Source organism: Oryx dammah, unplaced genomic scaffold, assembly GCF_014754425.2.
Source record: "Oryx dammah isolate SB20612 unplaced genomic scaffold, SCBI_Odam_1.1 HiC_scaffold_28, whole genome shotgun sequence".
NCBI lineage: Eukaryota > Metazoa > Chordata > Mammalia > Artiodactyla > Bovidae > Oryx > Oryx dammah.
The window spans coordinates 55,400,461-55,472,549 of NW_024070212.1; the positions used below are offsets into that span (position 1 = coordinate 55,400,461).

A 72,089-nucleotide genomic window follows, 5' to 3' on the forward strand; every position below is an offset into this window, starting at 1 on the left:
TGCAATAATTGAGATCAAAAACACTGGAGGGAATCATCAGTAGAATAACAGAGGCAGAAGATAGGATAAGTGAGGTAGAAGATAGAAGGGTAAAAATAAATGAAGCAGAGAGGAAAAAAGAAAAAAAAATTAAAAGAAATGAGGACAACCTCAGGGACCTCTGTGAAAATGTTAAATGCCCCAACATTTGAATCATAGGAGTCCCAGAAGAAGACAAAAAGAAAGGCCATGAGAAAATACTTAGGAGATAATAGTTGAAAACTTCCCCAAAATGGGGAAGGAAATAGTCACCCAAGTCCAAGAAACCCAGAGAGTCCCAAACAGGATAAACCCAAGGCAGAACACCTCAAGACACATATTAATCAAATTAACAAAGATCGAACACAAAGAATAAATATTAAAAGCAGCAAGAGAAAAACAACAGATAACACACAAGGAGATTCCCGTAAGGATAACAGCTGATCTTTCAATACAAACTCTTCAGGCCAGAAGGGAATGGCAGGACATACTTAAAGTGATGGAAGAGAAAAAACTACAACCCAGATTACTGTATCCAGCAAGGATCTCATTCAGATATGAAGGAGAAATCAAAGGCTTTACAGACAAGCAAAAGCTGAGAGAATTCAGCACCACCAAACCAGCTCTTCAACAAACGCTAAAGGATCTTCTCTAGAAAGCAAACACAGAAAGGGTGTATAAACTCGAAACCAAAACAACAAAGTAAATGGCAATAATATCATACTTATCAATAATTACCTTAAATGTAAATGGGTTGAACGCCCCAATCAAAAGACAAGGACTGGCTGAATGGATACAAAAACAAGACCCCTATATATGCTGCTACAGGAGACCCACCTCAAAACAAGGGACACATACAGACTGAAAGTGAAGGGCTGGAAGAAGATATTTCATGGAAATGGAGACAAAAAGAAAGCAGGAGTAGCAATATTTATATCAGATAAAATAGACTTTAAAGGCCATGAAAAGAGACGAAGAAGGATACTACATAATGATCAAAGGATCAATCCAAGAAGAAAATATAACAATTATAAACATATATGCACCCAACACAGGAGCACCATAATATGTAAGGAAAATGCTAACAAGTATGAAAGGGGAAATTAACAATAACACAATAATAGTGGGAACTTTAATACCCCACTCACACCTATGGATAGATCAACTAAACACAAAGTTAAGGAAACACAAACTTTAAATGATACAATGGACCAGTTCAGTTCAGTCACTCAGTCGTGTCTGACTTTTTTTTTTTTTTTTCATGTCTGACTCTTTGCAACCCTATGAACTACAGCACGCCAGGCCTCCCTGTCCATCACCAACTCCTGGACTTTACCCAAACTCATGACCATTGAGTCAGCGATGCTATCTAACCATCTCATCCTCTGTCATCTCCTTCTCCCCCTGCCTTCAGTCTTTCTTAACATCAGGGTGCTTTCAAATGAGTCAGCTCTTTGGACAGGTGGCCAAAGTATTGGAGTTTCAGCTTTAACATCAGTCCTTCCAATGAACACCCAGGACTAATTTCCTTTAAGATGGAAGGATCTTAAAGGTTGGCTCTTTAAGAGATCTGGTTGGATCTCCTTGCAGTCCAAGGGACTTTCAAAAGTCTTCTCCAACACCACAGTTCAAAAGCATCAATTCTTCACTCAGCTTTCTTTATAGTCCAACTCTCACATCCATACATGACTACTGGAAAAACCATAGCCTTGACTAGATGGACCTTTGATGACAAAGTAATGTCTCTGCTTTTTAATATGCTGTTTATGTTGGTCATAACTTTCCTTCAAAGGAGTAAGAGTCTTTTAATTTCATAGCTGCAATCACCATCTGCAGTAATTTTGGAGCCAATAAAAATAAAGTCAGCACTGTTTCCACTGTTTTCCCATCTATTTGCCATGAATTGATGGGACTGGATGCCATGATCTTAGTTTTCTGAATATTGAGCTTTAAGCCAATTTTTTCACTCTCCTCTTTCACTTTCATCAAGAGGCTCTTTAGTTCTTCACTTTCTTCCATAAGGGTGGTATCATCTGCATTTCTGAGGTTATTGATATTTCTTTCAGCAATCTTGATTCCAGCTTGTGCCTCATCCAGCATTTCTCATGATGTACTCTGCATATAAGTTAAATAAGCAGGGTGACAATATACTGCCTTGACGCACTCCTTTTCCTATTTGGAACCAGTCTGTTGTTCCATGTCCAGTTCCACCTGTTGCTTCCTGACCTGCATACAGGTTTCTCGAGAGGCAGGTCAGGTGGTCTGGTATTCCCATCTCTTTCAGAATTTTCCACAGTTTATTGTGATCCACACAGTCAAAGGTTTTGGCATAGTCAATAAAGCAGAAATAGCTGTTTTTCTGGAATTCTCTTGCTTTTTCCATGATCCAGCAGATGTTGGCAATTTGATCTCTGGTTCCTCTGCCTTTTCTAAAACTAGCTTGACATCTGGAATTTCTTGGTTCATGTATTGCTGAATGTTACAATGGACCAGTTAGACCTAATTGATATTTTCACCCCCAGACAATGAATTTCTGCTTTTTCTCAAGTGTACACGGAACTTTCTCCAGGATAGATCCCATCCTGGGCCATAAATCTAGCCTTGGTAGATTCAAAAAAATTGAAATCATTCCAAGCATCTTTTCTGACCACAATGCAGTAAGATTAGATGTCAACTACAGGACAAAAGCTGGTTTTAGAAATGGATCATCATAGTCAACAAAAGAGTCCAGAATGCAGTACTTGGATGCAGTCTTAAAAACAACATGATCTCTGTTCGTTTCCAAGGCAAACCATTCAATATCACGGTAATCCAAGTCTATACCCCAACCAGTAACGTGGAAGAAACTGAAGTTGAACAGTTCTATAAAGAACTACAAGATCTTCTAGAACTAACACCCCCAAAAGATGTCCTTTTCATTATAGGGGACTGGATGGAAAAGTAGGAAGTCAAGAAAGACCTGGTTAACAGGCAAATTTGGTCTTGGAGTACCGAATGAAGCAGGGCAAAGGCTAATATAGTTCTGTCAAGAGAACGCGTTGGTAATAGCAAACACTTCCAACAACACAAGACTCTACACATGGACATCACCAGATGGTCAACACCGAAATCAGATAGCTTATATCCTTTGCAGCCAAAGATGGAGAAACTCTATACAGTCAGCAAAAACAGGACTGGGAGCTGACTGTGGCTCAGATCATGATCTCCTTAGTGATAAATTCAGACTGAAATTGAAGAAAGTGGAGAAAACCACTAGACCATTCAGGTATGACATAAATCCCTTATGACTATATAGTGGAAGTATGAAATAGATTTAAGGGATTAGATCTGATAGACAGAGTGCCTGATGAACTATGGATGGAGGTTTGTGACATTGTACAGGAGACAGGAATCAAGAAAGTCCCGAAGAAAAAGTAATTCTAAAAAGCAAAATGGCTATCAGAGGAGGCCTTACAGATACCTGTGAAAAGAAGACAAGCGAAAAGCAAAGGAGAAAAGGAAAGATATAAGCGTCTGAATGTAGAGTTCCAAAGAATAGCAAGGAGAGATAAGAAAGCTTTCCTCGGTGAATAATGCAAAGAAAGAGAGGAATACAACAGAATGGGAAAGACTAGAGATCTCTTCAAGAAAATTAGAGATACCAAGGGAACATTTCATGCAAAGATGGGCTCGATAAAGGACAGAAATTGTAGGGACCTAACAGAAGCAGAAGATATTAAGAAGAGGTGGCAAGAATACACAGAAGAACTGTACAAAAAAGATCTTTACGATCCAGATAATCAAGATGGTGTGATCACTCACCTAGAGCCAGACATCCTGGAATGTGAAGTCAAATGGTCACTATGAATAGAGCTAATGGAGGTGATGGAATTCCAGTTGAGCTATTTCAATTCCTGAAAGATGATGCTGTGAAAGTGCTGCACTCAATATGCCAGCAAATTTAGAAAACTCAGCAGTGGCCACAGGACTGGAAAAGGTCAGTTTTCATTCTAATCCCAAAGAAAGACAATGCCAAAGAATGCTCAAACTACCACACAATTGCACTCATCTCACACGCTAGTAAAGTAATGCTTAAAATTCTCCAAGCCAGGCTTCAGCAATACGTCAACCATGAACTTCCAGATGTTCAAGCTGGTTTTAGAAAAGGCAGAGGAACTAGAGATCAAATTGCCAACATCCGATGGATCATTGATTCATTGTGCCTGATTACAGCACAAGCTGGAATCAAGATTGCTGGGAGAAATAACAACTTCAGATATGCAGATGATACCACCCTATGGGAGAAAGTGAAGAAGAGCTAAAGAGACTCTTGATGAAAGTGGAAAAAGAGAGTGAAAACATTGACTTAAAACTCAATGTTCAGAAAACTAAGATCATGGCATCTGGTCCCATCACTTCATGTCAAATAGATGGGGAAACAGTGGAAAGAGTGGCTGCCTTTATTTTTCTGGGCTCCAAAATCACTGCAGATGGTGATTGCAGCCATGAAATTAAAAGACGCTTACTCCTTGGAAGGAAGATTATGACCAACCTAGACAGCATATTGAAAAGCAGAAACATTACTTTCTCAGCAAAAGTCTGTCTAGTCAAGGCTATGGTTTTTCCAGTGGTCATGTATGGATGTGAGAGTTGGACTATAAAAAAAGGTGAGTGCAGAAGAACTGATGCTTTTGGACTGTGGTATTGGAGAAGACTCTTGAGAGTCCCTTGGACTGAGGGAAATCAAACCAGTCCATCCTAAAGGAAATCAGTCCTGAATTTTCATTGTAAGGACCATTGTTGAAGCTGAAACTCCAATACTTTGGCCACCTGATGCAAAGAGGTGACTCATTTGAAAAGACCTTGATGCTGGGCAAGATTGTGGGCAGGAGGAGAAGAGGACAACAGAGGATGACTCAATGGACGTGGGTTTGGGTGGACTCCGGGAGTTGGTGATGGACCGGGAGGCTTGGCGTGCTGTAGTTCATTGGGTGAGAAGACTTAGACACGACTGAGTGAATGAACTGAACGTGAAATGACTATTAAAAATTCCATCATATGGAGGCTAAACAATACGCTTCTGAATAACCAACAAATCACAGAAGAAATCTGAAAAGAAACCAAAATGCATCAGTTCAGTTCACTTCAGTCACTCAGTCGTGTCTGACTCTTTGCGACCCCATGAATCGCAGCACACCAGGCTTCCCTGTCCATCACCAACTCCCAGAGTTCACCCAAACTTATGTGCATTGAGTCAGTGATGCCATCCAGGCATCTCATCCTCTGTCATCCACTTCTCCTCCTGCCCCCAATCCCTCCCAGCATCAGGGTCTTTTCCAATGAGTCAACTCTTCGCATGAGGTGGCCAAAGTATTGGAGTTTCAGCCTCAGCATCAGTCCTTCCAATGAACACCCAGGACCAGTCTCCTTTAGAATGGACAGATTGGATCTCCTTGCAGTCCAAGGGACTCACAAAAGTCTTCTCCAGCATCACAGTTCAAAAACATCAACTCTTTGGTGCTCAGCTTTCTTCACAGTCCAACTCTCACATCCATACATGACCACTGGAAAAACCAAAGCCTTGACTAGATGGACCTTTGTTAGCAAAGTAATATCTCTGCTTTTTAATATGCTATCTAGGTTGGTCATAACTTTCCTTCCAAGAAGTAAGCGTCTTTTAATTTCATGGCTGCAATCACCATCTGCAGTGATTTTGGAGCCCCAGAAAATAAAGTCTGACAGTGCTTCCACTGTTTCCCCATTTATTTGCCATGAAGTGATGGGACCAGATACCATAATCTTAGTTTTCTGAATGTTGAGCTTTAAGCAAACCTTTTCACTCTCTTCTTTTACTTTCATCAAGAGGCTTTTTAGTTCCTCTTCACTTTCTGCCATAAGGGTGGTGTCATCTGCATATCTGAGGTTATTGATATTTCTCCCGGCAATCTTGATTCCAGCTTGTGCTTCTTCCAGCTCATCTTTTATCATGATGTACTCTGCAGAGAAGTTAAATAAGCAGGGTGACAATATACAGCCTTGATGTACTCCTTTTCCTATTTGGAACCAGTCTGTTGTTCCATGTCCAGTTCTGACTGTTGCTTCCTGACTTGCATATAGGTTTCTCAAGAGGCAGGTCAGATGGTTTGGTATTTGCCAGGAGCCACCACGGGAGATCCCACCCATGACAAGGTCATGTGGAAGAGAACTGTTAAGCAAGGCTTCAGAACTCAACAGGCTCCCTACGCTTTCTCAAGCATCTACCCCAAAACCAAAATCTGTCTGTTTTACTATTTCATGACTTTCACCAACTCCTCTGACATTAACAGGGGTCTATTCCTGACCACCTTTCTCTGGAGAAAATCAACTTAGGGCTATAGCTAATAAGTCTCTTGGACATGAGAGAAATATTTCAAATCAAACCCCCTCTGTTAGCATTATAGCTTGCTTGGCAGGTATATCCAGACCCTTGCAGCTACGCATATGATTATTTACATCCTCCCAACTGTGAGAGGCATAGAAAGCCTAAAACACAGAGCCTTCCAAAGAGTTAAAAGTTATTACAGTAGTGTTAATGTAGGATTTCATTATTGGGCCAATGCTTGTTGCTAAGTTCCCATATCTCTTATCCACTGTGCACCTGGGAGTGCATTAGTTAACATAGCTGGCAAGTAAGAAAAACGAGTGTAGCCTTGAAATTAACCACATCAGACTTTTGAGCTAATTGGTTTTTTTCTTGTAACACTGCACCTTTGCTTCGTGAGAATGTAACTCTGTTTAATACTTTTTGAGGCTGACGTAGATTAGAAATATAAGAAAAAACATTTCAAGGGAAAATAAGTTTTCTGCTTGAGAAGCCTTTATCAAAAGAGGGTCATAAAATGTTCACAGGCCTCCAAGGACAGAAGATAATGTACACAATATTGTTTATGGGAAAGGTTTGCAGAAAAATCCTGGTTTCAATAAAGACAAAACATATATAATGTTTGGGCTGACTCTGTATGACTTTGCGTCTTTCATTTCCCTCTATGTACAAGTAAAGGTATAAAAGACCCCTTTAAAAATAAAAACAATGGGCCTTGCTTGAAGAAGCTTGGTCACCCCGTGTTTTTCTTTTTTCTCTTTTTTTTCTCTCTTACTTTCTTTTTCAGACTGATCCCTTGGAACATAGAGGCTCCCTGTGTTCACTTATCTGCCCAGGTTTCTAAGACGTGAACGGGAAGACGTTCCACGTCTTCACTCCCTCGGGAGACCGGGAAGGCACCTGTGGCCTCCGTGAACAGGGCAAACTTCTTGTCTCCAAGTTTTATTGGCTTTCTATGTAAACCAAGGAATATCAGCCTCTTTCTCTCCTCTATTTTCTTATCTACAATATTCTTTCCTTATCTCTCTCTAAATCATCTGCCGACACCATTTTTCCTTCAGGTTCCCCTGGATCCTGTGGGGGCTGGGCCCCGGCAGGTATTCCCATCTCTTTCAGAATTTTCCGACACTGAAATCAGATTGATTATATTCTTTGCAGCCAAAGATGGAGGAGCTCTATACAGTCAACAGAAACAAAACCAGGAGCTGACGGTGGCTCAGATCATGAACTCCTTATTACCAAATTCAGACTCAAATTGAAGAAAGTAGGGAAAACTGCTAGACCATTCAGGTATGACCTAAATCAAATCCCTTATGATTATACAGTGGAAGTGAGAAATAGATTTAAGAGACTATTTCTGATAGACAGAGTACCTGATGAACTATGGATGGAGGTTCGTGACATTGTGTAGGAGACAGGGATCAAGATCATCCCCATAGAAAAGAAATGCAAAAAAGCAAAATGGCTGTCTGAGGAGGCCTTACAAAGAGCTGTGAAAAGAAGAGAAATGAAAAGCAAAGGAGAAAAGGAAAGATATTCCTATTTGGATGCAGAGTTCCAAAGAATAGCAAGGAGAGAGAGTAAGCCTTCCTCAGCGATCAGTGCAAGTAAATAGAGGAAAATATGCATAGAAACGAATGAAAATGAAAACACAACACAAAACCTATGGGACACTGTAAAAGCAGTCCTAAGGTGAAGATTCATAGCTATACAGGCTTATCTCAGGATACAAGAAAAAAGTCAAATAAGTAATGTAACTCTACACCTAAAGCAACGAGAAAAGTAAGAAATGAATAACCCCAGGATTAGTAAAAGGAAAAAAATCTTAATTTCTGGCAGAAATAAATGCAAATTAACAAAAGAGACCATAGCAAAAATTGACAAAGCTAAAAGCTGGTTCTTTGAGAAGATAAATTAACAAACCATTAATTAGACTCATCAAGAAACAAAGGGAGAAGAATGAAATCAACAAAATTAGAAATAAAAATGGAGAAATCACAACAGACAACACAGAAATACAAAGGATCATAAGAGACTACTGTTGGCAACTATATGCCAATAAAATGGACAACTTGGAAGAAATGGACAAATTCTTAGAAAAGTATAACTTTCCAAAACTGAACCAGGAAGAAATAGAAAATCTTAACAGACCCATCACAGGCACAGAAATTGAAACTGTAATCAGAAATCTTCCAGCAAAAAAAAGCCCAGGTCCAGATGGCTTCACAGCTGAATTCTACCAAAAATTTAGAGAAGAGCTAACACCTATCTATATGCAGGTCAGGAAGCAACAGTTAGAACTGGACATGGAACAACAGACTGGTTCCAAATAGGAAAAGGAGTACGTCAAGGCTGTATATTGTCATCCTGCTTATTTAACTTATATGCAGAGTACATCATGAGAAACGCTGGGCTGGAAGAAATACAAGCTGGAATCAAGATTGCCGGGAGAAATATCAATAACCTCAGATATGCAGATGACACCACCCTTATGGCAGAAAGTGAAGAGGAACTAAAAAGCCTCTTGATGAAAGTGAAAGAGGAGAGTGAAAAAATTGGTTTAAAGCTCAACATTCAGAAAACGAAGATCATGGCATCTGGTCCCATCACTTCATGGGAAATAGATGGGGAAACAGTGGAAACAGTGTCAGACTTTATTTTTTTGGGGCTCCAAAATCACTGCAGATGGTGACTTCAGCCATGAAATTAAAAGATGCTTACTCCTTGGAAGAAAATTAAAAGCTTTTGCACAACTAAGGAAACTATAAGCAAGGTGAAAAGACAGCCTTCAGAATGGGAGAAAATAATAGCAAACAAAGCAACTGACAAAGAATTAATCTCAAAAATATATAAGCAACTCCTGCAGCTCAATTCCAGAAAATTAAATGACCCAATAAAAAAATGGGCCAAAGAACTAAACAGACATTTCTCCAAAGAAGACATACAGATGTCTAACAAACACATGAAAATATGCTTATCAGAGAAATGCAGATCAAAACGACAATGAGGTACCATCTCACACTGGTCAGAATGGATGCTATCCTAAAATCTACAAACAATAAATGCTGGAAAGGGTGTGGAGAAAAGGGAACTCTTTTCCCACTGTTGGTGGGAATGCAAACTAGTACAGCCACCATGGAGAACAGTGTTGAGATTCCTTCAAAAAAAATGGAAATAGAACTGCCGTATGACCCAGCAGTCCCACTGCTGGGCATACACACCAAGGAAATCAGAATTGAAAGAGACACATGTATCCCAATGTTCATCGCAGCACTGCAACCTAGATGTCCATCAGCAGACCAATGGATAAGAAAGCTGTGGTACATATACACAATGGAATATTGCTCAGCCATGAAAAAGAATGGATTTGAATCAGTTCTAATGAGGTGGATGAAACTGGAGCCTATTATACAGGGTGAAGTAAGGAAGAAAACTGCCAATACAGTATACTAACACATATATATGGAATTTAGAAAGATGGTAACGATAACCCTATATGCAAGACAGTGAAAGAGACACAGATGTATAGAATGGTCTTTTGGACTTTGTAGGAGAAAGCGAGGGTGGGATGATCTGTGAGAATAGCATTGAAACTTGTATATTATCATACATGAAACAGATCGTCAGTCCAGGTTTGATGCATGATACAGGGTGCTCAGGGCTGGTGCACTGAGATGACCCAGAGGGATGGGATGGGGAGGGAGGAGGGAGGGGGATTCAAGATGGGGAACACATGTAAACCCATGGCTGATTCATGTCAATGTACAGCAAAACCCACTACAATATTATAAAGTAATTAGCCTCCAATTAAAATAAATAAATTTTTAAAAGGTGAAAAAAACTAATTGTTGCTTATTATTATATAGTTATTTCTATTTTATTACTTATTAATTATTGTTTTATTATTTATTTATTGTTCGTCTAAGACAAGGTCCTCACAATTCCACATAAGGACATTCTTTGCTCTTCCACAGTTGTCACCATTGCCTACTTCCATGTTTCAATTGGTTGCTTTGAAGGCAACATGGAGAAGATTGAGCTTCATTTCCCAGAAACCACAAGACTTTGGTTTGAGTTGGTCAAATAAATACATGTTAAAATTTGGAAGGCAGAAGTAAAACAACAGCCATAACTGTCTGAAGGGAGAGGTGACAGGAGACAGTAAGAAGGAAAACAAATGGAAATGGACTGGCACCCTTACTCTTCCCTACCCCATGTCCAACTCTTCTTCCTGAATGCTGGCTTTGCTCGCCTATCATGATCCCCGACCCGCAACAAGACACTTAGTGAAGAACTCACACAGGTGGATTCCAGGGATAAATTCAACTTGGTCAGAGTATGTTATTATTTTTTACATATTCCTCTGGTTTTGGTATGTTACTGTATTATGATTTTTTCCCAACTTTTCCAGATGTATCGTATAGCTTCTTCCTTTCAGACATTCAAAGAGTTTTTGAAATATCCTGTCTGTAAACAAAGGATTTTCCTCTAATATAACTGATGTTCTCTCTGTCTCTTTCTCCTTCAGAAACAAAAGTCACACTAGTGCTATATTAAAGCTTAATTTACATTTTATTAAGTAGTTTATAGATTCTATTGACACGATAGTTTCCTGAAATGCTGTGTGTTGATTGAGATCACTATTATTAAGTGGTTAGCTTTCATTGTATCAAATTCTTACAATATCATGTGTGCATAATAGCTTATGGATTTTTTAAATGTAATTTGTCAAATTTGAATACCTTTGATGTTATGGAAATGTTTATTAATTTGTTTCATAAACATTTATTACATATCTATAATCTATCAACTACTATTCTAGATGCTGAGGATGTAGCAGTCAAAACAAATCCCTGCCTTGATGGAGCATCTTGCTGATATCCTTCGGATATAAGTATGGTCTCAGAATATAAATGGGTCTTTACTGACATTCTACAATTCATACAAAAGAAAATTATTCTCATTGTCTAATAGTCATTCTATGCCTAGAGTCAAGGCTTTGATAGATGACTTTTAATCAATGATTAAAAACAAATTTGACCTCTTTACTGCTTGGACCATATTTCATTGAAAAATTATTACTTATTACTATAAGTCTTTTTTGATTACAGTTTGTATTAATATGAAGTATTCATTTATAATAAGAATGAAATGTAAATAATTCTACCATAAAATTATTTCTGTTTTGGGCTCATAAATATTTTTCAAATGGCTTGAATAAACTTTGATTTTGTTAATATACTGAATGAATTTGTAGCACCCTTTGAAAATGCTTCTTAAAAAGTACCTCCAATAACTAGGGAGTTCCCTAGCAGCCTAATAGTTAGGGTTTGGCACTTTCACTGGCATGGCCTGGCTTCAGTTCCTTTGGGGAACTCAGATCCTGCTAGCCATATGCCATGGCAAAAAAAAAAAAAAAAAAAGCCAGCAAGTAGAAATAAACATTTTATTTTATGATGGGTTAATAAATGGATTTTTAAAATATAAGGAATGGTATGTTCATTTTGCCTTAATAATTAGAACTAATAAACTGAAGTACTTAGGAAATTTATGACTTTCATACATTCACTTGTACATTTCAAAGAGTTATATATTACACAATGAGTATAGCAAATGTCCCTTTATGGATCATTGCCTTGTTGGGGTGAAGGGGCTTGTATAACTCAATGAAGCTATGAGCCATGCTGTGCAGAGCCACCCAAGATGGGTGGGTCATAGTGAAGAATTCTGACTAAATGTAGTGTACTAAAGGAGGGGATGGCAAACCACTCGAGTATTCTTGCTATGAGAACCCATGAGCAGTATGAAAAGGATATAACACCAAAGAGGAGCCCCCTAGGTTGGAGTGAGTGAGTGAGTGAGTGAAAGTCGCTCAGTTGTGTCCGACTCTTTGTGACCCCATGGACTGTCCATGGAATTCTCCAGGCCACAATACTGGAGTGGATAGCCTTTCCCTTCTCCAGGGGATCTTCCCAATCTAGGGATCAAACCCAGGTCTCCCACATTGCAGGCAGATTCTTAGCCTGCTGAGCCACAAGGGAAGACCAAGAATACTGGAGTGAGTAGCCTATTCCTTCTTCAGAGGGTCTTCCCAACCCAGGAATCGAACTGGGCTCTCCTGCATTGCAGGTGGATTCTTTGCCAACTGAGCTATCAGGGTTGGAAGAACATATACTACTGGGGAAGAACACAGTGCAATTATGAATAGCTGCAGAAAGAATGAAGTAGCTGAGTCAAGCAGAAACAATATTCAGCTGTGGAGGTGTCTGGTAGTGAAAGAAAAGTCTGATGCTGTGAAGAACAGTATTGCATAGGAACCTGGAATATTAGGTCCATGAATCAAGTTAAGTTGGATGTAGTCAGACAGGAGATGGCAAGAGTGAGCACTGACATATTAGGAATCAGCGAACTCAAATGGATGGGAAATGGGTGAATTTAATTCAGATGACTGTTATATCTACTACTATGGGAAAGAATCCCTTAGAAGAAATGGAGTAGACCTCATAGTCAACAAAAGAGTATGAAATGTAGTACTTGGATGCAATCTCAAAAATAATAGAATGATTTCAGTTTGTTTCCAGGGCAGACCATTCAATGTCATAGTAATCCAAGTCTGTGCCCCAGCCACTGATGCAGAAGAAGCTGAAGTTGATTGGTTCTGTGAAGACCTACAACACCTTCTAGAACTAACAACAAAAAGATGTCCTTTTCATCATCAGGAATTGTAATGCAAAAGTAGGAAGTCAAGAAATACCTGGAGGAATAGGCAAGTTTGTTCTTGAGTACAAAATGAAGCTGGGCAAAGGCTAATAGAGTTTTGTCAAGAGAACACACTGGGCATAGCAACACATAGTAACACATAGCACACACACCCTCTTCCAACAATACAAGAGATGACTCTATACATGGACATCACTAGATGGTCCATACCAAAATCAGATTGATTATATTCCTTGCAGCTGAAGATGGAGAAGCTCTATACAGTCAGCAAAAACAAGACCATGAGCTGTCTGTGGCTCAGATCATGAGCTCCTTACTGCAAAATTCAGGCTTAAATTGAAGAAAGGAGGGAAAACCACTATGCCATTCATGTATGACCTAAATAAAATCCCTTATACGAGTGGAGGTGATGAATAGAATCAAGGGATTAGATCTGATAGACAGAGTACCTGAAAAATTATGGAGGGAGGTTCATTGTAACATTGTACAGGAGGTAGTGACCAAAATCATCCTCAAGAAAAAGATATGGAAGAAGGCAAAGCGGTTGTCTGAAGAGGCCTTAAAAATAGCTGAGGAAAGAACAGAAGCAAAAGGCAAAGGAGAAAGGGAAAGATATACCCAGCTGAATGCAGAGTTCAAGAGAATAGTGAGTTAAGAAGCCCTTCTTCAATGAACAATGCAAATAAATAGAGAAAAACTATAGAAGAGGAAAGACTAGAGATCTCTTCAAGAAATTTGGAGAATACCAAGGGAACATTTCATGTAAGAATGGGCATGATAAAGGACAGAAACAGTAAGGACCTAACAGGCAGAAGAGATTAAGAAGAGGTGACAAGAATACACAGAAGACCCATACAAAAAAGATCTGAATGACCTGGATGACCATGATAGTGTGGTCACTCACCTAGAGCCAGACATCTTGGAGTGTGACGTCAAGTGGTCCTTAGCAAGCATTACTATGAACTAAGTTAGTGGAGGTGATGCAATTCCAGCTGAGCTATTTAAAATCCTAAGAGATGATGCTGTTAAAGTCCTGCACTCAGTATGCCAGCAAATTTGGAAAACTCATCAATGGTCACAGGACTGAACAAGAGCAGTTTTCATTTCAACCCCAAAGAAGGGCAATGCCAAAGGATGTTCAAACTACTGTACAATTGTGCTCATTTTATATGCTAATAAGATTATGCTCAAAATCCTTCAAGCTAGGCTTTAGCAGGGTGTGAACCATGAACTTCCAGATGTTCAAGCTAGATTTAGAAACGGCAGAGGAACAAGAGATCAGATTGCCCACATTGCTGGATCATAGAGAAAGCAAGGGAATTCCAGAAAAGTATCTATTTTTGCTTCATTGACTATGCTAAAGGCTTTGACTGTGTGGATCACAACAAACTGGCATATTCTTAAAGAGATGGGAATTCCAGAGCACGTTACCTGTGTCCTGAGAAACCTGTATATTGGTCAAGAAGCAACAGTTAGAACTGAACATGGAACAACTGACTGTTTCAAAATTGGAAAATAAGTACAACAAGGCTGATACCGTCACTCTGCTTATTTAACTTCTTTGCAGAGTACATCATGTGAAATGCCAGGCTGTATGACACAAGCTGGAATCAAGATTTTGGGGAGACATATCAACAACCTCAGATATGTAGATGATACCACTCTGATGGCAGAAAATGAAGAGGAACTCAAGAGCCCCTTGATGCAGGTGAAGGAGGAAGGTGAGCTTGAAACTGGCTTGAAACTCAACATTAAAAAAACTAAGATCATGGCATCTGGTTCCATCACTTTGTGACAAATAGATGGGAAAGTGGAAACAGTGGCAGATTTTCTTTCTTGGACTCCAAAATCACTGCCTTTTGTGACTGCAGTCATGAAATTAACAGAACCTTTCTCCTTGGAAGGAAAGCTATGATAAACCTAGATAGTGTATTAAAAAGCAGAGACATCACTTTGCCAATAAAGATCCATTTAGTCAAAGCTATGGTTTTTCCAGTAGTCATGCATAGATGTGAGCATTGGACTATAAAGAAGGCTGAGTACCAAAGAACTGATTCTTTCGAACTGTGGTGCTGGAGAAGACACTAGAGTGTCCCTTGGACTCTAAGATCAAACCAGTCAATCCTAAAGAAAAATCAACCCTGGATATTCATTTGAAGAACTGTTGCTGAAAACTCCAATATTTTGGCCACCTAATGCCAAGAGCCGATTCATTGAAAAAGATATAATGCTGGGAAAGATTGAAGGTAAAAGGAGAAGAGGACAGCAGAGGATGAGACAGTTAGATAGCATTACTGACTCAAATGAACATGAATTTGAGCAAGCTCTGGGAGTTGGTGATGGACAGGGAAACTTGGCATGCTGCAGTCCTGGGGTTGCAAAGAGTTGGACACAATGTAGCAACTGAACAACAAGAAAATAGCAAATTAAATCCTAAATAAATGTGTACCAACTATGTATAACATTGGTTATTAGTGCTGACACAATTCCTAGTTTAAAATATAGAGAAAATCATTGGTAATCCAAAAATTGCCAGAGTGATTTCAGAAATCTTGGTACCCAGAGCATGGACACTGTCTTCTGGTACAGGAATAAATTTGATTGCTTGTACAATGTGAGAAACCTCTGAGATGAGATTGGCTTCATTGATGGCTTGGACTGCAATATAGAATTTGGTGCCATTTTCTACTCTAAAATGTTCTGGCTTAAATTCAAAATTTTCTTTTGAGCCGGCCTCCTTAGGTATTAGATTAGAAGTATTCACTAAAGTCACATTGTCAAAATCTTCTTGGAGATCCATGAAACTCTTACTTATTCTTATAACGTAGCTGTTGGCTGGAAAATAAATAGATATTTCATGTATGTTAGGATCACTAGAATGCCTTATTGCTATCACATCAGTTTATATTTAGGGGTCCATCAGGAATGCACACTGGTTTTTTTGTCTGGTTATTCCATTTTCTTTAAGAACACATATATGAACAGTTTTATATCTAGTTATCTAATCACAAAGAATTTAATTCAGAATTGTATATTACTAAAAATGGAATCTAGACTTAAAAATAGAAATATGAAGAACTGAGTCTATTTGATTTAGAACAAGGAACACAATAATGTTTGAGTATAGTAATGACATTCAGTAACATTCAATACCCTTTGTCTGTATTATTTTTCATTAAGCTGAGAAAGGGAGTACTAGGATGTATGAGTAGGAAAGCAGATAAGTAGAGTGGGAGCCAGGGATAAAGACAAAGAGCAAAGGAAGACAGAGAATTTAGAGTGTGTACTAAAAATTAAACATGTTTAGGAGCTAGGCAGACTTTAATTTGAACCTTAGTTCTACTTTCTAGCTGTAACAAAGAAAAATTTAATTAATCTTTCCTACCTTAGTTTTCTTATCTGTAAAAAAGAGAATCAGTCATTCAATTCAACAAATATTTATGGAATTTTATATATGAACATTATATAATATAATATATAATAATACATGAAAAGTGTTTAGCACAATGCTGGAACTTAATAAATGTTTGAAATATTTGCTATTATTATCATTATTTTATCAAGAAAGGAAAGAAAGATGCTGACAAGTGTTTCATTCAAAATGCTTTAGAAATCTACAGCAGCCATAGATAAAGAAATATATTTTAACATGAAATGCCATGAACAATAAAACATAAAATATCTTTTTTTTGCAGTGACGACTTTATTTTTTCATGAAATATTGAATATGTTCTAAGTATGTGGTGAGTAGCTTAAATTTATTGTTTTCTTTTAAATTCAGGCCCTATGCCTAACATTCGGGTCTTTTAATAAATAGGTCCTGTCAATCTGATCTAGTCCACTACTCTTCACATCCTCTCTGCATTTAATTTCTGTGGATCTATCCATCTAACTATCCATCCATCCCTTAGTTTAATTTAAATATTTCACTGTGATACTTTGCTTTCTTGACTTTGATCATATTGTTTGATTCCTTTTCTCCCTGACATGAATCCCTGGAATGCCTCTCTCTCCCCATCGATGCAAATTGTACTTATTCCTCAAGGCCCACCCAACAGGAAGTCCAGTTTCTTAATGAAGTCTTGGTCATGTATTTCATCCCTTGGTAACTCTCTTCCCTGAACTCTATTGCATGGAATTTAGTTTTCCAGTTTTATAGAGGTTCTGTTTATCTTTCCAATTTGAATGTACTATTCTTTAGGACAAAAATATGTTTTATACTCCTTTTGTATGAACTAGAGTATCTGGTACTGTGTTTGGCATGTATTTGACCTCCTTAATTACTTCTAGGCCCCAACAGACGTGAAAAGGTGCTCAGTCTTAGCAATCATCAGAGAAATGCAGATTAAAACTACCTCACACCTATCAGAACATACATTATCAAAAAGACAACAAAAAATAAGTGTGGTGAGAATGTGGAGAAAAAGGGAACCCTCTCATCCTATTGGTGGGAATGTAAATTGGTACAGCCACTACTGAAAACAGTATGGATGTTATTAAAATAAAAAATAGAGCAACCATACAATTCAACAATTCTGCTTTTGAATATTTTTCTGAAGAAAACAAAAACACTAATTCAGAAAGATATATGCACTTCTATGTTCACTGCAGTATTATTCACAGTAGCCAAGATATAGAACAACCTAAGTATCCACTGATAGGTGAATGGATAAAGACGATGTGGTGTGTGTACAAACAAACCTGTAATGGGATATTACTCACTCGTAAAAAGAATGAAATCTTGTGTTTTGTGACAACATGAATGGACCTAGAGAGTATTATGTTAAGTGAATTAAGTCAGACAGCTAAGATGAATACCATATTATTTCATTTATACGTGGCATCTAAAAAACAAAACAAATGAACAAATATAACAAAATAGAAATAGACTCATAGATACAGAGAACAAACAAGCATTTGCTAAATGGGAGGTGAGTAGGGGGAATGAGTGAAATAGGTGAGGGAGATTAAAAGGTACAAACTTCCAGTTACAAAATAAATGAATCATGGGGATGAAATGTATGGAATAGAGAGTATAGTCAATAATACTATAGTAATTTTGTATGGTAACAGATGGTAACTAGACTTAAAGTGGTGATCATTTTATATTGTATAGATATATCAAATCACTATATTATATACCAGGAACTAACATAGTGTTGTAGGTCAATTATACTTTAATAAAAATACTACTTTTTGGCCAAAAACAGTTATTCAGTTGATGCCCAAAATGACAAAATTAGTGGATCATAAAATATTAAAATTATATCTACATGTTTTAGTATTTCTAGGTCATCTAGTCTGATTTGCATATATGACTAGTATGGAAATTGGGTCCCAGTAAACTTAAGTTTATCACAGATCCCTGGTGGCTCAGATGATCAAGCATCTACCTACAGTGCAGGAGACCCGGGTTCGATCCCTGGTCAGGAAGATCCTCTGGAGAAGGAAATGGAAACCCACTCCAATACTCTTGCCTGGAAAATCCCATGGATGGAGGAGCCTGGTAGGCTACAGTCCATGGGGTCACAAAGAGTCGGACACACTGAGCGACTTCACTTTCACTTTCAAGCTTAAGTTTTTCATTTAAAATTATATAGATAATTATTTATTTTTTGATACTGCTAATACTTCCTTTTGTAATGACTAGGGGTAAAATCTGATAGAACTACATCTTCCTATTTGTTACTAGGAGAGAGGGAGATCAGATCCCACCTGTTTTAGGTATTTGAGGTTAAACACAGTAAAGTTCTTTCCCAATGTATGTATGAAATAATTTCTTCCATCTTTTAGTTTCTATAATCAGTATAAGGGACATTTATTGTGAATCCAGTCTTGATCTAAAGACTTGGTCTTAACTGAATTCAATTTTAGAATTAAACATTTAGTCAGATAATTTCATTTATGGATTTCTAAGTGGCAGTATTTTTTATTTTCACCATATTTTTAATGGTCAAGTGTATTTCAGAAGCTGTTATTATAAGAGTCTCAGTACTGAAGTACAAAGAGCTCTTCATAGGTATTTTATGTTTCTTTTGACTTTAGAATGATTTTTCTAATTGTATGATAATGACAAAGAGAAATATAGCTACATAGGAAATGAAAGATTAAGAAGCATTGTTTCTTTTGAGAGAGCCTATGGTAAGGGATGTATTATAACACAAGGGAAAGAGCATTTAAAGTGACTTTTCAGCACTAAAAGCCTCTGAGATATTGTCTGTTGATATGCATATTGCTTTCATTTTACCACCTTAAAGGGAAAATAACAAGATTGGCTTTACCCTATGAGAATCTGCTAGTCTAGCACAACACTGGAATATGGTAGGCATTCAATAAACATTAATTCAGTTAAATTTAAAGCAAAGCTAAAAGTGATTTAAACTTTTAAGAATATGGGCAATTTATTATGAGGAAGTTACAGTAGTTATGTATGGATGTGAGAGTTGGATTATAAAGAAAGCTGAGCACCAAAAAATTGATGCTTTTGAACTGTGGTGTTGGAGAAGACTCTTGAGAGTCCCTTGGACTGTAAGGAGATCAAACCAGTCAATCCTAAAGGAAATCAGTCCTGAATATTCATTGGAAGGACTGATGCTGAAGCTGAAACTCCAATATTTTGGCCACCTGATGTGAAGAACTGACTCACTGGAAAAGATCCTGATGCTGGGAAAGATTGAAGGTGGGAGGAGAAGGGGATGACAGAGGATCACAGACTCAATGGACATGAGTTTGAATAAGCTCTGGGAGTTGGTGATGGACAGGGAGGCCTGGTGTGCTGCAGTCCATGGGGGTCACAAAGAGTCAGACATGACTGAGTGATTGAACTGAACTTGAATGAATAAGATAATTTGGCATTGAACTTTAATTCAAACTTCATAGCTAAATCTCTGCATATTATCCTCTCTCTCTCTGGGACATCTTCACTTAACTTTCCCAACTTCTCTCATTCTTTAAGACTTAGGTCAGTAATAGTCTTCCCTGAAAAGCCCTTTAAGATATACCTTGTGATCTTAACTCTCAACCAGAAGTGGCTATCCAATGGCGTATCTCATCATATTCTGTAAAACTATCTGTTTATTTGCAGAAAGTGTCTTTTCCACCTAACTAACTGTTGACAATAGGGATTATTTCTTACGAACCTAACAACATTTGAAGATTTAAAAAAAGGTCAATGAATGAATGAAATTGTTCAAGCACAGATATACTTAGAAAAAATTTTCCCTGTAAATTTTCCCTGTTAGGGAGAAAGAAATGCAACAGAAAGCTGTTAAGTCAGTCTTCTTAAAGTAATTTCTAAGATGGTTCATATTTTGAGAGGCAGTTTGGCACAACACGATCTGATGAGAGTGAGTTTAAGTACTAATTTATTAGATATAGAAGTAATTTGAGGCAGTTCATTATCTCTTCAGGCTTACGTTTTCACACACATAAATAGGTGACCCATAGTAGACCATCTATGCATGTTATTTATAAATAGGACATTAGAAAATATTTAGCAAATAAAAGCCAATGTATGTAATATTTTTAAGTGTAATATCAAACTTACCTTTTCCTTTATCTAGGACATTGCCAGGGGCTGTCCATGAAAGTTGAATATAATCTTCTTTGAATTTAGCCTCAAGATCTGTAATTTTATTGGGTGGGAGCACAGAAGGGTGATTACCAGAAGGAGCTCCTGATACAGTAAATGACTCTCCAGAGGTTAGTCTGCTAAAGTCTTCTATTTTAGCTTTTGCCAGGTCATCTTTGACTTCAGGTCTGGGTGGGTTCAGTATAATTTTACCTACCAAAAAAAGCAATTTTGTAACTTTTCATATTGTGATATCTTTTCTTATCATCTCATTTGCAGCTGTAGATAGTTAATGTTGATTGATAGCAGCCATTGAAAAAGTAACAGCTTTTAGTGAAAAAAAAGCTTGTTCTATTGGTGTCATTTTAAAATTGATGAGGAGACATTATGAAGTGTTAGTCCTGTTATTTAACTTATCTGTCTTACTTCTTGATTCTAAATTTTCCAAGGACAAAGATGGTGCCTTATTTATTTTTGTAGCTCCAACATCTAGCAAAGTGCTTGCCACAGTAAAATTTTTTCAATATAAATGAAATGAACTCAGGGAGATGTAAAGAAAGCATGTTGTAAGTATCTGCTGAGTCACTTCAGTCGTGTCCGACTCCGTGCGACCCCATAGACAGAAGCCCACCAGGCTCCCCCGTCCCCAGGATTCTCCAGGCAAGAACACTGGAGTGGGTTGCCATTTCCTTCTCCAATGCATCAAAGTGAAAAGTGAAAGGGAAGTCGCTCAGTCGTGTCCAACTCTTAGCGACCCCATGGACTGCAGCCTACCAGGCTCCTCCATCCATGGGATTTTCCAGGCAAGAGTACTGGAGTGGGGTGCCATTGCCTTCTCCTGTTGTAAGTATAGCCCTATGCTAGTTCCCTTATCATAAATATGGTTTTGAAACAAAGAGGTGATTATATAACTATATAGGTTTTCCACAGTACCTTTTATTTTGAATGCTTGCCACATTAATTTACCTAAATAAATGACACATTTCTATTTTATTTTTTTAATTAATTAATTTTTTTAAATTTATTTTTTATTTTACTTTACAATTCTGTATTGGTTTTGCCATACATTGACATGAATGCCACTTACCATTTTCAATGTAGCCTGGAACATACAGAGCTTTGTTTTGTGGTTGTCTTAAATTTAACCTAGCCGTATTGTCTCTTGCCCTTGCATGTACTTTTAAACTGTATCTACCATTTCCATAGTAGTCTGTAAAATATCTTGAGTAGATGCCATCATTCTTGACAATATCAGCACCTTAATATTGAAATGTTATATTAGACATACAACAAAGTAAAATATGACAATATCAGCTGTTCATGAGCACTAGTGATGGAAGCTCTTTTGTGAGATAGTATAGCACAATTTTCTAAAATATGTGAAACCCCCCCCACCAAAAAAATGTGAACCCCAGAATCAGACTACTTGAATTTGAAGCTTGGGTTGACAACTTGCCAAATCTTGACTTTGAAAAAGTCTAATTCATAAGCATTCAGTTAATATTAGCTATTATTATTTCATAAGAGAATCCTAACAAAAAAGGAAAATATAACTAACTGAAAAAAGATATGCAAAACACTGACACTAACGAAAATAAAAAATTATTGTGCTCTTGGAAAAAAAAATTTTTTTTTTCATTTTACATGGAAAAAATAAAATTACTTATAAAATTCAAAGAAGATAAATGTACTCATGTCTATACCTAGACAAGATAACTAAGTAAAAAATTAAAAAGCTTTAAAAACATTAAAATTAAATTTAATTCACTTAAAATATATTTCATTAGCATATATAGGAAATAATGACTTCTGAGGCATATGACTATAGTAGGATTTTAAGTTCAGTGGAAGTAGATGCAGATTCTTATTACCTGCACCATTGTCCCAGAGCTCCAATGTTACTTGACGTCCATCTTCGGTTTCTATAATGGCTATTACACTGATTCCCAGTACAGGCAAAAACCCTTGACTGACTTGTGCATAAACAATCACTGGGCTAGGGTAATGGGCTGTATATTGACTCATGTGAGCTGTTGCAGTTACTGGGGGTGTAGTAGGACTTCTTGCTCGAGTGGTCACTGTCACGGTTAGCATTTGAGAGATGGCGTGATTATTTAGAAGGCTGTAAGTCCAAGTACCTGTCTAAAAATTAAAAAAAAATATTTGAGAGCTTTTGTAATATTTTCCTACTCCCATGTGAGATGTTATTTTTCATTTTTTTCCTTAAAATTGGTTGATAAAGCATGGAGAAAATAAAAAATATTCTTACCTCTGCAATACCAGGTATTTGCAGACGAGCAGACCGAATATTTAACTTATCTTCTTTGAAATCCGAGGTTTTATATTTCTTTCCTTTTGGATCCTGGAGAAGAATTTCTGGCTTTTTTATTGTCCATGTGACAACAAAGAAAGTGTCATTTCCAATTGTACTGTCTATGGGCACTGTGCCATTTACTCTTTTCCTTCCTGTAATGTTCAAGGCTTTGCTTTCCAACTGTTACATAAATATAAACAACAATCACATGAAACTGATTTGTTATTCCAGTTATAACATTTCAAAGTTTAGTCAGTTCAGAGTAATTCTAAATATACTTTTAAGATTTTAATTAAAATAACTAAGAATTATTTTGAAGAATTTTGCAAATAAAATGCATTTATATTGATAAAAATAAAAGAATCAAAACAAAAATGTCTGTAAATACTACATAAAGCAAATTCAATAAAGATGTTTTCTGGACACCCAAAATGTTTTCAGGCAGAGAAGTTATTTATTAGAGAAAGAAATTACTATTTAGGATAATAAAAATTTGTTACGTGTGAAAAGACAAAGAATTTTTTAAAGATACCAACCTGAATAGCCTGCTGAGTGATGCTTCCACTTCTAGATGAAATTCTACTGAAAGCATTAGTAAGGCCATTTATGTCTTTATTGGCAAAAAAACGATATCCTCCTAAAATGGAATTTTGTTTACTTTTATAATCTTATTTTATTAAAAAAATTTATTGGAGTATAGTTAATTCACAGTGTGTTAGTTCAGGTATATACAAAATAAATCAGTTATACAAATGCATATATCCATTCTTTTTTAGATTCTTTTTCCATATAGATCATTACAGAATATTGAGTAGAGAGTTCTCTGTGCTATACAGTAGGTACATACACACACACACAACCACACACACACATATGGTAGTGTTTATATATCAATCCCGATCTCCCAGTTTATCCCTCCCCTACTCCTTTTGCCCCTGGTAACCATAACCATGTTTGTTTTCTACATATGGTACTCTATTTTTGTTTTGTAAATAAATTCATTTGTACTAGTTTTTTAGATTCCACATATAAGTGATATCATATGATATTTGTCTTTCTCTAACTTACTTCACTCAGTTTGACAATCTCTGGGTCCATCTATGTTGCGGAAAATGACAATATGTTGTTCTTTTGTTTGACTGCATAATATTCCATATTGAAGGCAGGAGGAGAAGGGGATGACAGAGGATGAGATGTTTGGATGGCATCACTAACTCAGTGGACATGAGCTGAGTAATCTCTGAGAGCTGGTGATGGACAGAGAAACCTGGTGTGCTGCAGTCCATGGGGTTGCAAAGAGTCAGACACGACTGAGTGACTGAACTGACTGAATATTCCATATGATACTAATTTTAAGTGGGAAAATCATTTGCTATTATGCTCTTATCAATATACTATAAAATACATTTTAAAATTTCTTTTTAAACTTACAAAAGATGAATTTCCCAGACCTTAGGAACTTTTATTATATCAGTATCCTAGATAGAATGCTACAATAAGTAAACCTTGCTCAAAATATATTAGAAAAAAGGAAAAACTGGCCAAAAAAATGTTTTTAATCATTAGATTTAAGTGCTTGCCATATTAGTAAAGCTGATGTAATCTCTAAATAATGTTATGAAAATTAAAGATATTTTTTAAACTAGCTGCTTATTCTCTGGTTATATCTGAGTTACACCAAAAACAATTAGAGAATGACAGTTTAGAATAAAGTAAAATTGATTAAGTGCAGATAATAAATGATACAGGAGTTAATGAAGAGGGAGATAATTTAGATGTCAGAAGCTGGAAAAGAATGGATTACAGAGAGCAAGATTTGGTATTCAGGTCTCTGACTATGAAGTGAAATGAAGTGAAGTCGCTCAGTTGTGTCCAACTCTTTGCGACCCCATGGACTGTAGCCTACCAGGCTCCTCTGTCCATGGGATTTTCCAGGCAATAGTACTGAAGTGGATTGCCATTTCCTTCTCCAGGGGATCTTCCCGACCCAGGGATCGAACCCAGGTCTCCTGCATTGTAGACAGACGCTTTACCATCTGAGCCGCCAGGGAAGTCCTTCTCTGACTGTAGCCTTGGGCAAATAATTTGTATTCTCTAGTCTCACATTTCTTCCTCAATGAAATAGTGCTATCTGAATCTCTACTATAAGATTAAGCAGGTAAGATACTGAGCAAGAATTTTGAAACTGCGCTTGAGTAAGTCCTTAGTGACCATGGAGAAAGAAGGTTCATCTTGATGGTACTGGTAAAAGTGATGAGAAATGAAGACAGAAAATGTTGACTAATGTTAAAAGAAGCTAGTATAGGTAGAAATAGAAAGTGGGAATGGGGAGAAGAAAGACATTAATTTGAAGGATGAGGACAAGGAAAGGCAAAGATTAATTTTTTAGGACAGGAATGAGAGAAACTGAAAATGTATGTATTCAAATTCGATTTCAAAGGTTTACCTGTCATATTTGACAGTGTCTCCAGTTCTTTGGCAGCAGAAGGTCCCAGAGCAATGGTGTGGATGATTGCACCACTTAGTTTTACATCCTCAAAGCATAAATTAATTGTCTTATCTTCCCCATCAGTTAATAGTATGATTTCAGAACCAGAAGTACTCTCGTTACTGTGGATAATTGCCTGATAGTGAAAACCCAGATTATTAATTAGATTATATCTAAATAAACTAAGAATAAACTTGTTCTTTGGTCTTGGAGAAGTCATTATGCATCAGAGTAGGCAAAGGGAAACTTTGTTTGTATTGTCATTCCAGGTTGAGTTGGTTTGAAAATGAGTGTAATGTACAATGGTCATGTAGGGTTCCAAAGGCAGAATGTTAACAGTGCTTTCACATATATGCAAACTACCTAAGAAAGAAAGAATAAAACACTTAGAACACTATCTAACTCACAGTAAATACTCAGTGAATGTTAGCTATTATTATTATTTCAGGAGGTACTTGGGACGGAGGCAGATGACCCAGACAGTTTTGGAAGTTTGCAGACTAGACATTTGTAAAGCTGTGACTGAAGGCCAGTGTGCAAAGTTAAATGATGTGGCTTGTGCTTTTTAATGCATAAAAGCTAGTTGATAATTGAAGAATCTCAGGGTTTCCTAGAAAAAAAAAATTGATGTGTCATGAAGAGTTCATGAATTTATCAAGTATTATAATTTGGAGGAGTATTTTCCTGATTTTTTTACTAAGAGTAGTGACTAAGACAATTTACTCAGACAAATTGAGAATAAATTCTAGCTCTGCCATTTGCCAAGTAGAACAGCTAGCATTTAGTCTGTCATTTATGTATATGAATATAATTTATATTTATAGTAGGGTTCTATAAATAGCTTGGATTCTTTACCAACTGAACTATCAGGGAAGCCCAATAAATAGCTCAGTGTAATGATTACTTTTTTGAACTTTGGAGTAAGAAAGATCAGATTTTGAATCATGGATTTGCCAATTACTGACTATATGATCTTGAGAAAGATATTTAATTACTCTGAAAATCAATTTTTGTGTGGAAAATGGGCATGGTAATAGTGCCTGACTAAATATTAATGATAACAATAAAGCAAAATTATGAATGTAAAGCATTTAACATAGGCACTAATGTAATATGTGCTTAATAAATTTCAGACATTTTATTATGATTCTGTAGGTAAAAACATGGTTTCATTATATAAGTAAGTAAGAGGTTTTTACTTGTTTGAATGTATTGATGATATGATATAATCTCTTTAGCAATAGAGTCTGGTCAAAATGTTGTAAGAAATATATCAAAGCATATTAAGAAAAACATATATGAATCAATGTGTGCAAACATTCTCAAAATACAGCACTCTCATATTTTAGAATTGAATAAACATCTATAAGAATTATGATTTTTAATAGCAATCCTTTCTTGAGTACTTGTTTAATATTTTAATTGAATTATGGTTGATTTACAATGTTATATTAGTTTCAGGTATACAACATACAAATTTTCTATTTTGTGAATTATATTCTAAAGTCATTACAAAATAATGACTAAGTTTCCCTGTGCTGTACAATGTATCCTTGTTGCTTATTTATTTTATACATAGTAATTTATATTTCTTAATACAATATCCTTATATTGCAGCCTCCTCTCCCTTCTCCCCACTGATTACCACTAGATGCTTCTCTATATCTGTGAGTCTGTTTTGTTATATACAGTTGTTTGTGTTATTTTTTAGATTCAGCATATAATTTATAACACAGTTTTTGTCTTTTTTCTGTCTGACTTATTTACTAAACATAATACCCTGTAGGTCCATCCACATTGTTGAAAATGACAAAATCTCCTTTTTTTTTTTTTTGCTGAGTAATATTCCATTGTATATATGTATATATACATACCTACACACTGTGCTGTGCTGTGGTTAGTCACGCAGTCGTGTCCAGCTCTTTGCAACCCCATGGATGTAGCCCGCCAGGTTCCTTTGTCCATGGGGATTCTCCAGGCAAGAATACTGGAGTGGGGTGCAATGCCCTTCTCCAGGGGATCTTCCCGACCCAAGGACTGAACCCAGGTCTCCTGCGTTGCAGGTGGACTCTTTACTATCTGAGCCACCAGGGATGCCCTACGTGCACTACATCCTCTTTATTCATTCATCTCTTGATGAACACTTGATTTGCTTCTATATCTTGGCTGTTTTAAGTGATGCCACTATGAACATTAGGGGAACAATTATTAGTCTGACATAGTTCTCACAGTTAGATGAAATAAGTACTGTTATTTCTTTTTCCCCCAAAGAAAAAGAAATGCAAGAAGGCAGAGTGGTTGTCTGAGGATCATGACCTCAGGTGTCATCACTTCATGAAAAATAGAAGGGGAAAAAGTGGAAACAGTGACAGATTTTCTTTCTTGGGCTCCAAAATCACTGCAGACGTTGACTGCAGTCATGAAATTAAAAGATGGTTGCTCCTTGGAAGGAAAGCTATGACAAGCCTAGACAATGTATTGAAAAGCAGAAACATCACTTTGCTGACAAAGCTATGGTTTTTCCAGTAGTCATAGTCATGTACGAATGTGAGAGTTAGACCATAAAGAAGGCTGAATGCCAAAGAATTGATGCTTTCGAACTGTGATGCAGGAGAAGACTCTTGAGAGTCTCTCTTGCACAGCAAGGAGATCAAACCAGTCAATCCTCAAGGAAATCAACCCTGGATATTCATTAGAAGGACTGATGCAGAAGCTGAAACTCCAATACCTTAGCCACCTGATGCCAAGAGCCGACTCATCGGAAAAGACCCTGATGCTGGGAAAAATTGAGCGCAGGAGGAGAAAAGGGTGGCAGAGGATGAGATGGTTAGATAACATCACTGACTCAATGGACATGAGTTTGAGCAAACTCCGGGAGATAGTGAGGACAGAGGAGCCTGGCGTTCTGTAGTCCATGGGATTGCAAAGAGTTGGACATGACTTAGCAACTGAACAACAACAACTATTACTTTCCGTATTTCATTAATTGAAGAAACAGATTTTCTGAGTTGAATAACTCATCCAAGGTCCTTTTACTAGTGAATAATAGAACCACAATCTCAAGTGTGTCTGGGTCTGGAAGTTATGTTTTCTTAAACTGATATGCTTTACAGCGAATATACATCACAAGGAAAGCCAGGAGATGACATTAACTAGTGGCCCAGATACAAGTAACAGTCTCCACTTTTTAGCTGAGGCAATGAGAGAATCAATGAAGGGAAGGAAATAGTTTTCTGTTTTTGTGACTGAAAGAATATAAATAAGCTAAAACAGGGCTGTCTTATGTTGGAAGAAATTCAGATGAGTACTGGCTGCAGTTGAATACAGTGCTCAAAAGTTGCTTGCAACTTTTGATTTCACAGTTTTTATTTCAATAAACTTCTACCCACGTATCTTGAGTTTGGTACTATGCTTGAGGAACTACCTCTATTTTTGTGATTTTTATATGCCAATTTAATTTGATGAACTGAGGTTTTCTTTATCCATAATATAAAAATATTAGTAATCTCCCTCTTCTACAATCTCAACAGCATTATTTTTTTCCTCATAGTGATTCAGACTATGTAACACTAAAGAGATGAGGAGTTTCTCAGTAAAATCATGATGATTATGTGCTCACAGAATTTTTCTTCCCTTTAATCACTTCTCAGTGCAACTCAGTTTTTCAGGAGTATGGACAATAGAAATTCTTCTAAAATTATTTAAATGAGAGACCTCTAAGCTCATGACACTTGTTCCAAGAGAGCTGGACAAAATTAAAAGGGACAATAAATGTGAATGATATTTAGAAAAGCATTTTTATTTTACCTGGAATCCTGCTTTGAGCCCCGTACAAATTGAAGTTCCACCATTAGCTTTTTGAGGCAGATTTGCAGTGATCTTTTGGTAAACATTATCATCAGTTATTCTTGTTAGATGATTTTGGATTTCAGCAACATTGTCAAATGTAACCATCCCAACTAAAGATCCCTTTTCAATAACTTGAATCAAGTATAGTTCTGCTGCTTGATTCATTCGAACGAGACGGTCTTCCTGTAAGAAAAAAGATGTCTGAACAATTCCTGAGTTTCCTCCAATCCTAACAGATTGGTGAAAGACAAAGTTTATGGGTCAGAGATCATGATAATAATTGATTACTGTATTTTAGAGTTTAGCTTCATTATATTAAAAAGAATATTCACGAAAAACTAAAAATTAGTATGCCTTACTTGGAAAAGTCTTTGAAAATTTATACTTTCTTTTTTAACAATAACGAAATCATTTTAAGATGCACACAAAAATATTTTTTTGCAATATAATTTTTGATAAGAAGTTGAAAATCACAAAAATATCCAGTAATGGGAAGTTGACTAAATTATATTATGTGCATAGGATACAGTCATTAAAAATTGTGTCATGGAATCATTTTTTTTCATTGGGGAGTAAGTATTTAAGGTATAGTAAGTAAAAAAATCATATTATAAAAAATTATGTAAGATATCACAGTTTTGAGGAGGAAAGACAAATACATGAACAGAAAAAAAATAGGAATGACATGCTCAGAGGTGGAATTATGGGTGATTTTTGTCTTTTCTCTTTGTTTAGTTGTGTAACTTCCTGTTTGTTAGAACTAAAAGTTAAAGAATAGATACCATCCATGATACAATAACTTTAACATTTATTTTATTTTACTATATTATCTTCTAGTGCTTGTCCACATAAAATCGTCATACTAAAATTTGTTAGAATAATAAAAATATTTTTTACTTAGCTTAGTAGAGCTAAACCTAAGATTAAATTGTATTTCTATTAGCTTAAATATCTTAATTAGGAGAGCTAACAGATAAACGTCTTACTAAAGACATGCTTCCAGATTTATCAAGTACCAAACAGACTACCCGCTGTTTGGACCTGAGCAATGAAAATGTAGGACGGGTCGGTGGATTCATTTCTGTCATGGGAGATGTATTCTGAAAGTCAACAGAGTCCGCGATTACATCCCATGTGCTTTTGCCATCGCACATTTTGTTTTGTAGGTTTGGAGCTTCTGTATTGTGTGTTTTTTCTGTACAAAATTCGGTCACCTGGAAAAAAATCAATTGAAAGACAATAATAGGTCACTGATGAAGCATTACCTTCCTTTCCAAACATATACTTGGCTGTCTTATACGTCCTCCACAGATTTTATCTCCTGACAAGTAAAAATTATTTCACAATCTAACATTCTCACATCCGTTTTGTATGCTTGAGTGGAAAGAAAGCAAAGTAAAACTGTCGGTATGCACTGGGAAAGTCATTTGGTGATTCTTTTAGGTATAGGTTGATCATAACACTGGGGGATGATGATGGCTGACACAATTGCTTAAGTTGTGGGAATAATGAAATTTCAAGGAAGAATATAATGGACTTGAATATTCATTATTTCGGAGCATATTTCTCCTGGGTGTGAGCTTATGCTCTGGGTATAGATGCTATGCAGTATATTTAGTTTATGTTACAATAATTAGAAGGGAATATTATTACATACAAGATATATAGTTAAAGTACAATATTTATCTCTGAGCCATATCTTATATAGTTAGTTGTGCTACATATTTCAATTACATAGTTTTCTTTCTTCATTGTTATTTATTTTCCAAGTAGGCAGCATGAGTTATCTCCTCATAGGCAAATGCTTTGGAATTTATAGTTTGGCGCAGACAGTGTATTTTCCAATTATCCTCTTGTGTTATGTGATCTGATATCTATTTGGATGCTCAATTCTTTGGCTACCTTTGTGGATGCATATGTAACAGATTACAGTGAAAGATCTAGAATCACACTTCAAATACTCCTGGGAGGGAGCTTTATTAGGCTGGGAAACAATTTATACTTAAATATCTCATTGGATTTCTTTAGGAGTTTTAGAAGAAAATATAAAGTCTACATTTTTACTCAAGTCTTTCATTATTAATGCCCTAGATTTCACAATTTTAAATCTTATTGGAAATAATAGGCCTTTACAAACCTTTACCCTTAGAAGTCTATGTTATTAGTAATTTTATTTATGAAAACTTGTGCCTTTTAAACCTAGAGGTAGTATGCTTTATTTTGATTAGTTGTTTTTGATAACTTCATAGGTTTCATATTTAAAAGTTTTTTTCATGTGTTTGGAAACTTTCATTAGGTAACTATAATATGCTTACATTAATTAAGTTGAATTTACCCAGAGAAAGAAACAATTCCCTATTATCCAAATATTTTATAGATTTAAAAAGTGAAAACTTTTAAGTTTATTTTGTACTCACTTTATGCTAAGTACTGTGATCATACTTTATTTATATTAATTCTTATAAAACTAACCACAGTATCACTGTAAAGTGAGTATTATAATTTCCATTTAAAAAGCTAGAGAATTAAAATCTTAGATTTAGCAATTTGCTCTTAGTGATACAGCTTTAAAATGACAGACTGGAGTTTTATATCAGCTCTGTCTAACTCCAAGGCACCTGTTCTTCTCTTCTGAGCTTCATACATTTAACCAGATATTTCAAGTCAAACATTAGCTTTGGAACTTGAATTATTGTGTTGTTATTTTTTAATTGGTGAGATTGGTGATTGTGAACCATTCCACTTTTTTTGTTCTCTAGAGACAGAGCCATTTATTTTTTCACAATATCACTTTACAAAACTTAGTGTACTTTAGTGTGGAGGTAATGGAAAACAGAGACTGTCAGTACTTTCCAAAGCTACAGAATGAATTAGTTTGGAAAAGTAGTATGAATTGAATAACACTTAGAAGAAAAAATTAAAAGTAAAGTTGCAGCTCTAGACATAAATCCACAGAAATCAATTGAGGAAAGCAATGTTATAAGAAATTCTGTGATGCTAATGAGAAGGATACAGTTCTACCTCTGAAGGAAAAACAAAAGAAAACAGAATAGTGAGAAAGAGTGGAATAATTTCCAGATACACACTGACAGGGCTGGGTACACAGGACTGAATAAAATAGCTGTTAATTAACTGTCTTAGTAACTTATCTTATTTCTATTGGTATAGAAAATTCAGCTTCCTTAATTAATTTTTCCCAAAGGCTTCCTTTGTGAGACTAGAAAAAGAAGGTACTTACAGAATGGAGACTTTGCATAAACATAATGGATTCCTTTGCAGTCTGGGATTTTTCTGGGATGAATGTACATTTTGCTTCATACAGCCCTGTCTGTGACTCACGTCTGCATGGCCTTGTTATACAGCTGCCTCCCTGGCAGTTCTTGAAAACCACATTAGTACCAGTAATATGAGTTGAACATCTATGGTGAAAGAATTAGATTACATTTATATATGAAGGCCAAATAAATTATAAATAAATATTAATATCCTAAAATCATTCCCTCAGTGATATTTTGTTATAGACCATGTACCAGCATTCCATTTTGACAAAAGTAGGCACAGTGTCCTACCCATTTACCATCAGTTTCAACAAGAACAATGATGTTAGTTTGTATTTATTAATAGTTGTTACTTGTGACCTTGAGCTAAAGATGATAATTCCTTACAGGCATGTGGAAATTGAATTAAGAGACATAGAGGAGTTGCTCCCTAATGGGTAGGGAAGATTCAATATTATTCTTAATACTCTCTTAAATTTCTTATGTATGCTACATATTTACTTTTATAGACACACATGTATATTGCTATATAAGTATTTACATATACACATATATAAATACAAATATTATGTATATTTGTATGTGAGAGAAGCCCATGCACATTGCTTTGGGAACAGTGTCAAGGATATATAACCCCAAGTGGATGGAGAGGAAAGACACTTATGGAAGAAGCATTTAGACTGAGCCTTAAAGGATGAGCAAGCATTGTCTGAATAAGGGAGGTGTGCTGGGAGGAGTTGCATGGGAAGAGGTGAGACTAATAAGTGTCCTGGGTTGAAAGTCTAGGCTGTGAAAGATTCTAGGTGGCTTAGTACACATAAAGCAAACAACACAAAGGCATTTTTGTACCACTCTTTTTTCTAATTTTTATCCTAAAGACATTTCCTATTACACTGATTTCAATTGTTGTTTCATACTCATTAACTACTCCATGTGCCTGATAGTTTTAATTTAAATATCTCATCTATTCATAAATAGGGCCTATCTAAATCTGGCCAGTTTTTTCCTTAAAAAATCAGTTTTCTCACTTATGAAAAGTACTTCTTTTCTTTAAGCTCAAGATTAAATGAAAAATGAAATATATTTAACAAGAGGTTGTAACAGTTTAGTTAATTTCAATGAAACAAATTCACATTGAAAAGCTATGAAGCAAATGGAATAAAAGATTGGGTAGGCAGTTGAACACTAATTCTCAGATCTTAAGGTTTAGGTTACAACTTTTTTCTTTCTTTTTCTTCTGATAATTTGTTGTTCAGTTTCTAACTCAGGTTCAACTGTTTGCAACCTCATGGACTGTAGCATGCTAGACTTATCTGTCCTTCACCATATCCCAGAGATTGCTCAAATTCGTGTCCATTGAGTTGGTGATGCCACCCAAATATCTCATCCTCTGTTGCCCCCTTCTCCTGCCCTCAATCTTTCCCAGCATCTGGGTCTTTTCCAGTGAGTTGGCTCTTCACATTAGATGGCCAAAGTATTGGAGCTTCAGCTTCAGCATTAGTCCTTCCAATGAATATTCAGGACTGATTTCCTTTAGGATTGACTGATTGGATCTTCTTGCTGTCCAAGGGACTCTTAAAAGTTTTCTCCAGCAGCACAATTCAAAAGCATCAATTCTTCGGCATCTTTTTTATGGTCCAAATTTCACATCCATACATGACTATTGGAAAAACGATAGCTTAGACTATACAGACCTTTGTTGGCAAAATGATGTCTCTGCTTTTTAATATGCTACCTAGGTTTGTCATAGCTTTTCTTCCAAGGAGCCAACATCTTTTAATTTCATGGCTGCAGTCACTGTCCACAATGATTTTGGAGCCCAAGAAAGTAAAAATTGCCATTGTTTTCACTTTTCCGCCATCTATTTGCCATGAAGCAATGAAACTAGGTACCATGATCTTATTTTTTTGAATGCTGAGTTTTAAGCCAGCTTTTTCACTTTCCTCTTTCACTCTTATCAAGAGATTCTTTAGTTCATCTTTGTTTTCTGCCATTAGAGTTGTATCATCTGTGTATCTCAGGTTGCTGATATTTCTTCTGAAAATCTTGATTTTAGCTTGTGATACATCCAGCCTGACATTTTGCATGATGTACTCTGCATAGAAGTTAAATAAGCAGGGTGACAATATATAGCCTTGAAATACTCCTTTCCCACCTTTGAACCAGTTAGATGTTCCATGTCATGTTCTAATTGTTGCTTCGGACTTCCCTGGTGGCTCAGACGGTAAAGTGTCTGTCTACAATGTGAGAGACCTGGGTTCAGTCCCTGGGTTGGGAAGATTCCCTGGAGAAGGAAATGGCAACCCACTCCAGTACTCTTGCCTTGAAAATCTTATGGACGGAGGAGCTTGGTGCAGGCTACTGTCCATGGGGTTGCAAAGAGTCGGGCACGACTGAGCGACTTCACTTCACTTCACTTCAATCAACATATAGGTTGCTCAGGAGCCAGGTAAGGTGCTCTGGTATTCTCATCTCTTTAAGAATATGCCACAGTTTGTTGTGATCCACAGAGTCAAAGCCTTTAGCATAGTCGATGAAACAGAAGGTGATGTTTTTCTGGAATTCCCTTACTTTCTCTAGGATCCACTGAATGTTGGCAATTTGATTTCTGTTTCCGCTGCCTTTTCTAAATCCAGCTTGTACATCTGGAAGTTCTTGGTTCACATCCTGCTGAAGCCTAGCTTGAAGGATTTTGAGCATAACCTTACTAGCATGCAAAATGAGTGCAATTGTACAGTAATTTGAACATTCTTTGGCACTGCCCTTCTTTGGGATTGGAATGAAAACTGACCTTTCCCAGTCCTGTGGCCACTGCTGAGTTTTTCAAATTTGCTGGCATATTTAGTGCAGCACTTTGACTGCATCATCCTTTAGGATTTGAAATAGCTCAGCTGGAACTCCATCACCTCCTCTGGCTTTGTTTGTAGTGATACTTTCTAAGGCCCACTTGACTTCACAATCCAGAATGTCTGTTTCATGGTGAGTGGCCACACCATTGTCGTTACCCCAATCATCAAGATTTTTTTTTGTATAGTTGTTGTCTATATTCTTGCCACTTCTTAATCTCGTCTGCCTCTGTTAGGTCAATACCATTTCTGTTGTTTATCGTGCCCATCTTTGCATGAAATATTCCCTTGATATTTCCAGTTTTCTTGCAGAGATCTCTAGTCTTTCCCACTCTATTGTTTTCCTCTACTTCTTTGCACTGTTCATTGAAGAAGGCCTTCTTAGCTCTCCTTGCTATTTCCTGGAACTCTGCATTCAGTTGGGTATATCTTTCCCTTTCTCCCTTGCTTTTCACTTCTCTTCTTTCCTCAGCTATTTAATACAACCAGATGGATAATGAAATTATTCCCAAATTTTGGTTGAGCTTCATTCCAAAATGTAATACACAGAAGTTGTTGACATATTTATAGTGCAACAGGTTGAATTTTGCCATTAATTGGGCAAGCACTCAGCCACTGAGATAACCTTTGTCGGCCTAGTATAGAAAATTAAAAAGTCATAAATGAAAAAATTTGAAAACAGATTTGTTCAATAGGATGATACCTTGTTGCTTCAACAGTGTTCTTTCTGGAAATATAGAATGGCTGGTCCACATTATACTCATCAAATATTCCCCAGCGGAGATGGGCCCACTCATGGACAAATATTCTGCCTATAAGAGAATATTGCCACTTATAAATTTCCATTTACATTATAGATATCCCTGCTTTTTGAAAGTTCATTTAAACCACTTCACTTTTATGAAGAACCCATCTTGGTACCTGTTTTCACTAATGGAAAGAAATTCAAAGAGGATTTTTGCTTCTATGAAAAAAGGCCAAAAGCTAAAATAGTATTCAGCATTTGTTTTGCAGCCACCAGTTTTACAACAGCACACAAACAGAGCAGGAAGAGCGGCATCATCAAGCTTCTTCTCTGTGCTTAGCATCTCAGTATCAAACGCTATAGATTTGAACTCTGTCTGTGAGCATCTGTGCTATATCTCGACATATTTTGTGCATACTGTTAGCAAGATGTGTCCTCAGGTAATTGCTTCTTGCTGTATACCATTTTAACTTATGAAAGTTTGCATAGGAACACTTCTTTTGGATAGTGGGGAATTCTGTATTTAAATCCAATCTCCTTATATTTTAAGTCTCCCTTTCCCACATAATCAATCTAATTCAGTCAAGGAAATCTAGAAATTGACAACTTCCATTAGCCCAAAGAAGTTAAACTGGGTTGATATCAATAAATCGCTTTTAAAAATTAATTTTCTTATTAAACACACATAGAAAAAGAAATATAATTAGTTGAACATAACCAATAAATTTCCAAAGGTATTTTTTCCTTTAAAAATTTAAAAAATACATTAATCACAATGTTGCATTTGTTTCCAGTGGAAATAAAAATGGAAGTATAAAATAGACAACCCTACCTCGGGATCCATAGATGTGGAAATTATTAGTCAACAAGAAGTTTGGAGTAAAATGTATATATTTTCCTTTTTCTCCACACCTTCCATATTGAAGTGTATAGGGATCATCTCCATATTTTAGATAAGGATTAGCAACTATGACATCTGCCTAAAAAGCAGAAGAAACAAACCAAAACAGACCCCAAGAACAATAGAAACAAAGAATTTTTTATCTAAAATAAGACCAGCAAAATTTCTAATTTAAATAGTAGTCATTAGTAATTACTAAAAAATTATGAGTATTAATTTTTAAAAATCACAGGGAGCAAGAAATAGTTTAGGAGCTAAATAAAATTCCCTACCTGGTCATATGATTCTTGTTTTGGTATGAAGTACTCAGATTTTGATTTCCAGGTGATTGGAATTAAAATGCTCACATTCCTGAAATAAACTCTTCGTTTGGTGGCATAAAACAGGTAAGTAGAAGCTTCAGTTACCATTTCCTGACAAAATTAAATTGTAGTAACAATTTAATTGTAATTACCTTGTAGTAACAATTTCACAATGAACTTGAGAGTATACGTACAAACAATAAGCACCCTTCCCCAAATATTTTGTCAAAGACTAACTGAAAAATAGATTATATTTTACTATATCTCTCTAGTCTGTAGACTCTCATTTTTATATACTTAGAAATTAATTCCTTAGTTTTTACCTATCCATATCTGCATTCAGCATGATGGGTTGGAGTTGAGAGTGAGGGTGTTAGGTGAGATATAAAGGTGATTAAGATTTGGAGTCTGTTAGCAAGTTGCTTATTGAACTGAACAGAGATGCTTAAAATTGGGCTGGAAGTTTGAAGTTTGGTAGATTTTAGATTGCTGTTAATTGAAAAAACAATTTTGCTAGATTCATTTTGAGTTATCTTCTCATACGGAATGTGCTCATAAAATGCAAAGTTTTATCAAGCAGTAATTTTCTAAAAGTATATAGGTTATTGGCTTCAAATTCTGTTTTTGCTACTTATTATTTGACTATACAAATCACTTAACTTCTCTCAGTTTATACAAGGGTAGTTAGTAATCTAAGAATTTCAAAATTTTCAAAATTGAACAAATATGAAGAATGAAAAATATTTTAAAAATGTATAAGATAATGAGCTCTAGAGAGAGTTTAAATGTAGGTTAGTTATTTAAACCTTATAAAAGTAAACTTCATAAAGATAAAACTTGAAAATCATTCTCCAGTAGCTTGAAGGTCTTTATTTTAGCTTACTATGTTGAAAAAACATTAGTAGTTTGACTTTTATAATTCATTAGGGACTGACTAATGCTACTAATATATGATACATAATATTTACACTAAGCAGATATTAATCTTGACAGTTTAGATACATGCCATATAAATGATGAGTATTGTCAAAGCAGTTTTGGAAAGTTATAAGTCTGTGTGAATGTTTATGACTAAGCAACATGAGTTGAAAATACTTAATGAAATAAAAATAACAGTAAATTTTTATCTCACCTTTATGTTTTCAATGAGTTTTTCATCTTCTTGCACACTGGGGTTAATTGCAATGACAATGCCGTCATACCCATTGTTAATCAAATTTACCATTGAACTTTTCATTCCAGGCAAGAGATGCAAAGTTAGGAACAGAATAACATTCAGACTGAGCACCATTTTTGCGCATGTTACAATAAACCTATTGGAAATGTAAGGAGAGTATTTATGTATCTGTTAACTCAGAGATATGACTCTAGGCCCAAATGTTTGCATAATATATTACTAAAATACCTCCATGAACTTCCTTATCTTATTTTAAAGAGTTCTTTAATTGTTAAGTAGCAATTAACAATTGCTAAGTCCCTAATGGGGATTATGCTGAACATCTATGGATTATTGTTTGTGTAGTCATCATCCTTATCATAGTGGTCATTCATTGTCTTTATTGTCATCACCATCAAATAGTATTAGACATTTTCCAGTCCTGGGATCTGTTACAGAAAAGTGCTCTGTGGAAGGATAAGAAACTGAAATGAAAAGCACCATTTTGAAATGAAAATAACAGACGAAAAAGACTTATTTAAAAAACAAAACAAAAATGAATAAATGAACTAGAGTATGAATGGCAGTGAATTAGGATTTCTATTCTTCCTTTAGATGGGATTCATATATGCACAGTGGTTGGGAATAGCTGTGGGTCAAGGGGGAAATGGGTTTTTTTGTTACTTTCTGTGATGACTATTTGTGTAGTTCAGTTTTCAAATAGCACCGAATACTTTAAGTCTTCGTATAACTTGAAAACTTAATATGCTGCAGTTAGATTTCTTTTTTGGATTGAGCACAAATCTGCCAATATTCCTTAGCTGGAAATAGTTGTACACATAGCACTGTGAGCTGGCTTCAGAGTCAGATGAATCTAAACCTGACCCTTGCTTTAGGCATTTAGCAGTCATGTGAGTTATAGTTGATATACAATATTATGTAAGCTTCAGGTATATAGCATAGTGATTCATAATTTTTAAAGATTATATTACATTTATGGTTATAAAATATTTTATGCATTCCCTTTGTTGTACAATATATCCTTGTAGCTTATTTATTTTGTACATAGAAGTTTATACCTCTGTTCTGCCGAAAGATTTATGGTCTGCTGAAACACTTTCATTTTTAGGCCCAGAGGACTCACCAGTAAAATAACCACTCTATACTTTAAGCAAGAAATAAGGAAGGTTATTATATTAGTAGTAAGTTACAGTATGAGGACAAGTAACATAGAGATAGTTATATCTGCGTGTATATATATCCTTGTAGCTTACTTATTTTATACATAGTCATTTGTATCTCTATTCTGCCAAAAGACTTATGATCTGCTGAAACACTTTCAAGTTCAGAGGACTGACCAGTAAAATAACCACTCTACTCTTAAATAAGCAGGAAATAAGGAAGGTTATGTTAGTAATGTTACAGTATGAGGACAAGTAATATACAGATAATTATATATACATATGTACATCACCGGGGGCTTCCCTGGTGGCTCAGATGGTAAAGAAAATGCCTGCAATACAGGAGACCTGGGTTCGATCCCTCAGTTGGGAAGTTTCCTGGAGAAGGGAATGGCAACTCACTCCAGTATTCTTGCCTAGAGAATTTCATGGAACCTGGCAGGCTCCAGTCCATGGGATTGCAAAGAGTCAGACACGACCAAGCGACTAACACACACACATATACATTGCCACAAGAAATGTGTGTGTGTGTGTAAATATATATATGCGACTAACACACACACATATACATTGCCACAAGAAATGTGTGTGTGTGTAAATATATATATATACACACACACACATATATATATACACACACATACATACATACATCACCAAATTAGAAAAGCTTCTGCATCTAGATCCAGCTTGGAGTGCTAGTTGGAAGATCCATAAGTAGTATAGCAAGAAACAAATATATACATCACCAAACTGGGGACATACCTACATCCAGATTCAGGCAGTGCTGGAAGACCTTGGAATAGCACTCTGGAGTCCTCAATTGAGAAGTCCCAGGCAGTGTGTCCATCCACACGTGAGACTTCAAGGTGCCGTCCAAAGGAGTCCTGCTTTTATTGCCAAACTGCAAACTGATAATCATGTAAATACACAGTTCTGACTAATAAGCTAAATGCTGGTATCACTAGCCGTGTCTCAGAATGTTCACTGATCCCTGGGAGCTGGCCAGATTCTCAAGACTCAGGAAACTTCATGACTCATTCCATTCCTTGTGACTTATTCCCTTCCTTATCTGTTAGTTCCCCAAAACTACTTTCCCCATTTCTGCTGATTTGCAGCTTGTTGTGTAACTCCTTTCGGGGTCTCTGTTCAGTCAAAGGCCTATCATTGTCTCTGAAGTCTGAACAAGACTACTTCTATTACTTTCCCCAACATTCAGCCTCAGCATTGTTTAGACTGAAGAGCATAAGAATAAGGAAAGGTCTCTCTAGCAGTTTTCCTAATGCATTAAGATAGATAACATTTCCATATGGTTAATAAGAACAATACAATCAAGATTATCAACAGTGGGTTAAACAATGCAGAAAACAATTTGGCTCAGTGGGAGACTGAGAAAAGAAAATGTCCCACTGAGAATGAGAAGTATGCTTTTGGACATTAATACCTACATCCATTAATTTGTTAGCTACAGTAATAGTAACAATAAAATGTTCTAATAAAGTACAGTGATGCTTATTTATAAATTCTTTTTATAAACCTGTAATTCTTTTGCTTCTTCTAAGATTTTATGTAGGAGTTCTAATGGTAAGCTAATATTGGGGACAGGTAAAGTAGGAATTAACATTTGAGTCCACAACAATTGTTCTTTTACAGGAAAGCAATAGTATGTGGTTCCTTTCTTATATAAATGATCTATATGTGCTAAACATCCTGAAAATGGAACTTCTAGCTGATAATTAGAGGTTGTGTTTAAGTAATTGATTATAACACAAATAAATTGGAACGTGACTTCAAGAAGTATTTTATAAGATTGAGGAAAAATAGTCCATTTGATCAAGTTTTCTAAGAAGCAGGATTCCCAGATATAAGAAGTCTGGCCACAAAGTAGTCCCTTGGCAGCTCTCTCACAGTCTGTTAATCAGTGGGTGTGGTTACTGAAATCCAAACAGTTTTCTGTGAAATGGGGTAACCAAAATTCTTTTCCAAAGGCAATGGTACATTATAATGCAATATAGTCCCAATGCACCAAGCTTTCTCACGTCTAGCTTTTCCTTCAGGGGTTAATATATAATGATCTTTAGATATTCGTTCTTTAAATATTTTTCTCTAAGCATATACATTAGTAGACATTAGTATTTCTTGGGCTTTATCCTTTTGAACAAGGTAATACAATGCTTGATTAGAATACATAGTCCATTTAAACTTTTAAATTATATGTACAGTTTGATCTAATCTATTAATGAATCATTGAACAATTGTAAGAAGCTTTTATCATAATCTTAACTGAGATAATATGGTTTGAAAGTAGTAGGTATCCATTTAGTATTAATAGTTAAAGCTTGGGCTATATCTTTATCAGTGTGTTATAATCTAGATGCTAAAGTCTCTACATTCATAGAATTCACTAAGCCTATCACAGTGCCAGTAGTTCCTAATAGAATATCATACCATGCTCATTTTATTTGCATTTAATTGAATGGGAAAGGTTATATTAAATTGTAGTATTAATTTCTGGTAATGATGGCCTACCTGGGTACATGATTGAGGAGTCTTAACAAATGAATGAAATAAAACATCAGATGAGAATCTAAGACAGTAACAAGATCCATCAAGGTGCCTCTTCCATTACTCTGTGAGTTATTAAACCATATTAATGAGAAAACTTGTGTTAAAGGTACCTTTTGTACAATATTTCCATTGTATAGATGTAGAATAGTAGTATTTTTACAGGAATTTATAATAATTTATTGGGAAGGTTCACTGGAGGAGAGTATGGCAACCCACTCCAGTATTCTTGCCTTGAGAATCCCCATGGACAGAAGAGCCAGACAGGCTACCGTCTATGGGGTTGCAAAGAGTTGGACACAACTGAGCAACTAAGCACAGCACATAATACTTTGTACTCATTGTTCAACAGTATTGTTGGAAGGAATTTCTGATACACTATAGCATATTATGGGCTTCCCAGGTGGCACTAGTGGTAAAGAACCCCCTGCCAATTCAGGAGACGTAAAAGATGCAGGTTTGATCCCTGGTTCAGGAAGATCTGGAAGAGGGCATGGCAGCCCACTCCAGTATTCTTGCCTGGAGAATCCCATGGACAGAGGAGCCTGGTGGGCTACAGTCCATATGGTTTCAGAATCAAACACAACTGAAGTGACTTACACACACAGGTTTGTCATACCTTTCCTTCCAAGTGGAAAGCATCTTTTAATTTTGTGGCTTCTGACATTGTCCACAATGATTTTGGAGCCCAAGAAAATAAAATATGCACTGTTTTCACTTCTTCCCCATCTATTTCCCATGAAGTTATGGGACTGGATGCCATGATCTTAGTTTTTTGAATACTGAGTTTTAGGTGAGCTTTTTCATTCTTCTATTTCACCTTTATCAAGAGGCTCTTTAGTTCCTCTTCATTTTCTTCCATTAGGATGGTATCATCTGCATATCTGAGGTTGTTGATATTTCTCCCCAAAATTTTGATTCCAGCTTGTGCTTCATCCAGCCCAGCATTTCACATGATGAACTCTGCATGTAAATTAAATAAGCAGGTTGACAACATAAAGCTTTGACGAACTCCTTTTCCTATTTGGAACCAGTCTGTAGTTCCATGTCGAGTTCTAACTGTTGCTTCTTGACCTGCATACAGGTTTCCCAGGAGGCAGGTAAGTTGGTCTGGTATTCCCATCTCTTTAAGAATTTCTACAGTTTGTTGTAATTCACAGAGTCAAAGGCTTAAGCGTAGTCAATGAAGCAGAAGTAGATGTTTTTCTGGAATTCCCTTGCTTTCTCTATGACCCAATGGCTGTTGGCAGTTTGGTCTCTAAATTGGCACTTTGGCAATTGGTTGGCAGTTTGGCCTTTTTTAAATACACAAAGCTCCAATATTTTGGCCACCTGATGTGAAGAACTGTCTCATTGGAAAAGACCTTGATGCTGGGAGAGATTGAAGGCAGGAGGAGAAGGTGACGACAGATAAGATGATTGTATGGCATCACTGACTCAATGGACATGAGTTTGAGTAAACTCCTGGAGTTGATGATGGACAGGGAGGCCTGGCATGCTGCAGTCCATGGGATTGCAAAGAGTCGGACACGACTGAGTGACTGAACTGAACTGACTGTATATCTGGAAGTTCTCAGTTCAGAGCCTTGAGGGCTTAATAAAATTGTAAGAGAAGAAGAAGTCATACAACATACAGAAGCTTGAGTCCACAGGTTATTAGTGTCCACCCCTGAACAAACAGGTTTTGTCCAAAAAAGTCAGCTAGAACAGGACAGTCTTCGTTTGCAGAGCAGGTGAAGTTATCTTAATATAACAAGTTGAATGTCTCCATCTAAAGTTTCCATTTTTGTGTCCCTTTGATCATAGCATAGATACTGGGGTTGAGGCTTGGTTTGTGATCCACATTACAGTTAGACTTTCAAAAACAATTTATTCCCAAGAATAACAATGATTTAATGGGATATATTTACATCTTTCTTGTCCAGGGATCATTTCTTACATGGTGCTATCCTTCCCCTGTGCAGTTACACCAGCGGGTATGGGAGGACCGTTAGGTTACTCCGCCCAGACTGTAGCTAAAATTGAGTTATATTCATTTGTGGATCCAACTCCTCCACCTCCTTGAACAAAGTGAGAGGTTCTCCTTTTTTAAAAAAAAATTTTTTTCAATACAGTAGGGGAGAATAAAAATGGACTACCATGTTTATTAATAAACAAATCATTACTTTCATGTTGTAAAATTATTTTAATATCTCCCTGATAATCAGGGTCACTTACTCCCCCTTAAACACAAATACCTTTAAAGGCTAGCCTAGATCATTCTTTAATTAGTCCAAAGTGTTCAGGATGTATCTTTATGCCAATATGAGTTGATATAGCACAGATTATTCTTTGTAAGTCTTTGTTCAGTTATAGAGTACAAATCAAGTCCTGTGGCCTCAGGAGTGGCTCAAATAGCAATTACTTAAACTTCATGAGGGCTCTTATAAAAACTAGAGAACTAACTTGAATACTGTCCTCGACATCTTGAATAACAGACCCATCAGTTCAGTTCAGTCGCTCAGTTGTGTCCAACTCTTTGCGACCCCATGAATTGCAGCACGCCAGGCCTCCCTGTCCATCGCCAACTCCTGGAGTTCACCCAAACTCACGTGCATTGAGTCGGTGATGCCATCCAGCCATCTCATTCTCTGTTGTCCCCTACTCCTCCTGCCCCCAATCCCTCCCAGCTTCAGGGTCTTTTCCAATGAGTCAACTCTTTGCATGAGGTGGCCAAAGTATTGGAATTTCAGCCTCAAAATCAGTCCTTCCAATGAACACCCAGGGCTGGTCTCCTTTAGGATGGACTGGTTGGATCTCCTTGCAATCCAAGGGACTCTCAAGAGTCTTCTCCAACACCACAGTTCAAAAGCATCAATTCTTCAGTGCTCAGCCTTCTTCACAGTCCGACTCTTACATCCATACATGACCACTGGAAAAACCATAGCCTTGACTAGATGGACCTTTGTTAGCAAAGTAATATCTCTGCTTTTGAATATGCTATCTAGGTTGGTCATAACTTTTCTTCCAAGGAGTAAGTGTCTTTTAATTCCATGGCTGCAGTCACCATCTGCAGTGATTTTGGAGCCCAAAAAAATAAAGTCTGACACTGTTTCCACTGTTTCCCCATCTATTTCCCATGAAGTGATGGGACCAGATGCCTATAGGGGAACCTGAAACTCCCCTGATGAGAATGACTATACCAAATCTACAATTCATTGAACAACATTCATCCATAAGCAACTGAATATTAATCTTTTAGTAAGAAGAGATTTTCCCATTACCTGGAGCATTAGCACTGAGTTACACAAATCTTCTAAATATTGACACATTTTATCTCCAAGCCACAAGCTGATAATCATCAGCTTAAGTGCAAATATGCAACTTTGGCTGTTATGTTCAATGCTGCCATCTCTAGTTGAAAGTCTCAGCATGTTCACTCATTCCTGGGAACTGGCCATATTCCCAAGGCTGAAGAAGCTTCGTGACTTACTGCTTTTCTTATCTGTTGGTTCCCAAGACCTACTTTCACAATTTCTGCTGGTTAGCAGCTTAATATGTAACACCTTTCAGGACCTCAGTTCAGCCAAAGGCCTATTTTTACCTTTGAAGCCTGTAATGATTTCCCCAATAGTCTCTTAATCCCATACCCTTTCTTGTCTGACCCTTCTTCCCTGTTCCAGCTGGTAATTATTAGTTCTCTGTATCTGTGAATCTGTTTCTTTTTTGTTATATTCACTAGTTTGTTGCATTCTTTCTATTTCATATGTAAATGAAAGCCTTTTTCTGACTTATTTCACTTAGCATAATATCCTCTAGGTCTATCCATGTTGTCACAAATGGAACGATTTCATTCTCTTTTATCACCGAGTAATAGTACTTTACATGTTTATACTACATCTTCTTTATCCATTCATTTATTAATCGGCACTTAGGTTGCTTCCATATCTTGGCTATTGTAAAAAATGCTGAACATAGGGGTGAACATAGGGGTACATATATCTTTTCTATTTCATGTTTTTCTTTTCTTTGGATAAAGATCCAGGAGTAGAATTGCTTGATCATGTGGTAGTTCTGTTTTTTAAATTTTTGATGAATGTCCATCCTGTTTTCCATAATGGCTGCTCAGTGTTTTGCTCTTTAAGAGTACAAAAATGAGTAAAATATAGGCGCTACCTTTAAAGAACTTGCAGATTTGGGATCTGAACTCAGGTCATCCAGTTATGGGATTTGCAAGTGGATCAGTGGTAAAGAATCTGCCTGCCAGTGAAGGAGGTGCAACAGACACAGGTTCGATCCCTAGGTTGGTAAGATCCTCTGGAGGAGGAAATGACAACCCACTTCAGTATTCTTACCAGGAAAATTCTATGGACGGAGGAGCCTGGTGGGCTACAGTTGGTGGGTTTGCAAGGAGCTGGATATGACTTGAGTGACTGAACAGGCATGTATCCAGTTTCAGAATGTATGTTTTTAAAGTATACGTAACATATATTACTTTTAAAAAAGGTGAATTAGAGAATATCGCCTAGAAAATTAGATTGAAAACAGTTTCTTTTTGTTTATATTACAAACTAGTACTTGATAGTACAAGATCCAAGTGAATGTGAATTGTTATGACCAGTTGTTATAAATAAATAGAATTTTTATCTTGTTTGAATTTTAGATTGATAATGGAATTTTCAAAAGATTGTTTTGTCATGAATACTTCAGGTTATGTAAAAGTCTTTCAGAATTTAATTATTCATTTTTTTATTATTTTGAGGACAGAAAACCTTTCCAATAAACAATTCTTAAGTTGAAATTGTAATGGTTAAAAGAGGTGAAAAAAATCATATTGTCATCAAATTATAAAAACTTAATCTCTAATAAAGTTTCTTTTAATGATCTTTATTAAAATTTACTTCTTTATTCTTTTGCTATTGTCTCTTCTCCTGAAAGATATTTTTCTGGATGCCTCACAGTAGTGATGCAAAATTATTTTTTTAAATATACTACCTTTCAAAGAGTTACATAAAATGAGTTAAAAGCAAATGCCATTCTTTGTAATGTGAGATATAAAAAAGGAAATGTTAACAGAGTTCACTGAGAGGGGGTAACAGGCAGGAAGGCCAGGGGTCTCCAAATGGAGGAAATAGGCTGCAAGTGTCAGACATTTTTTATCTCTCTTAAGCAGCAAGAGGAAACAACTAATGATATTTTTTCCCCTTCTTTATACAAATTTACAGAAAAACATCTATTTCTGCTTTATTGACTATGCCAAAGCCTTTGACTGTGTGGATCACAATAAACTGTGGAAAATTCTTCTAGAGATGGGAATACCAGACCACCTGACCTGCCTCTTGAGAAACCTGTATGCAGGTCAGGAAGCAACAGTTAGAACTGGACATGGAACAACAGACTGGTTCCAAATAGGAAAAGGAGTATGTCAAGGCTGTATATTGTCACCCTGCTTATTTAACTTATATGCAGAGTACATAATGAGAAATGCTGGGCTGGAAGAAGCACAAGCTGGAATCAAGATTGCCAGGAGAAATATCAATAACCTCAGATACGCAGATGACACCACCCTTATGGCAGAAAGTGAAGAGGAACTAAAAAGCCTCTTGATGAAAGTGAAAGAAGAGAGTGAAAAAGTTGGCTTAAAGCTCAACATTCAGAAAACGAAGATCATGGCATCTGGTCCCATCACTTCATGGGAAATAGATGGGGAAACAGTGGAAACAGTGTCAGACTTTATTTTTTTGGGCTCCAAAATCACTGCAGATGGTGACTTCAGCCATGAAATTAAAAGATGCTTATTCCTTGAAAGGAAAGTTATGACCAACCTGGATAGCATATTCAAAAGCAGAGACATTACTTTGCCAACAGAGGTCTGCCTAGTTAGGACTATGGTTTTATGGCCCAGCATGACTCATCTGCTGCCAAGATTATCCCAAAATACATCCTAAGCATGAGGGGCCTGGTGCCATTCTGAGTTTTAAGACATTCCTTTCTTTCATTAACAGATGAGGGAGCCTGGTTGGTTTCCACCTATGGGATCGCACAGAGTCAGACACGACTGAAGTGACTTAGCAGCAGCAGCAGCAGCAGCAGCGACTATATAACATCCAGCTCAAGACTAGCAGGAGGGTACTCTTTCTGCCCCCTTCTGATGCCTATGTCAGAAGCTTTCTTGATCTCCTTTATACTTTAATAAAACTTTATTACACAAAAGCTCTGAGCGATCAAGCCTCGTCTCTGGCCTGGGATTGAATTCTTCTCCTCTGGAGGCTAAGAATCCTGGCTTTTCATGGTTCAACAACCACCTTTCATCACCTGTGGGTACAGTACACTGGTTCAGAGATTTATGAACCATCACAACCTCACACACCCACTTATGCTACAGTCCAACCATTTTTAGATGTCATAGTTAACAGAATTTCAGTTTTGTTCAGATGTTTTCAATTTTCACGTGACTGGAATAAAGGTCACACCTGTCTCAAGCTCAGGGGTAACTCCAGGTTGATCTAAGCCCATAGTCTTCAAGTGTGGTTTGCAGACCCGTGAACCATGAACTTCTTGATGTTCAAGCTGGTCTTAGAAAAGGCAGAGGAACCAGAGATCAAATTGCCAACACCCGCTGGATCATGGAAAAAGCAAGAGAGTTCCAGAAAAACATCTATTTCTGCTTTATTGACTATGCCAAAGCCTTGACTGTGTGGATCACAATAAACTGTGGAAAATTCTGAGTGAGATGGGAATACCAGACCACCTGACCTGCCTCTTGAGAAACTTGTATGCAGGTCAGGAAGCAACAGGTAGAACTGGACATGGAACAACAGACTGGTTCCAAATAGGAAAAGGAGTGCATCAAGGCTGTATATTGTCACCCTGCTTATTTAACTTATATGCAGAGTACATCATGAGAAATGCTGGGCTGGAAGAAGCACAAGCTGGAATCAAGATTGCTGGGGGAAATAGCAATAACCTCAGATATGCAGGTGATACCACCCTTATGGCAGAAAGTGAAGAGGAACTAAAAAGCCTCTTGATGAAAGTGAAAGGGGAGAGTGAAAAAGTTGGCTTAAAGCTCAACATTCAGAAAACGAAGATCATGGCATCTGGTCCCATCACTTCATGGCAAATAGATGGGGAAACAGTGGAAACAGTGTCAGACTTTATTTTTTTGGGCTCCAAAATCACTGCAGATGGTGACTTCAGCCATGAAATTAAAAGATGCTTACTCCTTGGAAGAAAAGTTATGACCAACCTAGATAGCATATTCAAAAGCAGAGACATTACTTTGCTAACAAAGGTCCGTCTAGTCAAGGCTGTGGTTTTTCCTGTGGTCATGTATGGATGTGAGAGTTGGACTGTGAAGAAGGCTGAGCACCAAAGAATTGATGCTTTTGAACTGTGGTGTTGGAGAAGACTCTTGAGAGTTCCTTGTACTGCAAGGAGATCCAACCAGTCCATTCTGAAGGAGATCAGCCCTGGGATTTCTTTGGAAGGAATGATGCTAAAGCTGAAACTCCAGTACGTTGGCCACCTCATGAGAAGAGTTGACTCATTGGAAAAAACTCTGATGCTGGGAGGGATTGGGGGCAGGAGGAGAAGGGGAGAACAGAGGATGAGGTGGCTGGATGGCATCACTGACTCGATGGACGTGAGTCTGAGTGAACTCCGGGAGCTGGGATGGACAGGGAGGGCTGGCGTGCTGCGATTCATGGGGTTGCAAAGAGTCAGACATGACTGCGCGACTGAACTGAACTGAACTGAACTGAACTGAATGGTCTCCAAGACCCTTTCAGAGGATGTAAAAGATCAAAACTGTTTTGATGATGATACTAAGAAGTTATAGTATTTGTATTTTATAAACTTGTTAACATTTGATAATGCAAAGGATGTAGAGGATAAAACTGCTGGAAACTTAGCAGAAATATAAGTAGAGACACCAAACTGTACTTATAATCATTGAATTATTCACTGCCAAATACTTGCAGTATAAAATAATGCCTCTTTCACTTAAGAGTGGAACTGATGAAGCAGTAAAAGTTAATTGTATTAAATTTCTAACCTTGAACACACTTTTTTATATTCTTTGTAATGATATAGCACTTCTGCTGCATGGCAACGTATGATGCATGGACTGTAGGCTACCAGGCTCCTCCGTCCATGGGATTTTCCAGGCAAGAGTACTGGAGCGGGTTGCTGTTTCCTTCTCCAAAAGATCTTCTCAACCCAGGGATCGAACCCAGGTCTCCTGCATCGCAGGCAGACGCTTTACCATCTGAGCCACCAGGGAAGACTCTCTAGGAAAACTACTTGGACAAAATGTGCAAGGTTTTCATAAACACCACTTCTTACTTGACAAACTGTGGTTATACAGACACAGATATTTGGCAAATACTTTCTCAAAATGCCATGCAGAAGAATACAACCAACAATATTTGTTGACAATGATAAAATTTGAGCTTTTAAAAATTAGAATTTGGAAAACTTATATCTGTTATTGCAAATAGCTTAAAAACTTTTCTCATAATGTTGGTAGTGGGTGGTATTAATTGATGTGAGTTTTAGATATTATATAATGAAATGTGTGAACATTTATAAGATTTGCCTCACTCACTGCATCAGTATTTTCCAAGTCATCAGAGCATGATATTAAAAATCATGCAAATGTAAAAGATCAATTCAAAATATAAGATATACAAAGTGATAATAAGAGTATCAATTTACTTGATTTGTGATATTTTCTAAATCAGTGCATGTTTGAAAACACTTGTTTATAAAATTTCAGTAAAATCAGTATCACAAAATTTAAATACCAACTAATAAATATGTGATTTTAATAGTATCTTTTCATTAAAGTACTCAAGAAGCCTTATTAATAAACAGTAAACTGTTTCTAAGAAGACATAATTGGCTTACATTTTAGCTATTCTTGCTTTAACAACCAAGAAAGATTTTTTATTGATGTTATATTTGTTAAACTTATGGATAACATGTGAAGAATAGTTTAAAAAATTTGAAAGAAGAGGAGAACCAAGGAAGGGATACAGTATTAAATCACCTAATCATAGTTGTCTATTAGTAATCAATATTTGCTACTTCCTTGAAATTAACTCATTTAAGTAGTTTGATACATATATACATACACACATGGATATATACACTAAAATATTGGCATAATGGGTTGAGAAGACAATTTATAATATAGCCAAAAATCATTTTGAAAATTAAATATTTTGTAATACATTATGATTAAACTTCTTTTGCAGAAGAAATTTAGTAAAGTGGCACTTGGAAATATTTTTAAAGTATTCTATAGGCATCAAGGGTATTTGCTATGACCAGTGTGTTCTCTTGGTAAAACTCTTAGCCTTTGCCCGGCTTCATTTTGTACTCCAAGGCCAAACTTATCTGTTACTCCAGGTATCTCTTGACTTCCTACTTTTGCATTCCAATCCCCTATGGTGAAGAGGACATCTTGTTTTGGTGTTAGTTCTAAGAGGTCTTGTAGGTCTTTATAGACCTACAACTTCTTTGGCGTAGTGGTTGGCATAGACTTTGATTACTGTGGTGTTGAATGGTTTGCCTTGGAAATGAACTGAGATCATTCTGTCATTTTTGAGATTACGCAACTGAATGCAGAGTTCTAGAGAATAGCAAGGAGAAATAAAAAGGCCTATTTATTTCTTATTGCAATGTGAACAATGCAAAGAAATAGAGGAAAACAACAGAATGGGAAAGACTAGAGACCTCTTCAAGAAAATTAGAAGTACCAAGGGAACATTTCATGCAAAGATGGGCAACAAAAAGGACAGGAATGGCAAGGACCTAACAGAGGCAGAATAGATTAAGAGGTGGCAAGAATACGCAGAAGAACTGTACAAAAAAGATCTTAATGACTGGTTTAACCATGATCGTGCAGTTACTCACTATCCTGGTTACTGGAGTGTGATGTCAAGTGGGCCTTAGGAAGCATTACTATGAACAAAGCTAGTGGAGGTGATGGAATTCCAGCTGAGCCTTTTCAAATCCTAAAAGATGATGCTGTTAAAGTGCTGCACTCAATATACCAGCAAATTTGGAAAACTCAGCAGTGGCCACAGGACTGGAAAAGGTCAGTTTTCATTCTAATCTCAAAGAAGGGCAAAACCAAAGAATGTTCAAACTATCAGACAATTGCATTCATTTCACATACTAGCAAGGTAATGGTTAAAATCCTTCAAGCTAGGCTTCAGCAGAATGTGAACCAAGAATTTCCAGAGGTACAACCTGGGTTTAGGAAAGGCAGAGAAACCAGAGATCAAATAGCCAACATCCACTGGATCATAGAGTAAGCAAAGGAATTCCAAAAAACATCTACTTCTACATCATTGGCTATGCTAAAGCCTTTGACTGTTTGGATCACAACAAACCGTGGAAAATTGTTAAAGAGATGGGAATACCAGACCAGCTTACTTGTCTCCTGAGAAATCTTTAATGTATGCAGGTCAAGAAGCAACAGTTAGAACCAGACATGAACAACAGACTAGTTCAAAATTGAAAAAAAGAGTAGGTCAAGGCGGTATATTGTCACCCGGCTTATTTAACTTCTATACAGAGTGCATCATGAGAAATACCAAGCTGGAATCAAGATGGAATCACAAGCTGGAATCAAGATTTCCATAAGAAATATCAACAACCTCAGGTATGGAGATGATACTACTCTAATGGCAGAAAATGAAGAGGAACTACCCAGAGGGATGGTACAAGGAGTGAGTGGGGTTCAGGATGGGGAACACGTGTATACCTGTGGTGGATTCATGTTACTGTATGGCAAAACCAATACAATGTTGTAAAGTAATTAACCTCCAATTAAAATAAATAGATTTGTATTAAAAAAATAAAGAGCCTCTTGATGAGGGTAAAAGAGGAGAGTGAAAAAGCTGGCTTAAAATTCAGCATTAAAAAAACAAAGATCATGGCATCTGGTCCCATCACTTTGTGGCAAATAGATGAGGAAAAAGTGGAAACAGTGGCAGATTTTATTTTCTTGGGCTCTGAAATCACTGTGAATGGTGACTGCAGAAATAAAATTAAAAGATGCTTCCTCCTTGGAAGCATCCCTGGGCTTCCCTGGTGGCTCAGAGGTTAAAACGTCTGCCTCCAATGTGGGAGACCCGGGTTCAATCCCTGGGTTGGGAAGATCCCCTGGAGAAGGAAATGGTAACCCACTCCAGTATTCTTGCCTGGAGAATCCCATGGATGGAGAAGCCTGGTAGGCTATAGTCCATGGGGTCGCAAAGAGTCAGACATGACTGAGCGACTTCACTTCACTTCACTTCTTCCTTGGAAGAAAAGCTATGACAAAGCTAGACAGCATATTAAAAAGCAGAGACATCACTTTGCCAACAAAGGTCCATACAGTGAAAGCTGTAGTTTTTCCAGTAGTCATATAGGATGTGAGAGTTGGGTCATAGAGAAGGCTGACCACTGAAGAATTGATGCTTTTGAACTGTGGTGCTGGAGAAGACTCTTGAGAGTCCTTTAAACTGCAAGGAGATCAAACCAGTCAATCCTAAAGAAATCAATCCCGACTATGCTTTGGATGGACTGATGCAGAACCTGAAGCTTCAATACTTTGGCTACCTGATGCAAAGAGCCAACTCATTGGAAAAGACCCTGGTGCTGGGAAAGACTGAGGGCAGGAGGAGAAGGGGGCGACAGAGGATGAGATGGTTGGATGGCATCACTGACTCAATGGACATGAGTTTGAACAAACTCCAGGAGAGAGTGAAGGAAAGGGAAGCCTGGCAAGCTACAGTCCCTGAGGTCGCAGATTTGGACATGACTTGGCTACTGAACAACAACAACAAATAGGCATCTGGGAGACCAGTATTTAAGGTTTGTGTATGCTACTAATTTACTTTCTACACACGATGTCAATTTGTATAAGCCTCTAGTTCCCTGTTTATAACATAAATTTAGATCTACCTCTAAGACTTTTCATGGAAATTGAATGCAAATGTGAGTACTGTTTGTATATACAAAATTCTATTCAAATAGAAAGCATTGTTATATAGGCTAATAAATAGGGTGCCCATTTATTATAATAATAAACAGTACTACTTTATTCCATACAATAAAGCTAAGAACTCAAGTGTGGATCTTGGTCTATGAAGAGAACTCCCTGTTTGGAAGTCATAAGATTTGAGTAGGTTTTAAAATATTACTGGTACATTCATGCTGGAAGTAACATTATTTTCTGATATCAACTCTAGTAATACACATGCTAAACAGATATTTTAATCTGAGTTTAAGGTCCATCGTCTCCAACCATAAAATATTCTCTGTGTGATACTAATTGTTCTATATACAAATAAAATCTGCAGGAGCAGTTTTTCTTGTGGTCGGCTTTAACTTGCTAAGCTAACAGACTGGGCTCATGACCATCAGGCAGTTCTCTTGCCATTTATTCTCTTCCAATAGTTTTAAAGTTATATGCTCTATTTCTATTTGTTTACTGTGGTCTTCATTGTGGTGGACTCTATCGTTGCAGAGCAGAGGTTCTAGGGTGTGTGGGTTCAGTAGTTGTTGTACATAGGGCAGAGTGTACATAGTTCCCATGGCATGTGGAACCTTTGGTTCAGGGATTGAATCCATGTCCCCTGCATTGGCAGGCAGATTCTTAACCAGTGGACCACCATCAGGGAAGTCCCTGCATGTCTACATAAGAGTTAATTTTTGTTGTGTAAGTAATCTTTGTTTGTATTTACTTGTATTTTGGCTAATTTTGTTCTTAATTCCTTTTTATTTCTCAGATCTTCTATCTAGGGTCACTTTCCTTACTCTTCAGTATATCCTTTATCATTTTTTTCTCAGTTTTTGTTTTCCTGAAATATCTTTACTTCTTCCTCATTCCTAAAACTATTTCCCCTGTGTATAGTATTCTAGTTTGATAATTATTTTCTCTTAGCTTAATGAAAAATTTAACTATCTTCTGCCTCCCATTTTTGTGGTTAAGAAGTTACCAGTTAGTCTAATTGTTATTTTAGGAAGCATTCTGTTTTTTGTCTCTATTTAATATTATGCCCTTTCACTGTGACGTAATTCAGAGTATACTTTATTTTATCTATCTTGTTTGGAACATTAAAAAAATTATTTATTTTTAATTGAAGGATAATTGCTTTACATAATTTTGTTGTTTTCAGCCACATCAACAAGAATCAGCCATAGGTGCATCCATGTCCCCTCCCTCCCGAAACTCCCTCCCATCTCCCTCTGCGTCCCTCCCTTTGAGATTGTTACAAAGCCCCTGTTTGAGTTCCCTGACTCATACAGCAAAAGCCCATGGCTATCTATTTTACATATGGTATTGTAAGTTTCCATGTTACTCTTTCCATACATCTCACCCTCTCCCTCCTCCCCTCCCACTGTGTCCATCAGTCTGTTCTCTATGTCTGTTTTTCCACTGCTGCCTTGCAAATAAATTCATCAGTACCATCTTTCTAGATTCCATATGTATGTGTTAGTATACAATTTATTTTCTCTTTCTGGATTACTTCACTCTGTATAACAGGCTCTAGTTTGTCTACTTCATTAGCACTAACTCAAATGCATTCCTTTTTTATGGCTACCACAGCTTCTTTATTAATTCATCTGTCGATGGACATCTGGGTTGCTTCCGTGTTCTAGCTATTGTAAATAGTGCTGCAGTGAAGACTGATGTACATGTGTCTTTTTCAGTTATGTCTTCCTCAGGGTATATGCCTTGTAGTGGGATTGGTGGGTCATATAGTAGTTTTGGGGCTTCCCTGGTGGCTCAGAGGTTAAAGCATCTGTCTGCAATGCGGGAGACCTGGGTTCGATCCCTGGGTTGGGAAGATCCCCTGGAGAAGGAAATGGCAACCCAGTCCAGTATGCTTGCCTGGAGAACCCCATGGACAGAGGAGCCTAGTGGGCTATAGTTCACGGGGTTGCAAAGAGTCGAACATGACTGAGAAACTTCACATAGTAGTTTTGCCCCTAGTTTTGAAAGGAATCTTCATACTGGGAGGGAAACTGGATCTTATTCTGATGAGTGGGGCCATGATCAGTAAATCCTTAATCCATAGTGTCTCTATCAATTTACATTCCCACCTTAAATGCAAGAGGGTTCCCTTTTCTCTGCATCCTCTCCAGTATTTATTGTTTGCAGACTTTTTGATGATGGCCATTCTGACTGGTGAGGTGATATCTCATTGTAGTTTTGATCTGCACTTCTCTAATAATGAGCGACATTGAGCATCTTTTCATTTTTTAGTCATCTATATGTCTTCCACTGTATAATCATAAGGGATTTGATGTAGGTCATACCTGAATGGTCTAGTGGTTTTCCCTACTTTCTTCAATTTAAGTCTGAATTTTGCAATAAGGAATTTATGATCTGAGCCATAGTCTTGTTGTTGCTGACTGTATAGAGCTTTTCCATCTTCGACTGCAAAGAATACAGTCAATCTGATTTTGGTATTGACCATCTGGTAATGTCCGTGTGTAGTCATCTCTTGTGTTGTTGGAAGAGGGTGTTTGCTATGACCAGTGTGTTCTCTTGGTGAAACTCTGTTAGCCTTTGCCCTGCTTCATTTTGTACTCCAAGGCCAAACTTGCCTGTTACTCCAGGTATCTCTTGCCTTCCTATTTTTGCATCCCAGTCCCCTATAATGAAAAGGACGTCTTTCTCTGGTGTTCATTCTGGAAGGCCCTGTAGGTTTTCATAGAACTGTTCAACTTTAGCTTCTTCAGCATTAATGGTTGGGGCATAGACTTGGATTGCTGTGATATTGAATGGTTTGCCTTCGAAATGAACAAAATCATTCTTTCATTTTGGGGATTGCTCCCAAGTACTGCATTTCACACTCTTTTTATTGATTATTAGGGCTACTCCATTTCTTGTAAGAGATTCTTGCCACAGTAGTAGATATAATGGTCATCTGAATTAATTTCACCCATTCCAGTCCATTTTAGTTCACTGATTCCTAAAATGCCAATGTTCACTCTTGCCATCTCCTGTTTGACCACTTCCAATTTACCTTGATTCATGGACCTAACTTTCCAGGTTCCTATGCAATATTGTTTTTCATAGCATTGGATTGCTCCCACCTACTGTCAGATCTACAATTGCGAGTTGTTTCCATTTTGGCTCTGTCTCTTCACTCTTTTGGAGGTATTTCTCCACTCTTCTCCAGTAGCATATTAGGCACCTCAGTGTCATATCTCTTTGCCTTTTTGTACTGTTAATGGGGTTTTCAAGGCAAGAATACTGAAATGGTTGCCATTCCCTTCTCCAGGGAACCACATTTGTCAGAACTCTCCACTATGACCTGTCTGTCTTGGGTGGCCTTACATGGCATGGCTCATAGTTTCTTTGAGTTAGAGAAGGCTGTGGTCCATGTTATCAGTTTGGTTACTTTTCTGTGATTGTGGTTTTCATTCTGTCTGCCCGCTGATGGATAAGGATAAGACAATTACGGAAGCTTCCTGATGGGAGAGACTTATTGTGAGGGAAACTGGATCTTATTCTGATGAGTGGGGCCATGATCAGTAAATCCTTAATCCAGTTTTTCTGTTGATGAGGAGGGCTGTGTTTACCTCCTTTTTGTTTGACCTGATGCCAAACTACTGCAGGGGTAATGATGGTAATGGTGACTTCCTTTAAAAGGACTTGTGCACGCACTGTTGTATTCGGTTCCCCTGACCCCTCAGCAGGCCACTGTCAACCCACGCCTCTGCTGGAGACTCCTGGACACTCACAGGCAAGTCTGGCTCAGTCTCTTGTGGGGACACTGCTCCTTTCTCCTGGTTCCTGGTGCACAGACTATTTGGTTTTTACCCTCCAAAAGTCTGATGCCTTTCATCAGTGTCTTATAATTTTAGGTATACAGTTCTTTTGTCTCCTTAGGAAGGCTTATTCCTAGATGTTTTTGTTGTTGTTGTTGTTGCAGTTCTGAATGGGATTGATTCCCTAATTTTTCTATCTGATTTTTCATTGTTAATATAGAGGAATGCAAGTGATTTCTGTGTATTAACCTTGTCCTGAGAATTTGCTAAATTCACTGATCAGTTCTAGTGATTCTTTGATAATTCTTTTGGGTTTTCTGTGTATAGTATCACATCATCTGCAAATAGAGTTTTACTTCTTTCCATCAGGGTTCCTTTTATTTCTGTTTCTTCTCTGATTGCCATAGCTAAGACTTCCAAAACTATGCTGAATAATAGTGGTGAGAGTGGATACCCTTATCTTGTTCCTGATCTTAGAGGGATTGCTTTCAGTTTTTCACCATTGAGAATAATGTTTGCTGTGGGCTTATTATATATTGCCTTTACTATGTTGAAGTAGGTTCCTTCTATGTACATTTTTTGAAGAATTTGTATCATAAATGGGTGTTGAATTTGATCTAAGGCTTTTTCTTCATCTATTGAGATGATCATATGGTTTTCATCTTTCCGTTTGTTAATATGGTGTATCACATTGATTGATTTGTGTATATTGAAGAATCCTTGCATCTCTGGAATAAACCCAAGTTGATCATAGTGTATGCATTTTTTAATGTGTTGTTGAATTCTATTTGCTAGAATTTTGTTAAGGATTTTTGCATTGAGGTTCATCAGTGATATTGGCCTGTAATTTTATTTTTTGTGTGTTGTCTTTGCCTTCTTTTGGTATCAGGGTGATTGTGGCCTGGTTGAATGAGTTTGGAAGTGTTCCATCCTCTGCATTTTCTTGGAAGAGTTTCAGATAAATAGGCGTTAGCTCTTCCCTAAATGTTTGATAGAATTCCCTATCTGGCCCTGGGCTTTTGTTTTTTGGGAGATTTTTGATCACAGTTTTGATTTCAGTGTTTATAATTGACTTGTTCATAATTTCTGTTTCTTCTTGGGTCAATCTTGTGAGATTAAAGTTTTCTAAGAATCTGTCCATTTCCTCTATGTTGTCCATTTTATTAGCATATATTTGCTCATAGTATTAATTTATGATCCTGTGTATTTCTGTGTTGTCTATTGTAACCTCTACTTTTTCATTTCTAATTTTGTTGATTTAATTTTTCTCCCTTTTTTTCTTGCTGAGGCTGGCTAGTGAATTGTCAATTTTGTTTATCTTCTCAAAGAACCATCTTTTAGTTTCATTAGTCTTTGCTATTGTTTCCTTCATTTCTTTTTCATTTATTTCTGCTCTGATCTTTATTTCCTTCTGTTGACTTTGAGTTTTTTGTTTTGTTTTGTTTTTGTTGTTGTTCTTTTCTCAGCTGCTTTAGATGCAGAGTTCAGTTATCTATTTGATGCTTTTCTTGTTTCTTGAGGTAGGATTGTATTGCTATAAACTTCCTTCTTAGAATTGCTTTTGCTGAATCCCATAGGTTTTGGGTTACCATGTTTTTGTTGTCATTTGCTGCTAGGAATCTTTTGATTTCCCTTCTTATTTCTTCAGTAACCTCTTTCTTATTTAGTAATGTATTGTTTAATCTCCATGAATTTTTGTTACAGTTTTTTCCCCTGTAATTGATGTCTAGTCTCATAGCGTTGTGGTCAGAGAAGATACTTGATATGATATCAGTTTTTTAGTTTACTGAGGCTTGATTTGTGGCCCAAGATGTGGTCTATCCTGGAGAATGTTACATGTGCACTTGAGAAGAAAATGTATTCTACTGCATTTGTATGGAAAGTCCGGAAGATATCTATTAGGTCCATTTGGTCTAATGTTTCATTTAAGGTTTGTGTTTTCTTATTGATTGTCTATTTTGATGATCTGTCCATTGGTGTAAATGGGGTGTTAAAGTCCCCTATTATTATTGCACTGTTGATTCCCCCTCTTATGCCTGTTACTGTTTGCCTTATGTATTAATGTGCTCCTATGTTGGGTGCATAAATATTTACAATTTTTATGTCTTCTTCTTGGATTGATCCCTTGATCATTATATAGTGTCCTTCTTTGTCTCTCATAATATTCTTTATTTTAAAGTCTTATTTTGTTTTGGTTTCCAATACCACAGTTCAAAAGCATCAATTCTTTAGCATTCAGCTTTTTTTTTTTTAATGATCCAACTCTCACATCCACACATGACTACTGGAAAAACTATAGCTTTGACAATATGGAGCTGTGTTGGCAAAGTGATGTCTCTGTTTTTTAATACGGTGTCTATGTTTGTCATAGCTATTTTTCCAAGGATCAAGAGTCTTTTAATTTCATGGCTGCAGTCACCGTCTGCAGTGATTTTGGAACCCAAGAAAATAAAGTCTTTACCTGTTTCCATTGTTCCCCCATCTATTTGCCATGAAGTGATGGGTCCAGATGCCATGATCTTGGTTTTTTGAATGTTGTGTTTTAAGGCAGCTTTTTCACTCTCCTCTTTCACCTTCATCAAGAGCCTCTTTAGTTTGTCTTTGCTTTCTGCCATAAGGGTTGTGTCATCTGTATATATGAGGTTATTGATATTTCTCAGTGTCACTAGAGGCAAGCTTCATCATGATCACTGTAGCTAGCGTCCTTTCTTAAGGATTGTTTCCTGACATTGTCAAGTCTTGGAGTGAGTAGAGAGTATATAGTTTGAAACCAAGCTTTGACCTCTTTTGTCTTTTTTTTTTTTTAAACCCCATTTATGAAAAGTAGGCTCTGCTTTGAGAGATGTTTTAGAGATTCCACTTATTTGTTGAAATTCTACTCTTTCATTCATTTCTTTAGCATATTTAAAATTTTCTCTAAATTTATGGTTCATTTTTTCTTATTTTATATAAACATTTGTGTTTTCTTTTCTTTTTTTTTGTATTTGTATTTATTTATTTGTTCGGTTGTGCTGGATCTTCAGTGCTGTATATGGGCTTTCTCTGCTTGCAGCGAGTGGGGACTACTTTTAGTTGCAGTGCATGGACTTATAGCTGTGGCTTCTTTTGTTGTGGAGCATAAGCTCTAGAGCATGCAAACTTCAGTAGTTGTAGCATATGGACAGTTGCTTTGCAGGATGTGGGATCATCCCAGATCAGAGATTGAAACCATGTCCCCTGCATTCACAAGCAGATTCTATCCATACCACCAGGGAAGTCCATGGTTCATATTTTTCTGATTCTTTGCACAGCGTACCATTTTTTCTTATTGTATCCTTGACATTGTGCTTGAAAGTACTCTAGAGATTGGGTTAAGTATTGCTTTCTCCCCAAAAAGTCATGCCCTTTGTTTTTTAAGAGGTCAGGAATGGGTTGTAGTTTGGGGTAATTAGAATTCACATGTAGTTTCAAATATCTTGAGAATCAGATCTATTCTGTGTGTATTACAGGAGTTTCCCTCTAAAAAGGATTTTGGGGTCTAAGCATCATGAGACTTTCTGCTGTTAAGTGCAGCTACCAGCCTCTTGTTCTGTTGCAGTCTCCACAGAAGTCCCATGGAACAGAATTGGTAGAGGAATGGAAGAATTACCTCTGTATTTGGGACTCATACAGATTACAGTCTATCACACCAGCATGTGTGGTTCTTAAAGGCACTACTAGCTTCTTACTGCAGCAGAATCCCTCTGCCTGACATAGACCCTATCCTGTGCCAATGCTCCTACAAATAATTTTCCCTCTGAAATTTAATTCCTTTAGACATTTTTGGATCTATAACTCTCTGAACTCTAACATATATATTGGTCTGCCTGTCTGTCTGTCTGTCTGTCTCTCTCTTTGTTGCATATCTAAATGTATTATTTTTGTTCAAAGAAGGAAGAGAGGTGAATTTGGATTCAGGGAAGAGTTAGGAAGTTATGACTGAAGGGGGCAAAGATTAAGATTGCAGAGTAGAATGATTGTGTATCTCACCTCCCCCCACCCCCACAAACACATCAAAAATAAATTTGCATTAACAGTTATCACAAAGTACCAGATGAAAGCTGGTACAACAAAAAGCTTCAAGGAAGATCCCCAGTGTAACCAGGTAATATGAAAAGAAAAGAAAAAAAAAAAAAAAGAATCAGGATGGACCTGCTCCCCTGGAAAGGAGCTTTGAAAGAGGAAAGGTTCCTTCATTCTGGGAACCCCTTTCACTGCCTGGAAGGTTCCTGGCCAGATAGGGAGCTGGAGTGGCCTGAACTTTGCTTGAGACAAGTGTACGGGCACTGGCTTCCTGACAAACAGGGTAGAGAGAGACCAGAACTGATGGCTGCTATGACACTATGAAGCTATGAAGCTTGCCAACCTGTAAATAATAGGGATTTCAGAAGGGGAAGAAAGAGGAAAGGGAATCAAAAAGATATTTGAAGAAATTATGGCTGAAAAATTTTCAAACCTAAAGAAAGAAACATATCCAGGTATAGGAAGCACAGAGGATCCCAAATAAGATGAACCCAAACACATCACTACATATAATTAAAATGGCAGAACTTAAAGATAGCAAGATAATTCTAAAGGCAAAAAGAGAAGAGTCAGTTATAAGTGAACAGCGCTGTAGGGATATTAGCTGATTTTTCTGCAGAAAATTTGCAGGCCAGAAGGGAATGATATGCTCAATGTCCTGAAAGGGAAAAACCTGCAACCTAGGAATCTATATCCATCAATATTTTTATTTAGAATAGAGAAGAAGAAATAGAGGAAGAAACTAAGAATTTCTCAAACAAGCAGAAACTTAAAAAATACAGTAAAACCATTCAAGTCCATTCAGGTATGAAGAGACTAGAGTGATAAGAAAACAAAAAAAGATATGGGATAATTTGAGCAAGAATCAACAAAAATGATGAAAGAAGCAAGATATTGTTAGACTTTCGTATAAAAAACATTAGAAAATTGTGTTTACATAGTAAAGAGTTTATGTGCCATGTAAGCCCCTGTAAGATTCCAGTGGGACTAACCTCACTCAAAAGCACTTCACAATTTTTACATTTAGTAAAGAGTTTAACAAACTGTTCAGTTTTATATCCATATTTGATTACTCTTGTCAGATATGCAGAAAATACTGAAAACATTTTTAAAAGAAGTAACTAGGCCTAGAACCTAGCAGTTGCCTGTTAATTACTGTTAACTGGCGAGATTTATGTAACTTTCTTAGTCTTAAGGTTAATGAACTTTGATTTAGAATTAGATGACTTGGCAAAATTCCTATAAAGGTATAACAATATTTGGACTGTAAAGTGTAAATAAAGGTCTGAATGAGTATAAATTTACTATATTTAATTACAGTAAACAACCTCTCACTCAACCATTTTTTAAGTTTGAAGATATGTCGTTCAGTAGCTCAGTTGGGTCCGACTCTATGCGACCCCATGGACTGTAGAACACCAGGCCTCCCTGTCCATCACCAACTCCTGGAGATTACCCAAACTCATGTCCATTGAGTCGGTGATGCCGTCCAACCATATCATCCTCTGTCATCCCCTTCTTCTCCTGCCTTCATCTTTCCCAGCATCAGGGCCTTTCCACATGACTCAGCTCTTTGCATCAGGTGGCCAAAGTATTGGAGCTTCAGCTTCAACATCAGTCCTTCCAATGAACACCCAGGCCTGATCTCTTTGAGGATGGACTGGTTGGATCTCCTTGCAGTCCAAGAGACTCTCAAGAGTCTTCTCCAACACCACAGTTCAAAAGCATCAATTCTTCAGCACTCAGCTTTCTTTATAGTCCAACTCTCACATCCATACATGACTACTGGAAAAAACCATAGCCTTGACTAGATGGACCTGTGTTGCCAAAGTGATGTCTCTGCTTTTTAATATGCTATCTAGGTTGGTCATAATTTTTCTGGAACTCTCTTGCTTTTTCGATGATCCAGCAGATGTTGGCAATTTGATCTCTGGTTCCTCTGCCTTTAAAACCAGCTTGAACATCTGGAAGTTCACAGTGCATGTATTGCTGAAGCCTGGCTTGGAGAATTTTGAGCATTACTTTACTGGCATACGAGATGAGTGCAATTGTGTGGTAGTTTGAGCTCAGTCGTGTCCGACTCTTTATGACCTACTTGTTGCTTTTTCCTTGCTATTTTTAATATTCTTTGTTTGTGTTTAATTTCTGTTAGCTTGCTTAATATGTGTCTTGATGTGTTTCTCCTTGGGTTTATCCTGTAAGGGACTCTCTGTGCTTCTTGGCTTGATTATTTCCTTTCCCATGTTGAAGAAGTTTTCAATTATAATGTCTTCAAAAATTTTCTCAGTGCCTTTCTTTTTTTCTTCTTCCTCTGGGACCCTTATAACTTGAATGTTGGTGCATCTAATGATGTCTCAAAGGTCTCTGAGACTATCCTCAATTCTTTTCATTCTTTTTCCTTTATTCTGCTCTAAAGCAGTTATTTCCACCATTCTATCTTCCAGCTCACTTATCTGTTCTGCCTCAGTTATTCTGGTATTGGTTCCTTCTAGAGTATTTTTAATTTCAGTAATTGTGTTATCTCTGTTTGCTTATTCTTTATTTCTTCTATGTCCTTGGTGATTGTATTAACTGTTAATTGTTTCTTCCATTTTCTCCATTCTGTTTTCAAGTCTTTGGAGCGTTTTACTATCTTATTCTGAATTCTCTTTCAGGTAGATTGCTTATTTCCTCTTTGTTTGTTTGGTCTTGTGAGTTTGTACCTGGTTCTTTCATTTGTGCTGTATTTCTCTGTCTTTTTGTTTTTTTTTTCCCCCTATTTTGCTCTGTGTGAAGTCTCCTTTTCCTAGGCTTTACGATTGTATTCCTTCTTTATTTCGGTTTTTGCCCTTGGAGGGAAAGGTTGGAGGAGTGGTTTGTGTTGACTTCTTGTTAAGGGTGACTTGTACCTGTGTTCCAGTGGGAGGAGATCAAGCAGATCAAGCAGATAATTACAGAAATAATGGGACATATACACACACTTCCACACATACAGTTATAACCAAAGTATTCTAAAGAAAAGAGTACAGGAGTTTGACTTGGTGAGCAAGGGAAACCAAAAGTGATATTGACGAATTAAAAGCAAAGCTAACTAAGCCTCAATCTGGAAAACTGAGGCTGAGCTTTTTGCCAACTGGGGAATATAGCAAAGAGAGCACAACAATTTAACTTACACGGTGAAAAAAGAGAGAAGGAAAAAAGGGAGAAGAAAAAGAGAAAAAAAAGACGAGATGTAAGAGGAAAGGGGTAAGGAAGCAGTGGAATAGAGAGTTTTAAAAAAAAGAGAGAAATGAAAAAAAAGAAAAGCAAAGATAAATAGACACATGTGAAAAAGATTTATATATATTAAAGAATAGCTCCAGCTAGTAAAGAACTTTAAGAAAAGCAGTCAAATATATCAAAAACAAAATCAGAAAAATCACAAGTAAAAGGGTAAAAACAAAAAACAAAAAAACTTTTTTTTGGTTTGTTTTTAACAAGAAAAACAAAGAGGAACACTCCACAATACTGCTAAAGACTCATGTGAAGGTAGACATATGTAGGGGGAATGAATAGTGTGTTTTAAAAAGAGAGAAAAGAAAAAAAAGGTTCTCAAGGTTGTAGTTCATCTTGGTTGTGAAGTCTGCCTCCGTGGATGGGGTTGGATTAGTGTCCTGTGATGTTTTGCTGGTTGGGGGAGCTTGTGGCTATGTTCCAGTTGATGGAGCTGGATCTCATCTCTCTGAAGGGCAGCACGGTGTCCAGTGGTAGGTTTTGGGGTGTCTATGGGTTCAGTATGTCTTTGGGCAGTCCTCCTGGCTTTGGCAGTGTTAGACACATCTATTTCTGCAGTCACATCAAAGTGACCGTATCAGCATATCTTCACTGCCACCAACCCCCTGCTTGTCCCTGGAGTCTGCCTGTGCTCCTGTGCCCTGGTCCTACCTACCCTGCACTGCAAGCTGAAGGTTGCTAAGTAGGGGCTTGTGTGGATCTTTTCTCAGCTCCCTGGCCCTGCCCTCTGCATCATGGAGGCCTGTGTGGGCTTCCCTCAGCCCCCTGAGCTTGCCTTTTGTGTCGCAGGGCATGTGTGCACTAGCTTCGGCTCACTGGGCCTGCACTCTATATCGTGGGACTTGTTGCACTTGTTTCGGCTCCCCAGGCCTGCCTCTATGTCACGGGGCTTCTGTTCACATGTTTCTGTTCTTTGGACTTGCCCTCTGCACTGCAAGTTTTGTGTGCTCTGAATTCCACGTTTGAATTCCATATGTCTCTTGGCACCCTGTGGGCTGGCCCTCTGCACCTGGGGCTTCTTTGGACTTCTCTTGGTTCCCTGAGCCTGCTGTCTGGTTGGGGCCACAGTCCATGAGCTGTTTATGGGCGGAAGTGCAGCTTTCTCTGTTTTCTGCCCTTGAGGTCCTTTGTTTTGCCCGAGATTCTACAACTCCCCCTTGGGCCCCATTGTGAGGGAGCTTCCCAGTGCTTGGGAATCTCTTCCTCCTTCACGACTCCTTCCCTTGGGACCCAAACTCCCGTTTAGAAGTTCTTCATCTTTTCCCTTTTTATGTCTCCATCTTCTCTCCTACCTCATTCCAGGGAGCTTAGCCTGCCCCCACTCGGAGGCCTGGAGTCATCTGCTGTCGCCTAGAGAGGTTGCTTTATAGGATTTGTTCTGAGAGGGTAACAGGCTGGAAGGCTAGGGGTCTCCAAACAGTGGAAATAGGCTGCAAGTGTCAGACATTTTTTCTCTCTCTTAGTAACTAAATCACCACTAAGCGGCAGGAGGAAACAAACTACAAGTGTCAGATTTTTTTCACTTCTTTATACAAAATTTTTTCACTTCTTTTAAAATTTTGTGTTGCCATGATGACACTTGGTTCCACCTGAACTTAACTTTTCTCAAACCTTGAGCTAACCAGTGTGTTTTTCTTATGGAAATGTTTTTCTTAAGCTGTGTTAATGAACTATGTATTTACCCTAGATTCTGTCTTCAAGTCAGTTCCACATAAGACTCAGAACCAACTTGACAAACCAGTGTGTTTTACTTATGCAAGTGTTCTCTTAAGCTATGTTTATGAGATTGTGTCTCTGCTTGGAAACCTGCCTTTCTTCAAGATTCATATCAATCATTTTATGGCCCTAGATGACTCACCTTGTGCCAATGTTATCTCAAAATGCGTATTGTGCGTGTGGGGCCTGGTGCCACTCTCCGAGTTCTGAGACATTTCCTTTCTCTAATTAGCAGCCTGCTACTAGGTATATAGCTTCCTGCTAAAGACTAGCAGGGGGGCACTCTTTCTGCCCCCTTCTGATGTCTATGTCAGAAGTTTTCTCTATCTCTTTTATACTTTAATAAAACTTTATTACACAAAATCTCTGAGCGATCAAATCTTGTCACTGGCCCCAGGTTGAATTCCTCTCCTCAGGAGTCCAAGAATGCCAGTGTCATTCATAGCTCCGCAACAAACTTCCAGTTCAGTTCAGTTCAGTTCAGTTCAGTTGCTCAATTGTGTCCGATTCTTTGCGACCCCATGGACTGCAGGATGCCAGGCTTTCCTGTCCATCACCAACTCCTGGAGTTTACTCAAACTCATGTCCTTTGAGTCCGTGATGCCATCCAACCATCTCATCCTCTGTCGTCCCCTTCTCCTCCTGCCTTCAATCTTTCCCAGCATCAGGGTTTTTTTTCCAGTGAGTCAGCTCTTCACATCAGGTGGCCAAAGTATTGGAGTTTCAGGTTCAACATCAGTCCTTCCAATGAACATTCAGGACTGATCTCCTTTAGGATGGACTGGTTGGATCCCTTTGCAGTCCAAGGGACTCTCAAGAGTCTTTTCCAACACCACAGTCCAAAAGCATCAATTCTTTGGTGCTCAGCTTTCTTTATAGTCCAACTCTCACATCCATAAATGACTACTGGAAAAACATTAGCCTTGACTAGACGGAGCTTTGTTGGCAAAGTAATGTCTTTACTTTTTAATATGCTATCTATGTTGGTCATAACTTTTCTTCCAAGGAGTGTCTTTTAATTTCATGGCTGCAATCACCATCTGCAGTGATTTTGGAGCCCCCCAAAATAAAGTCTGACACTGTTTCCACTGTTTCCCATCTATTTCCAATGAAGTGTTGGGACCAGATGCCATGATCTTTGTTTTCTGAATGTTGAGCTTTAAGCCAACTTTTTCACTCTCCTCTTTCACTTTCATCAAGAGGCTCTGTAGTTCTTCTTCACTTTCTGCCATAAGGGTGGTGTCATCTGCATATCTGAGGTTATTGATATTTCTCCTGGCAATTTTGATTCCAGCTTGTGCTTCTTCCAGCCCAGCCTTTCTCATGATGTACTCTGCATATAAGTTAAATAAGCATGGTGACAATATACAGCCTTGACATACTCCTTTTCCTATTTGGAAGCAGTCTGTTGTTCCACGTCCAGCTCTACCTGTTGCTTCCTGACCTGCATACAGGTTTCTCAGGAGGTGGGTCAGGTGGTCTGGTATTCCCATCTCTTGAAGAATTTTCCACAGTTTATTGTGATCCACACAGTCAAGGCTTTGGCATAGTCAATAAAACAGAAATAGATGTTTTTCTGGAACTCTCTTGCTTTTTCGATGATTCAACAGATGTCGGCAATTTGATCTCTGCTTCCTCTGCCTTTTCTAAATCCAGCTTGAACATCTTGAAGTTCATGGTTCACATATTGTTGAAGCCTGGCTTGGAGAATTTTGAGCATTACTTTGCTGGTGTGTGAGATGAGTGCAATTGTGCGGTAGTTTGAGCATTCTTTGGTATTGCCTTTCTTAGGGATTGGAATGAAAACTGACCTCTTCCAACTGAACACAAAAGAAGGAGTGCTGTACTCATACAAGAGGGTGAGGCAGCTAAGAAAGTTTGTAGGGTGGGATTTTAAAAGAAAGACATGATCAGAAGGCAGAAAAAGGAGCCTGAGGATGGTAGGATTAGAAATGCAGAAGGATGAGGGACTATGGTGTTCCTGATAAACATCCAGAGATAAAATCATGTGAAATTTTGGGAAGACTGAAAGTCTGAGATTAAAAGTGTGAGATCACTGGAATGGTACAATAAAAGTTAGGGAAGTGGAGGCAAGAGCCCCATTGGCAGGCCTGGCACTGATACATTTGATAAATATTTTGGTGCTTTTGTGCTAGATGTCTTCCTGGCAAAAGTGATATATAGTCACTGCCTTCGTGGCATGCAACTAATATTAAAATTAGTTTAAGAGCTATTTTGGTTTTGTGCATTACTTTGGGGGCAACGTGGTAGACATATTAGGGAGGGTAGAATGCAGATACAGAGTTTATTTTTGTGTATGGTGTTAAAGGATATTCTAATTTCATTTTTTACATGCAGCTGTCTAGTTTTCTCTGCACCATTTATTGAACAGGTAGATTGTATTTTTTCTATTGGATAGTTGTTGTTTTTCCAGAGCTTTTGGCCATTTTATTTTATCTTTGGGTTTATTTATTTTTACTTGAAGGATAATTGCTTACAGTTTTGAATTGGTTTCTACCAAACATTGGGCTTCCTTTGTGGCTCAGCTAGTAAAGAATCCGCCTGAAATGCTGGAGACCTGGGTTTGATCCCTGGGTTAGGAAGATCCCCTGGAGAAGGGAAATGATACTCTTTCAACAGAAAATTGGATTAAAGATTTACTGAACATGGTCCCGCCCATGAGAACAAGACACAGTTTCCCCATAGTCAGTCTCTCCCATCAGGAAGCTTCCATAAGCCTCTTATTCTTATCCATCAGAGGGCAGACAGAATGAAAATCACAATCACAGAAAACTAATCAAACTGATCACAGAGACCCAAACCTCTTCTAACTCCGTGAAACTATGAGCCATACTGTGTAGGGCCACTCAAGACAGATGGGTCATGATGGAGAGTTCTGACAAAGTGTGGTCCACTGGAGAATGGAATGGCAAACCAGTCCATATTCTTGCCTTAAGAACCCCATGAACAATATGAAGAGGCAAAAAGATATGACACTGAAAGATGAACTCCCCAGGTCGGTAGGTGCCCAATATGCTAATGGACAAAAGTAGAGGAAAAAATTCCAGGAAGAATGAAGACAGAGCCAAAGCAAAAACAACACCCTGTTGTGGATGTGACTGGTGATGGAAGTAAAGTCCAATGCTGTAAAGAACAATATTGCATAGGTACCTGGAATGTTAGGTCCACTAATCAAGGCAAATTGGAAGTGGTCAAACAGGAGATGGCAAGAGTGAACATCAACATTTTAGGAATCAACGAACTAAAATGGACAGGAATGGGCGAATTAAATTCAGATGACCATTATATCCACTACTGTGGGCAAGAATCCCTTAGAAGAAATGGAGTAGCCCTCATAGTCAATGAAAGAGTCGAAAATGCAGTACTTGGGTGCAATCTCAAAAACGATAGATGATCTCTGTTTGTTTCCAAGGCAAACCATTCAATATCACAGTAATCCAAGTCTATGCCCCAACCAGTAATGTGAAGAAGGTGACACTGAACAACTCTATGAAGACCCAAAAGAGCTTCTAAAACTAACACCCCCAAAAGATATCCTTTTCATCGTAGGGAACTGGAATGCAAAAGTAGGAAGTCAAGAAACACCTGGAGTAATAGGCAAGTTTGCCCTTGGAGTACAAGATGAAGCAGGGCAAAAGCTAACAAAGTTTTGCCAAGAGATCAAACTGGTCATAGCAAACACCCTCTTCCTACAACACAAGAGACGACTCTACACATGGACATCACCCAGATGATCAATACCAAAATCAGAATGATTATATTCTTCGCAGCTGAAGAAAGAGAAGCTCTATCAGCAAAAACAAGACTGGGAGCTGACTGTGGCTCAGATCATGAACTCCTTATTGAAAAATTCAGACTTAAATTGAAGAAAGTAGGGAAAAACACTAGACCATTCAGGTATGACCTAAATCAAATCCCTTATGATTATACACTGGAAATGACCAATAGATTCAAGGGACTAGATCTGATAGACAGAGTGCCTGAAGAATTATGGACAGAGGTTTGTGATGTTTTGCAGGAGACAGTGATCAAGAGCATCACCAAGAAAAAGAAGTGCCAAAAACCAAAATAGCTGTTTGAGGAGGCCTTACAATCACTGTGAAAAGAAAAGAAGCAAAAGGCAAAGGAGAAAAGGAAAGATATATCCATCTGAATGCAGAGTTCCAAAGAATAGAAAGGAGAGATAAGGAAGCCTTCCTCATGATCAGTACATAGAAATGACTCTGATGCTGGGAAAGACTGAATGCAGGAGAAGGGGATGACAGTGGAAGAGATGGTTGAATGTCATCACTGACTTGATGGACATGAGTTTGAACAAGCTCCAGGGTTTGATGATGGACAGGGAAGCCTGGTGTGCTGCAGTCCATGGAGTCGCAAAGAGTCGGACATGACTGAGCTACTGAACTAAACTGAACTGAACTACCAAACATTAATCATCCATAGGTTTACCCATATCCCCTCCCACTTGAGCATCTGTCCCACCACATTCCTTTAGGTTGTTATCAAGTCCCAGTTTGAGTTCCCTGAGTCATACAGCAAATTCCTGTTGGTTACCAGTTTTATATATGGTAATGTATGTTTTCATGTTCTTTTTCCATACCTCCCAACTTCTCCTTCTCCCTCAACCAGCCATGTCCATAATTCTGTTCTCTATGTGCGTGCCATTGGAAGTCTTAAGATGTCATCTTTGTTGTAGGTTAATTGACCATAGGTAGGTGAGTTTATCTCTGGGCTTTCTTTCCTGTTCCATTGATCTGTATTTCTTTTGTTGGTTAACACCATATACAAAAATAAACTCAAAATGAATTAAAGGGCTGCATGTAGAACTGGATGCTATAAATCTCTTAGAGGAAACAGAGACAGAACACTCTTTGGCATAAATTGCAACAATTGATTTTAGGAGCAGTCTCCTCCTATAATGGAAATAAAAATAGACAAATGAGACCTAATTAAACTCAAAAACTTTTGCACAGTGAAGGAACCATAAACAAATTGAAAAGAAATCCCACAGAAGGGGAGAAAAT

At 37.4% G+C, this 72,089-nt stretch overlaps 1 protein-coding gene across 1 annotated transcript; it reads right to left on the reverse strand.

Annotated features, from left to right (window-relative positions):
- Nucleotides 1-15,420: 15,420 nt before the first annotated feature.
- Nucleotides 15,421-40,670, reverse strand: LOC120856909 (calcium-activated chloride channel regulator 1-like). Its single transcript, XM_040232392.1, has 15 exons — nucleotides 40,474-40,670; nucleotides 38,504-38,684; nucleotides 37,342-37,482; nucleotides 37,001-37,148; nucleotides 36,127-36,235; nucleotides 32,538-32,718; nucleotides 30,286-30,513; nucleotides 29,258-29,482; nucleotides 25,409-25,586; nucleotides 23,499-23,599; nucleotides 22,918-23,142; nucleotides 22,520-22,790; nucleotides 21,736-21,906; nucleotides 20,625-20,861; nucleotides 15,421-15,913 (listed from the first exon to the last, which is right to left on the reverse strand). The coding sequence occupies exons 2-15, from the start codon at nucleotides 38,660-38,662 to the stop codon at nucleotides 15,573-15,575; spliced, it is 2,715 nt and encodes a 904-aa protein (XP_040088326.1). The 5' UTR covers nucleotides 38,663-38,684; nucleotides 40,474-40,670; the 3' UTR covers nucleotides 15,421-15,572.
- Nucleotides 40,671-72,089: the final 31,419 nt, after the last annotated feature.

Excerpts from the sequence above, each read along its gene's own strand:
- LOC120856909 (XM_040232392.1), bottom strand. The coding sequence starts at position 38,662 with ATGGTGCTCAGTCTGAATGTTATTCTGTTCCTAACTTTGCATCTCTTG. Across the intron at positions 23,143-23,498 it reads TCACTCAGCAGGCTATTCAG|TTGGAAAGCAAAGCCTTGAA; the intron begins GTTGGTATCTTT and ends TTTATGTAACAG. Across the intron at positions 22,791-22,917 it reads AAATACCTGGTATTGCAGAG|ACAGGTACTTGGACTTACAG; the intron begins GTAAGAATATTT and ends TTTAATTTTTAG.